We start from the raw sequence: 72089 nt of genomic DNA, 5'->3' as shown, positions 1-72089 counted from the left end.
AGGGTTCCTGACCTCACATGGGACCAAGATTCAGCATGGCCCTTTGATAGTGCAATTACTTTCGGCTCTCTCACTCCCTAAACGGTTAGCGATCATGAAATGTGCAGCACATCGCAAGGTCATAGATGATGTGGGCAGAGGGAACGCTTTTGCGGATTTGATAGCCAGACAAACGGCCACAGCCCTTAGCACGGACATGTATAACTCGAGGGAAAGGAGAGACGTTTGCATAATGGATGAAGGTATTGGGTCTGTACGAGATATTCAGACTGATGCCACGATGGAAGAATCTAGAAAGTGGGCTGAAGGAATGGGGAAACTGCATGACGAAGGGTGTTGGGTGGATACATCCGAAGGGAAATGGTTGCTTCCTGATTCTCATGTATTGGCGATTTTTACAATGGCACACGGTCCTACGCATGTGTGTGCCCAGCAGATCACGAAAATGTTAGAACAGGTTTGGGTAAATGACAAAATTCTGGAAACTGCAAAGAGGCACGTCCAGAACTGCATGATCTGCCTACAGCACAATGTGGGTAAAGGGACATTGACTCCAAGGGGAAGTTTCGGGCACCCCTCTGTCCCTTTTGAGGTTATACATTTTAATTTTATTGAAATGGAGCGATGTAATAATCTGAAATATGTTCTTGTAATTATTTGTGCCTTTACTAAATGGGTTGAGGCTTTCCCCGTCAGAGATGCTACCGCCATGACCACTGCAAAGATTATGGTAAAAGAATTCTTTCCTCGATTTGGGCTCCCGAGGATAATCTGGTCGGACAATGGTCCTCACTTTATCGCAGCAGTAATTTTGCAAATATGTACAGCCCTAGGTATTGAGAAACGATTTCATTCAGCTAGGCATCCTCAAAGTGCTGGGCTGGTAGAAAGACACAATGGTATTTTAAAGAATAAACTTGCGAAAACATGTGCTGATACCAAACTGAAATGGCCAGATGCTTTGCCTATTGTGTTATTAGCTATGCGTACCACACCTCAGACTAGAACTGGGCTTTCTCCATTTGAGGTAGTGATGGGGAGGCCTGCTAACATTTGGGGTCTCCCGAAACCTAAAGCCCTGAGGGAGGTGGAGAATGTATTGCTTGTAGACTACTGTAACCAGTTAACTAAAAATCTGTATTTCATTTACCACCAGGTGCACTCAGCTTTACCTGTATGGTTCACGGGCCCAGGACACGATATACAGCCTGGAAGTTGGGTCCTCGTGAAGGCCTACGAAAGGTCTTCCTTTCTCGCGCCTCGCTGGCGGGGACCCCACCAGGTATTGTTGGTCACCAGGACAGCAGTGCGGGTGGCTGGAAAGAAGAACTGGATTCACGCGACGCACGTCAAGAAACTTCCTCACCCGATGCCACACGCTACAGAAGAAGCAGAACCCCTCGCTGATGCTACAGTCCCGGATCTTGGAGTAGCTAACAGCGCTGTAAGTGCATCGGAGAAGGTCTCTGAGCCTGAGGAGCTTGGGGAACAGTCCATCTCGTCTCCACACTCTCTGGAAAAATCACTTCCGGAAAACACTGTTTCGAGCTCTGCGACTTCCGTCGCCACCGACACGTCGCTTCTGGACCAGACAAATGTGGGTACCATCGGGTACAACCTTCGACCACGGAAATAGAACTACGGCACGAGCGTCGTGCATCTGGAAAAGGAAGTGATCGGAAAATTGTTTTGTTTTGTTGAACAAAAAGGGATTCTGCTGGCTAGGGTTGGGAAGGACTAAGAAATCATGCAACCGTAGTGTCGCCAGCAACGAACATTGGGGCCATCGATCAAGGAACTACGATGCCTGCCACCTTCACCGTTGCTCCCCGCACTGGACTTTTAGATAAGGGGGTGACCAAATCGAACAATGAACAATGTGCTGGGCCCCGAAAACGTACTGTTGTGTTTTGATTATTGTTATTTTTGCAACTGCTGCTGTAGGACTTTGGTATTTCGAAGAAGTCTATTCTTTGAAACCTTTATTACCGACCAAGATTGTACCAACTGTTTTGACTCCCTCTGTACTCCTTCACACTCTGTCCCCTAGAGACTCCCAACATAGACAGAAGTATCATAATAACACTCTGATGATAGTAATGAATGCTACTCATGCCATTTTTAATAAGAGTAATTGTTGGATTTGTACTCACTTACCGCAACATGGGAAAAAGGGACTGGGATGGTACATACATCCTCTACCTTTAACGACTTCCTGCTATGCCTCTCTTAGAGCACTATTCTTTGGCTGATGGAATGATAGCATCTCAGGGAACTTTGATGGAACTAATTTAAATGATTTCAAGAAACCTGAATTGACTCCCCTGGGATGCTCGCTTTTCGCAAATAGAAGTAAACCTAACGTTGCTTCTCTTAGGCCTTCTGACAAACTATCTCTTCCTTTTCAAACTCTGACTTCCTTTAAAATGGCTCCGATAGGCAATAAGGACGCTGTACCTCCTTCTTATTCTGTAAATCATAGTCCCGATTCGGTTCCCGTCTGTGTACAGAGAAATGGCACTAGGCCAATGGGAGATTTTGAAACTTGTAAAACTATTGTAAATTTGACTGGGGAAAACAGGCCTCTGTATGTAGGAGGGCCCGTTCATTTTGTTTGTGGTAGTTTAGCATTTCCCTGGTTGCCCAAGGATTGGAGGGAACCTGTTTTTTAGGAATATTGTTACCCAGGGTATTTGTAGCTAGTACCTTGGAGGTTTCTAAGGCTCGCCCACGGCGAGACAACAATGGAGATACCCCTGGGCAAGTATTGGGGGACATAGCTAAATCGTTTGTGCCCTTTTGGGGACAAATAGCAAACTCAGAGAACATTAGGGGATTAGCAAGGGTATTGGAGAGAACGATCAACCGGACCACGGACATACTCTACAATATGACCTTAGAGCAAAAGGTGATAAGATTGGTAGCACTTCAAAATTGGATGGCATTAGATGTCATCTTGGCAGAACGAGGTGGAGTATGCAAATTAGTGGGGTCCGCTTGTTGTGTTTTCATACCAGACTCCTCACCAACAATTTTTAAAGCAATTCAGAACTTGCATACTCTCAGTTCTGAAGTCCATATCCCTGTAGGAAACTGGAACCTTAGTACTTGGTTCTGGGATTCTCTGCGATCTTGGGGTTGGAAGGTGCTTTCCATCATTCTGGTTATTTTAGGGGTTCTGTTATTCCTTTGTTGTTGTTTTCAATGCCTCCCAAGTATATGTGGAATGATAGGGGGGTGTTGTGCTCAAGCAGTGAGCGCAATAGGGCGTAAAATATATACCCCAGATACAGCATCTAAAGAATTCATGTTACAAGAGGTTCTTATGAACGACCTTATGGCTATAGACATTACAGACAATGATGCGGAACCTATGGATGATAATACATGGAGTCATTTTCGAAAGTATTAGGGATGATGTTTAGCACTTGGCATAGGCCAAAAGGAGGGTCTGTGGAAATCGAAATAATATTGTACCTCCTATCGTATTGTTTGAATGTATGTTGGCCTACGCCAAGTTGTCTAAAAACATTGTGTACATAGATTCCGCGGCAAGGTCTTGACCTTAATGTATTGTGCAAATCGCCATCTTGGATTAAGCCGCCATTTTAGGTACTCTTGCAGTGTGGAAGTCACCCTGAACAACAAAATGGAGGCCGAATGACATTTCGAGTGGGATTCTGGCCGTTGTGACCTCCGCACACATGAATAAGTAATATGCCCGCAGGCCACTTGTTGGGGTCGCGAACTGAGACCTTGTCCTATCCCTGACCTATGTGTAAATGAACAACTGTATCAGCGGAACTGATCAAATTGCATACATTATGGGATTGACCTGGCAACGAACCATAGGCCTGGTCCAAAGAATGGTTAACCTGCGAGGGGGTTGGCCAAGGCTGGATAAAAAGTATAAAAACCCGAGTATCCCAATGTTCGGTCTCTCACACTAACACGGCGAACTACCGTTGATGGTTCGTTCTGTTACTCTGAGGGCCGAATAGCTATCCGTATGTCAATTGACTTTTGGTAATTGTTGTAACTTTGAATAAAGCGCTTTGTATGTCCTTTTTTTTTTATTATTTATTTGTGTTTGACGCTCCTAACAAATAGGAGAGTCTTTACAAAATGGAGAGAAATACAGTCCAATATATTGAGAGAGACAAAACATAAGATACCTTCGGACATCGAACATTACAGTATGTAAACGTAGAAAAGGGATAAAAAAGGAGACCATCCTACAAGTAAAATTACAGACCAAGAATTCCTTTGACATATTGCTAGACAAATAAAAGACAAGAAAAGGGGAAGCAAAGGAAATAGACGATAGAAGTAACTACTGATTAAAATGGGCATGGATCATCAATCTTATACGAATGCATGATTCATGAAATATTCATGTAGCAATCTTTTTCCAATTCTCTTACAATTATATTACATAATTTTGTTAAAGCATATATGAGCGGTTTATGGTTGCCTTGCATCAATCTAGCCCAAAGGAAAGGCAGGCAATCAGTAAAATTAATATTTACAAATTCAGTAAATAAAATCGTTCTTTGATTCTTAAAATGGGGACAATATAAAATCAAATGGTTTAATGTTTCAATGGTTGCAGTGCACATAGGAAATCTGCAATGAGGGCTCGACGCATACAACTTATGCCCAACCCATTTTACTACTCTTTCTTTGGTATGGAACAAATTAAATTTAAACCAAAGAAACATCTTTGGGTAGAATTACAGGGAAAGAGCTCAATATAATCGTATCTGGGGATACGTTTGCGTGTAAATAAGTGATATTCCTTGTAAAGTTTGTATGATCTCATGCTGTCGAGAGAGGTACACCAATCGAGTTCAAACAGTTTTTTTTGGCATATCCTGGTCTGTAGTGAACGTCATCCACAGTGATGTTGGCCATCTTAAGTATAGCAGCCATTTTTGTCACATAAAGAGCCATAGAGGATGTGGGCAGCAGGGTAATGGTACGATTCAACTCAGCATATAAGGAGTTCACTATAGGATGTCCAATCTTAGCAAAATTGGTTAGAAGTCGCCATTTCCATCGAGTGGAGAGAGCGACTAAACCTAGTTCATGCCTCAAGATTACGTTGGGTAGGAATAACGGAAGCGACATGGCACGTTTCAGGGCAGTTCCTTGCAATTGATCCAGAATTGGGCCCATCTCACCCATACATATGTCGAGAGAGTACAAAATTACACTTTCAATTTTTAGAGTTAAAAATTCGATGAGGGGAGTTAGTGAAAACTTACAGTATTTCGCGTAAATTATCTTCAATTGTGATATCAGGGGTCTGATCTTTTTTTTAAGTAGGTCAGTCCACATTAGGGTAGAGTTTTTCTCTGTTAAATAATAACCCAGATAAATTGTTTCCGTAATGAGGGGGATAGGAGTCTGCATGATGTGCCATTGCGACTTGCCAGTTCGCTTCCGAACACCAAATTGCATTATTTCTGTTTTGGCAGGGTTGGGGGTCAAATTGTGTGCAAATGCAAATTCCTCAAATAGCCGTAATTTGAGTTGGAGGCCTGAGGGAGTGGGGTCGAATAAGATAATATCATCTGCAAAGGCAAGCCATTTGAGCCGGATCAAGCCAATTTTAACAGAAAAGAGATTTTTAGCATCCCAACCTTTATCGAGATCGGAGAGGTATAGATTGAAAAGGGTGGCAGCGAGGTTACAACCTTGCTTTAGACCTACCTCTGTACTAATAGCTTTAGTAATATGTCCTTCTGAAGTGAGCTTAATTCTGTAAGAGGTGTTAGTATGTAAGGCTTTGAGCCAGCAGATAAAGACAGATGAAATTCCCATATGGATAAGTTTGACCCATAGTAAATCCCGAATCGCTGTGTCGAAAGCTGAGGACATGTCGATGAGAGCAATGTAAACAGGATTGGATGTAAGTTTCTTAGCTTCAGCGATGGAAAATGCCATCATCATGGCATTAACCGAGGTAGACATACCTTTCCTAAAGCCAGTTTGGTATTTGGAGTATAGTCCAAGTACTTCGATGTGATTCTCCAAGTCATGAAGAAGGAGAGAGGCGAATAGTTTGGCCGCAGTGTCAATTAAGGCAATAGGTCGATAATTCTGCGGTAACATTGCATCTCCTTTTTTAAAGATCGGAATGATATTGGCAGTTAGCCATGAGACAGGAATAACTCCTGTATTAAGAATAGATTGAAACTTAGTGTTTAAGATACATGCCCACATATCCGGCTCATCTTTGTATAGACAAGGAGGCAAGCCATCAGGGCCGGATGATTTCGAATAATTAAGATTAGATATCGCCCACTTAATGTCAGCGATAGTCCAAGCCAACCGCGGCAGGTCATGATATCTTAAAGCAGGCGACGTTATGTTCAAAAATCGCACGGGAATCTTGAATTTGTGACTAATATACTCATGCCAGGTAGATTCCGATATAACATTCGGCATAGTAAACGATACTTGTGAGGTATGGGTCTTGATCGTTTGCCATATAGTTTGAGTATCATGAGATACAATGGCTCTAACAAGTTTGCAATTTATTTCATTGTGTCTTATTAATCTTATCTGCTTCAAACTACGTTTGTATGTTGACACAATAGAATTGCGCCGCGCGAGATACCGTTCCCGCGAAAGACCAGTGGATTTTTTCAAAGCTCTAAGAGCCCTGTTTTTCTCCCGCTTCTGTACTTTGCAAAGAGGATCAAAAAAGTGACGATTTTTAGTATCGTTTTTTTTCTTTTTGCTAAAGTATGTTAGTGCTGCATGCGTTATTTCGACATATCGCTGCTCAAGTACAGTCGTGGGTATTCGTTCCAAGGTGTTCCAGCGTGCTATAGTTGACTTTACAAATTGAGTAAATTGCTTGCACAGATTCATAGACCATCTGATAGAAGTCGTAGGACGATCTACTTCGCACAATGCCGTAGCATGATCAACTCCAGTAATGGGAATGTCGAATTTCAAGTTGCCTGATAGTACAGCGTGGTCACCAAAAGGCAACATAGAGATTCTTAGTGGAGATGATCGTAGAAGCAAATTGTGGCTAACAAATACAAAATCAATTGTTGACCTTTTTCCATCCCTTGACCAAGTGGTCCAATTTGAAGGGTCAGCTGGTGGAATAAGATCTAGATCCCAATCTTTCAAGAAGGTCCTCCATGTATTACCTCTAGTTTTCTAAAGTAGGTTTCTAGGAGATCCACCAGATTCATTGGGGGTTCTACAATCGCAGTTAAAATCACCACCGAGGATGATTTCAATATTATCGTATTCATGAGTCACAAATTCTAAGCAGTTCTCAACTGCCTCAATCATCTCATCAATTGGAGTAGTAGACGGATTCCAATAAATGGTCATGACAATTAAATGACGATAAATGTAGCTGTTAGTTTCCAGTAATATTGCTAGAAGATTATTAGCACGCCAGACAATTTTTGAGTTAAATATGAGAGCGTTATCTATAGCTATCATGATACCCCCAGATGGATGACCAGCAGGAGCTCGCGTAGCAGGAATATAATACGTTGAATAATCTGGCAACGAAAGAGAAGTGGTTCGCATAGTCTCCTGAAACATGAGTATTGATGGACGACTAAGGCAATCAAGGGTTGAGTGCCATTTCATAAGGTTAAGGTAGCCACAAGAATTCCACGATTGAAAAGAGAGTCGAGTTTTGGAGGACGGCTATGAAATGGGGGAGCAGTCCGTAGTTTTTAAAAGAGAATTAAGCATGGGAACAAGCCATGGTAGGTCGTGAGAGATGCCTACTTTAAGCAGAAGCTCGGTGATTACGTCATTGGCTGCTCCATAATTTTGAGATTGAGATGGAGCATGTGATTGGGGGCTCAAAGCCTGAGGACATTTGAATTGAATAAATTTGGTAGCCTCTTGTTCGTTTTCCAATAAGTTCAAAGTGAGGCCTTCTTCATAGATACCTTCCTTATTTGACCATATATATTTCTTTACTGCCTCTGAAGCTAGTTGGATTACAGCACGATAATTGTTATCCGTGGCTAATAACACTCTCAGAATGTCTGCCGATTTAAACATCCGTAGTTGTGGGATGCGATTGAACAGTGCCAAGATAAAGGCACGATTAATCCGGTTCTTACCAAGTAAATCGCTTTTCCCCTCAAATCCTAATAAATGGTGCTTTTCTAGGATGATTTCTTCATTAGTGAAAGTTGACTGGACACAAGATTTTGGGAGGGGATCAAAGGCGATTTCTCTGTAGGGGCCATGGTGAGAGTTCATGGATCGATCTTGATGAGAAGTTACATTGGAAGGATGATCTTTCATGGAGTTCTTTTCTAAGAATGTCTAAAATTTCATGATGGGATAACATGGTATTAGCTCGAGAATCAGAGTTGCAGTTATCTGTTAGAAAGCCCTGTTTCAAGGTGCAGGTAGGGACAAGAGATGGAGGAATAGTGCATTGTGGCTGATCGTTAGAAGACAGAATAGAAGGTTCCATAACAGGTTGAGGAGCCAACGATGTTACCTTTCCTAGTCCGTTACCGAACATCCCAGGGCTAGATCTACCGGGGAGATCAACATTGTCGTGCAAAATAGGATAGTGATTAGAATCTTTGCTCGATTGAGTAAGTGCAGGTAATATCACCTTAACACTGCTAGATTGTAAGTCAGTCGAGCGTGCAGGTATTAATTGCACAAGTGGTGAACCTGAGGTGTTTGGTGCATTGTCCCGAGCCTTGACATCGTTCATTGGATTACTAGTGATGAAAGATGAACTGGAGGAGCTTGGTGCAATGTCCCGAGCCTTGACATCGTACCTAGGATTACTAATGGTGACATTTCCGTTAGTTCCAGAGAATGATGCACATACTTCACTATATGTTCTGGGAATGGAACTAGATGAACGATCAGCAAGAACGATTTCATCATGTCGAGTGGTACGATTCCTCCCGCAGACCGGGAAGTAGGTAGCCAGGTTAGATTTAGCTCCTACTAATGGTGATGATACTTGTCCTTCGGGCACTGAATTAATTGGTTTTGCGTTATTATTTTTCATTTTACGTTTTAAGGTAGATGTTTCAATGGAGTCAAATTGCTGTTTTTCGACTCGATTAATATCAGGAGTGGTCACTCTAGCGTCAACAGTTGGGGGAATTCTGGCGGGTAGCCCAGTCATCTCACAAGAATGAGCAGCCACAGGACTTGCAGACGTATCTGATGTTATGGGTGGAAATAGGGCAGCTTGACTTTCTTTCGAAAGTTGATTAAGGTCAATATGATCCTCATCAATTAGTGGTTCGACAGATATCTTAATATTCGAATCAATTGCAGGATTGGATTCTTTTATGTAAGTATTCTTCTTTCTTGTGGCGTTTCTTTTGACAGCTCTTTGGTGAAGTTTCTTAGCTCTCCGCGACATGAAACCAGCATCATTACCACTGGAAGCAGGAACCGGAGGTTCAGATTGCATATCTTCAAGAGCTGTCAGAAGAGCAGAGGGGCTATCAGAGCCATTCAACGAAGTTGGAACTTCAGATGAATATAGAGCTATTAGCGTATTCATTTTCTCTATGGCAGATTTCAGGTCGCAGGAAGAATTGTGACATTTGCACGAGGCAGAATCTAGAGATGTTTGCAAGGGTGTAACTGACGGAACGGGAGTCCCGTCTAGGCAGCACTAAATGCTTTTATTTTTCATCAGTGAATTAATAACAGGTGGATGGGTCGTAGGACATACATTGTGGATATTTTTAAGCGTTTTGGCTGCAACAATGAAGCCTTCGATCCGATCCATCTTTGAAGTTATCAGTGATTGCGTTGACTTGATCTCCCTCAGTGCCAGATGGGTCAAATCATGACCTTTATCCAAGAGATCTAAGATACGGATGATCACCGGAAACGAGTAAGGAGAGTATTGGGATTGGTTCCCCTCGCAGGAGAGCTGGGTTTGATAATCAGCAGGCGGTACTAAGGAAGGGTCCGCTTTGTTATCTAAGACAGTGGATTCAGGTGAAAGCAATATGTGCGGAAAAGAGAGTTTTTTATTAATAACATTGGCCGAACCAGCACTCATATCCAAGCAAGTTTTGGGATCGTGAGGGGCATGAGATTGGAAAGCCATGCGGTTTTTTACGCAATTAGAGACTATCGGTGTTAGGGAGCCAATCGAACGACAAACAGCCTTGTTCAAAGCCTCCATTTTCGCCAAGGTAAGATCGAATTGGCATTGCTCAGTCCCGGAAGCCAGGGGGGACTCAGAGCAGCTTTTAAAGTCATCGATAGCCTTTCGTACTTCAGGGCTGATTGAGGGAGAGGAGATTGAAGGCACCGGAGGAACCGGAGGCGAAGAAAGTAGTGGAAGTAGTGAATTATTGTGAGCGTTTATTTGCACAACATGTTCTGCAGAGCGGAGAGTGCATGGCACCTTTTGGATGGATGTAGTCTCTAGAGCTTGCAGGGCTGGTAATTCAATGTAAGAGGTTGTCGTTCCCAGGCATACCAGTGCATCAATGGAAGTTACTGAAAGCGGAAGGGGGGCGGTGAGTTTGCCCTTGATGCTTCTTAGACCATTTGCCATTTTCACGGCAATAACCTTACAGGAGGTAGAAATCAGGGTAGTCAAAGATAATCAAATAACTTTCTCTTTTGGTATTTGATGCGAGCAGTCGTATGAGGAGCAAGGCCAGCCAAAGATAGGTTAGCACATTAAATAGAGCAAAGGATGTAGACTACACAAGCATCGCAAAACAGGTGGGAAACCTAAAGAGTGATGTGGACCATAAGGGATAGCCTCACCTCACCACGAAGCAGCGAACAGCAAACAGCGCTACTTAGAGCACGTACTTAATGCGCGCACGCAAATGCGCGCAGGAAGGGGATTAAGTACACTTCCGGTGGCGGGGGGCGGGACCAACTAGAATAATAAGAAAAATGAACATATATAAGTAGAATATACTTGAGGTAAAAAGTATAATGTCAATGGAGAGGGCAGGTTGAATATATACCAAAGTCCAGGCAAGGTCAGGCAATCCAGGCGAATCTTGAGCACGTAGAGCAGCAAGGATGGCCAGCAAACAGCGCTACTTAGAGCGCGTACTTAATGCGCGCGCGCAAATGCGCGCAGGAAGGGGATTAAGTACACTTCCGGTGGCGGGGGGCGGGACCAACAAAGTCCAGGCAAGGTCAGGCAATCCAGGCGAATCTTGAGCACGTAGAGCAGCAAGGATGGCCAGCAAACAGCGCTACTTAGAGCGCATACTTATGTCCTTTGTAACCTGTGTTGGTGTGTTTCCTTTGGGCTTCCCGGCCTCATATCAATTTTTCTGTTTCCACAATACTTTGCAACCTCCACATCTGTAGATTCCAAAAATTGGATTCAAACTAACCATGCTACTTAGATCCTTTGTTTTGAGCAATTTGAAATGGCTTGGGCTAGTAATGTTTTTAATTGTTGGAGATTTTTGATTGCATATTTGTGGTATGCCATCTAGATTTTATTTTACATTTTCATCAATCTGAAGAATATGCCAGAATATTTTGAGAATTTTCCTTTTCTGAGGTGAGTTACAAATCTTGTAGTAGTTAGTTGAGTGCTTGTTTTCATTTTGTCTTTAAGTATAGATTCTCTTGGCATTTTACCCGCCTTTTCCACTGCTTGGCGTATAAGTTGTATCTTCTTTGACTGAATGTATTCAGTGTTTTCTCAATATTTTCCTGATAGACCGCTTCACTGCTACAATTCCTTTTTAGCCTAATTATTTCCCCATATGGGATGTTATTGATCACATGTCTGGGATGGTTACATGACACATGTAGTATGCAGTTTCCGGCAGTTGGTTTAGTGAAGAGTTTTGTTTGAATTTTCAAATTTTCTATGTATATTTTCAGATCTAAGAATTTTATTTTATTTGGACTTTCATTCATTGTGAATTCAAGATCAAATTATTTTTTCATTTAAATAATCAACATATGAGATAAGCTGGGATGATTTCCCTTCCCAAATAATAATGATCTCACCAACATATCGAGCCCAGAAGATGATATTCCTGGGGTCATTGAATGCTGGGTGTTTACAGGCATGGTTGTTCTCAAAATAGCCTGTAGAAAGGTTTGTGTGTAGAACTGCAAATTTAGAACCCATTGCAGTGCCTTGTAACTGGCGATATAGCTAATTGTCAAAATGAATATATTATTTTCCAAGGCAAATTTTAGCATTTGGATTATCATGTTATTCTGCTCCTGATATGAGATGGATACCATTTTCAAAAAGGATTCTGTACTGATTATCCCTTTGTCATGTTGTATACTTGTATATAGTGAAACTACATCCAAAGTCACAAATCTATAATCCTTTTCCCTGGGAATTGCATCCATTTGCTGAATGATGTGTTTAGAATCTCGAATAAAGGAAGCAAGGCCTGATGCTAGAGGTTGAAGATGTATATCCATGTAATGCGAGAGTCTCTCAGTTAAAGAACCAATTCCATTAGTGATAGGACGGCACTGAGGGAATTCTTTGTATTTTTTGTGTATCTTTGGTAAGAAATAGATTGTTGCTATCACTGGGTCATGTATGTTCATATAATTTCATTCTTCTTCCAAACGGAATCCCTTTTCATACCAGTTCTTATTCATCTAAATCCATATTTTCACTGAAACCTTTATTGGGTTTTCTTTTAGTTTTAGATAACATTCCAGGTTGTTGAGGTGAGCTTTGCCTTCTCGAACATAATCTGTTCTGTTCATCAGGACGATTTTCCCCCTTTGTCTGCTATCTTTGTTGTTATTGAATCTTTTTTTGCTAATACCTGGATTGCTTGTTTTTCATTATATGGCAGGTTATACCATGTTTTTCCTTTCTTACTGCTTAGGTAATTTGATCACAATTCATTGCATGTTGATTTTGAAACAAATCAATCACATTGTCTGATTGCATTACTGCTGTAAATTTGGACTTTGGTTTGAGTATCGTTGTCTAACTCTTGCTTTGCACAGAATCGTGTTGTAGTATATTCCTCTTCTTCTGTTAGATTTATTAAATCTATGGTACTTCCAAAAGTTTCAATGGAATCACCTTTCCTAGATTTTCTTGCTTTTTTCTTGGCACCTCCTCAAATTTTTTTTTCAATTTAATACATCCGCAAAACTTGCAGATGTCTAATTGCGTCTGGAAATAGTCAGCCTTACTAGAGGGGCTGAATGATAGGCCTTTATTCAGTGCAGTTTTGAGATCTGGATTCAGTTGTAAGTCTTAAAGGTTAACTATTTGATCTATTATGTGCTCCCCCGACTGTTTGATCTTGTGGTCATTCCTGATGTGTTTTCTCATGATCGTTTCTGTGGTACCTTCCCTCTTCCCTCTTCCCTCTCTTATGTTTGTACTTTTGGTTGAAATATTTAGATTTTGTCCATAGTTTAGACTTCCAAATTGGGGACTTGAGCGTGTACTCTTCTTGTAGTGTCTCATTTCCTCTAAAAAGGGACAATCTGTATTTTCTGCTGGTTGCATTTCCACTACTCATTGTCTTGTTTCATTATCACTTGTAGTTTCTACATCTGATGAGAGTGGTGATAAGCTTGGGCTTTTTCTTGGTGACTTAGACAAAGAACCAATGGAAAACAGTCATGACAGGAGGAAACAAATGACTGAATACACCGGCTCACCAAGATGGAAGCACTAAAATGCCACATCAACACCAATCCGAATCTGAACCATTCAAAACCTCAACTGACCAGTGTCACACTAGATAACAAGAGAATAAAGATATTACCAACCTAGTCCCACACCAGAAAAAAGGTTCAGACGCAGCTAGCAATCCAAACAATACTCACTATGATGCAGCGGGGTCAGCGCAGCACCAACAAAGCAAGTCGGCCCATGAGGTACCAGCATCAACCCAACCCACACGGATACAACTCTAACGAAATCAGAAGTACCTGAATCAGGACACAAACCCCACTAACCCAACCCTCAATCTTCTGCATACTTAAACCACACAAAGCCAAACAACCATCTCACTCCCAGTAATCCGCACATACTTTAAGACACCATATCAACAACAAATAAACATCACCTACAGCACTCAAGGTCTCACCTGATCCGATCCTAGCACAAAAGTCCAGCACTCAGTTTATACTGAGCTGAAGCTGCCAACAGCACATCACTTCTCCCACTCTCCTGCTCCACTCCTCCTGACTAACCCTACCCGTCCTTCCTGTTTACAGATCCACCAGAGCTCCTGGGGACCAATTCCGTTGGTGACGGTGCACTATATAATTACCTTTAACATAACATATCATAACTTAGTTTTTTGTCTTTTCATAAAGCTGCTTTTATAATCATACTTTCTTTGAAATGTGTATACTCTCTTATCCTTGTAATCTCTTTCATTACAATTGAATTATTTTTTAAAAGTTAATTCTGGATAATTAAGTTTTTCTATTTTTTCTTTTAATTATATTATTTATTTGGTGATTCACTCATAAGCTAAAGATGCTTGATTTATGATTCTTATCATCATTTCTTTGGATGTTTTTATTAGTAGCTCCTCCCAATCATTTAAGGCTAGTTTGTCCTCCTCAGCAAGATGAGCAAGGGATGCACCCATTATAAAAATTAAGAGCAGCAGAGGGGTATTCAAATCCAACATATAAACCACCACCATATACTTGTAAGGGGGGCAGAGAGATGCAGGGCAGCCAATCACTGAATGAGAAGCAAGCAGCGAGGTGCAGAAGAGCGCGAAGGAGAGGCTAGGGAGCATAGCCACAAACAAGTGGATAGGGGGACAGATTCTTGTGAAACTATAAGGAAAAAAGACCGGAAGACCAAAAGGGCAGCTAAATGAGTAGAATATCGGAAGGGGAGCCGTGAAGCATTGGATTGGACTGAGATAATGGAAGAAACTGACAGAAAGGAGAAGGAAAGAGAAGAGAGGTTAGAGAGAGAGGACAGGGAAGGGAGAAGAGAGGAAGAGAAGGAACAGGTGCAGAGAGAAAGGGAAGGAAGGATAGAAAGGGATCACAGAGAGAGGAAGAGAGAGGAGTGGGAGCAGAGGGACAGAAGGATACGAGAAGTAGAAAAGATCAAGAGATGGAGGGAGGTATCAGAGTAGGGAAATTGCAACCTGATTGAGAGGGAATAAAGAAAGTTGCAGGTGGGCAGACTGGCTAGGGAATGTGCACGCAAGGAGGCGGACAAGCAAGCAATAAGGCCTGTAAAGACACAATGAACAGTGGATCGGGTAAACAACAGACTTGAAGGGGGGAGACGAGCAGAGCCAGATAGCACGATCTCATAGGACAAGAGTACCACAGAAAGGGACAGAAGAGGCCTAGGGGCCTGGGAGGGAGGCAGATGATATGACTTACAGGATATTGACATTAACATGAAACCCAATGTGGACACGAAACTAGAAGACTGAGCTTCATAGATGACTTTGTAGTAACATGGGTTTGGGGTCTGTCAATGAAGGGCCAAACAGTGAGGACGAGAGGCGGGACCTACGCAGGCCTCCATCGACAGCACAAATTGCAGGGCTGCCATATGACAAGCCCTAAGGACACAATACCCAGACACGTCAGGCATCGGTGCAATTATGTCTCACAAAATGGAGCCAGACAAAGACCCCTTACACTACATTCAGGCAAAACTCGAGAACCGTGGGATAAAAGAGTAGCAGTATTATATCATATATTATGCCGGGGATTGCAGAACCTTTCCAGAAGCAGTTAAGGAAAATGATAGGCATGGAGGCAAAATCATTGCCGGAAATACAACTTACAATCATCCACCATTGTAGGCTATTGCAACAGAAGCTAAAGAAATGGCAGAGGAGAGAAAGTAAGAGGAAGCAAAACTAGTGCAGAAAAAAACTATCGAAGTACGCAATGGAAGCGGTGGTGATAACCATCTCGAGCACACAGGGGACATAGCAACAACAGTACACACTGCAGCAAATGGTTGGAGGATTCATGGGGCAGGTAAACATGCAGCATGGGTTCTGAGGAAGAGGGGGCCAGCAAGAAGGCACAGGTAAGGGCAAAAGATACACCACAACCAAGGAGGTTTCCCAGGAGTGTTTCGGTATTACGGAAAACAGGCACAGCAGGGCCAGGGGGATTACGCAGGGGGGTTCCATGGGTAAGGGAGAGAGCCGCCACAGTGTTGGACCTATGGGCAGATGGGACACATTTCGAGAGCTTGCAAAAGCAGGGGGATGCAGCATAATTTGGGAGCACAATACCAGTGGACAAATCCGGGTGACCGGGATGACTATTACACACAGGATCAACCCGAGCTACAGCAAGGACAGACACAGGGTGTGCATCAGCAGGCACCGCAGCCCATGACACAGACACCACAGATGCAAGCCCCCATACCAAAGATGCAAGCACCTCTACCACAGTATTTCCAAGCACCACAGATTAGAGGAAACACACATCAGTTGCCACAGACACAAGGCAGCTTGCAGCAAAACAACTGCACAGTGTCACACATGGACTCCATGGCACCGGTCCCCATTAGAAAGCTGGGAGGGGTCCCCATGGTGGGGAACAACCCCTTTTCAGGGAATGGGATTTTCTTATGCCCTCAATAGTACAACCCATAGACAGACTTGAAGTGTTCCATCCTGTTGATCACACCCAACCCTGCAGAGGAACCTCGCATAGGGGTGGCAATAGGTAACAAAACACTTTCCTTTCTTGTAGACACAGGGGCAACTAGGTCCTTCATTAAAGGAGGAGCATTTAGAATCTCAGGTGATGCCATGAATACTCAAGGATTCTCTGGGGTTCAGGAAGTGGTTCCTTTCACAGACAATATTTCTATTTCAATAGGGGGGCACAACTTATTGCTGCCTTTACTATAATCTCGACAGCCACCAGTAAATATATTGGAGTTAGACATCATGAGCAGGTTAAACATGACAATTTAATTCACAGAAAAGGGGATAGTGTGCTCCACACCAGGAATACACATGCTCAATGTAAGGGAGATCATTCGGGCTTATTGTGGATGGAACGTACAGAGGGTGTGCCAGTGGGAGAGGAGCTGCACCAATATGGGACTGACATTGCTATTGCATGGCTCCCAGGGATTACAGGGACGATGTGGCGTGTCCCAAATGAGTATCTATTCAGACCAAAGATACCATTGGATGAGGCAGAAGGGACAATAGTTCCAATACAACTAGAGGCAGTGGTTGTGAGGGATGAGTGGATAGCAGTTACATGGGATGGATGACACAGAACGACCATGGTGAGCAGTGATTGTGGTGGCAGAAGGGTGTAGGCCGACCACAGTAACAGACAAAGAGCTATTCAGGGACAAAAGGTCAGAAGCGAGTTAGTGTTCGAGATGAGTGTGACCTATTGGTTGAGGATAAACTACAGAGAAGTACCACAGAGGATGGCAATGGCGCTGGAAGCACCACCATCATTCTGTAAGGAGGATCTGGCGAAGGTACTCAGCATCCTATGGATCACAAGTTCCTATAATGTGGTGCTTCAGAAGGGAATAGGTGGAGTGAAGATACAATTAAACCAGGAATAATCTTACCCAGAATTAAACATTATCCATTGTCAAAAGAAGCAGATGAGGGCTGTTATGAAACAATAGCAGCACTAGTGGAGCGAGGCATTTTAGTGCCATCAGAATTACCATGCAACACTGCGGTGTACCCAGTGCAAAAATCAAAAGGGGGATTGTGGCGTTTTAGCCAGGACTTACGGCCTCTTAATCACATTGTAGAAGCAGAGCATCCTTTGGTTCCAAATCCAGCGACAAGTTTGTGCAGCATTTCGGAGGAAGCTTCCTTCTTCACGGTCATAGACTTGAAAAATTCATTTTTCTCAGTACCATTACACCCAGACTCACAAGAATTGAATTCCTTTATGTATAGAAACCGGAAGTGGAAACATACAAGGCTTCCTCAAAGGTACTGTGAGTCACCATCTATCTTTGAAAGGATCCTCCAGAGGGAACTAGGCAATGTACAGATGGGGAGCACAGATCTGCAGTATGTAGATGACATTCGGATTTGCAGCACGACAGAGAACCAGTGTAGAGAAGACTCAGTGCATATGTGGACAGTGTTAGCAGACAACAAATACAAGGTGGACAAAGCCAAACTACAGTACTGCCAGTAAGAGGTGTTATACATTGGACAGACAATAACCCAAAACGGCCGACAGATCACGACAGAAAGGATGGAGAAAATATGCAAGACAGCCAAACCCACGACAGTGAGAGAGATGCAGCAATTTATGGGGTTGTGTCATTACTGCAGAGCATGGGTTTATGATTACAGTACATAGATGAGACCTTTATTGGGCACTCTGAAGGAAGCACAAAAGGGGCACAAGACACTGACCTGGACAACAGAGATGATTGAGGCATTTGAGGAGCTGAAAGAAGACATATGCACAGCTCCAGTGATAGGGATCCCAGACTACAAAAAGGAATTCTTCCTGTTCTCCGACATTGACGGAGTAGTGATGAAGGCAGTTCTGACACAGAAGACTAGTTTTGGACACAAGCCGTAGTGTACGACAGTGGGCAACTGGAACAAGTGATGAGAGGACACTATCAGTGTGAACAAGCTTTGGATGCTGCCACATTCACAGTGGAGAAATCTGCAGGAACTACAATGGGGTGCACCACCACTCTCTACGTGGAGCATGCCCTGTTTGCAATGCTTCCAAAGCCAAAGAGCACACTGACAACACAGAGAGCTTCAGAGTATAAGGTGCTACTATCAAACACATCACTAAAGATAGTGAGGTGCAGGTTTGTTAATCAAGCAATTTTTCTGGCAGACGTTTTACAGGAAGGTGACTATGAACACGACTGCACAAAGAACATAGAGGAATTCAGTGACTCTCGTAAGGTACATGAGGACACACTTGAGGTGAGAGACGTGCAGTACATTGACAGGTCTTCGACAATCGACCAGACAGGTGGGATCAAGCATAAAGTATTTGCAGTGGTGAGGTTGAGGGAAGATGGGACAAGTGAGGTAGTGGCAAGTGCATGACTGCCATCATATTATTCAGCACAAGCAGCAGAATTAGTGGCCCTAATACAAGCATTCGAGCACAGCAAGGGAAAGGAAGTGACAGTGTACTCGGTTTCTGCCTTCCTCAACGTCGACAGTACACTCAGGACTAGTGCGATGGATGAGGAGAGGATTCTGGAGAGCAGATGGGACACTTGTAGAGCATGCACTTCTATTGGGTAAACTGATTGAAGTTATACAGTATCTGGCACAGATAACTATAGTGAAGTTCCCGGCACACACCCGAGGGCAAGGTCCTATCTCAAGGGGAAATGAAGCAGCAGACTCAGAAGCAACATGGGCAGCATATTTTGGAGAGCTACTAGAAATGTAACAAGCATCCAGTGCCCATGATTAGGCAAGGAACATGGTACTGAAGGAAGGGTACAATGCATTACCAGAAACACAGATTCTGGAGTTACAGGGAGCTGAACCCAGGGAGGAGAAATACCTCTGGACCAAGAGGGGATGAACAGTATCTCTGACAGATGCCCTGTGGTGACAGAATAACACAGGGAAAGTGGTGATTCCACTAGCTTTATTGAATGCTGCGCTAACACAGATACACTATCCAAAGCACACAGGAAAAGAGGTCATTGCTACCCGTATTGGAGAAACTCGGTTCTGTCCTAATTTGGCGGAACATGAACTGTTTGATTTGTAAACAATTCACTGCAGGACATACATTGAGAGTAGTGAGAGGAGCCATACCCCAGCCAGAAGGCCCATTTCAGCATTTACATGTTGATTATGTTGATTGTGTGTTAAAGATACTGGTACATGATATTGGTTATATGCCCATTCTCCTGATGGATTGAGACAGGCACCTGTTCAGACCATGACGCTTTCAGAGCAGCAACGTTTTTGGTCCGGGAAGTGTTCGCAAGATGCTGCCTGTGTGACGTCCTGCGGTCTGACAACAGCCCTCACTTCAACAATGAGATGTTCAAGCACATCACTACGTTGCTGAGCATTCAACATAAGCTCTCGTGTGCTTATCACTCGCAAGCAAATGGAGAGTCTGAACGCCTAAACGGTTGTTTCAAAGAAGCAATAGCTAAAACAAATCAGAGCACAAAGATGAATTAACTCATGTGCCTACACCTTCCTCTGTTTGCATAGCGCAACAAGCCTGGGTCCGACCACCAATTAACGCCCAACGAGTTGTTGATAGGATGACACATGCAACTCCCATTGGCTCCTCCCACTAGAGCACTGAAATACTATGAGAGTAGTGCAGATGTGTTAGGTCAGGAAATATATGAATACATTACTTATTTGATTGCTTGTGCCTTTTTTTTATCTCTTGCCAAATACAACACAGGGGAGGCCCAGAAGACAGCGGAGAAGACAACAGTGAGAACAAACCAAAGGACACAGAGATTAAAAGACAGGTTAGCATTGGGGACTTGGTTTTGTTGAGGAATTTCATAAAATGGTGGGACACACCAAGATTTACTGGTCCCTACACCATGGAGAAAGTAGCAGACAGAGCCGTGAAGCTCGAATAAAAGATGCTATGGAACCACCTCTCAGACGTCAAGACATACTAAGCAGCAGCCTCGCGTGGCAAAGAGTTTAACAGGGCCAACGATCAGCAGCAAGAGGAGCAAATTGACAATTTGGAACCTACATGGTTGAGTGAAGGAAACACAATGGTTACTTGCTAAAGGGCAGCAGAGCTAGGGAACAAACTATTCATACAGTTAGAGTACAGTAGAGCTCATGTTACCTGCTGACTATCACCCAGATACTTTTTCAGACCAATTTGTGCACAATGTGAGAAGACCCAGTAGTTTCCGAGCATGATCATCCAGAGCGAATTATCTTGCCTCTGTAGAATAGTTGGCCCAAGCTTAACCGCGACTTGGACAAGACAACCCTTCTGTTCTTGCCACATTGAGAGACCCCAGAGCAGGTGTTTGTTTTTGCAATTAACGACTACATGGTCCACAGGCCTTAAAGAGTTAACTGAATACTAACACTGAATGCTCCTTTTTTGCACACAGTTCATGCAGGCAACTATATTTTCAAGCTGCACAAGGATCAAGCATCACAAGTAAAGATGGGTGAAATAATAAAACTTGTGACTATATTGGCCTCTCTCTTTATTCCAAGTGGATTTATATTTTGGAGAATATCACTGGTTGTTAGCGCCTCCTCTTTATCCCTTACTAACATTACCCCAATCCAAGCAGGTGGAACGAGCACGTCAGGTGGACATGAGAGCACTGCAAGCACGGTAGGAAGAGGTAAGCGCAGTGTTGACACAGACATGAAGGGGTTAAACATGTATCTCACTGACACTGCTCGAGTGTCTAGCAACATGTGGTACAAGCACATGACTAAACTAGGTAAGGAATCTACCGCGGAGAGCTGTTATGTCTGCTCATTAATTCTCTTTTCCATGAGTGCCTCCAATGTGTTCATAGTAAATGAAATACCAGTAGAAAGAACCAAATGCTGATGTACCTATCGATGGTAACAACTCGAGGGAGATTTCAAGGGAGGACAGCAACATTGAGGTGGATGTCTCGAGCAATGTTCCCGTGCAAAGAGAATTACATAAAGACATTAGACATGATGAACAATTATTGGCAGTTAGATGAATAAATACAATATATAACCAACATAACCACCATTTCATTTTGTCAGCACCCACGCAACCATGTAGATAAATCCACACAATTCACACACATCTTTGCAACTTGCCTAAGTGAGGCAACCAGACACATTTCTATTTTGCCCAAGCAATATATATATATATATATTTCAAAAATGTATCAAACTACAAATTCCAGCCAGAGAGGGAGGTGTTTAAGGCTGAGAATATCATAGCACAATAATGCCCAAGCACTCTAGACCGCTTTGGTGAAAACATATATATTTTATTTCTTCATTGCAATAATGAGCATCAGTGTTCAAAAATTCTTATTCAATTCTTTGCAGACCAGGTAAAAAGCATGATGAGTACCTCACCAGGTGGAGTTCGCCACGCGTTCCGCTCTATTCCAAGAGCTTCGTCAGGCTATTTGTAATACATTTGGTTGCACTCCCGCTATTGCTTTTAAAAGGTAACCAAGTGCTTGTTAACGCGTTACGCGAGCTCTACGTCTCATTCTCTACATTGGATCATGTGATCACTACTGCCTTTCTGACCAAACACGTCATAGTCATGTGACTCTGAGTGAGCTGTGATCGAGATATCTCTAAAGCTCTAAAGTTGCACGCAGAATAATATCCGCCGTCTTTGAAGGTCTAAGAGTTTACGTGATCGCCTAATAATTAAGGCTGGTGCCTATATATTTGGAAAGGACCTCTTGCCCTCACGCAGTTAATACCCACTTGGTTAGTTACGCCATAGATAAAATTTCGCATGGAATAGTCCACTAATGTGATTTCTATCGTTATGATAGGATCGAGAGAACAGAATTACAATTTCTGTTCTCACGCCTGTACAGCTCCCCGGTGATTACCATTACATGCAGAAACAAAGGAATGCAGTCTAAGTTACCTTTTCACATACTATCATGCACCTAGTGGCACTGATATGTTGATATCCTGCACTGCCATGTTATACTAAGTTCTTAAATTGCTTCCTAATTGGTTCTTATAACCATAATCGGAATGCTAGTGCTCGTGCTCATGTAATAATTGATTCCAACAATAAGTGGAATCCACTGTGTATATGTATTTCTGAAAGTTAAATAGTTTGTTTATGCATGTTCAATTGCCCATGAATGAAACCGTGCAAAATTGCATTTAAATAAAGTGCAATAAGTTTGTGCAAATTTGCATTTATATAAAGTGCAATAAGCTTGTTCAAATTAGCTATTTAAAGTGCCATAGCATTATTCATAATATCATATACAATGCAAAAACATAAGGTGCTGACTGTATGTTAAAAGTACTTATCTCATTCTCTAAAAAGCAGGTACACAATATATTGAATGTTTAGGATACAGTTTAGATGTCCATATGTCAAGTCATATTTTCCTAATAATACATCAGAAAGAGAAGTCAAGTTCATAGTTATTTTACAATTTGCTCTGCGCAGATTTAAAAGAGATAATAGTAGCTTCATCAATGTCATTTCTATTCATACAGGAACACATATAATTCTGAATCAATATTCAATCCATTAGGTTTTAGTGAATCAAGTTTACAAATTAGAGTGGCTTCAAGTTGGCGTAATTTGAGTTCTCTGTTTCCCATTCTTTGATGCTGGGGAACATGTGCCAAACCCACAAAAGACATTGCTTTCACATCACTATTATGCTTTTCTTCAAAGTGAATTGGTAGTGAATAGGTTTGGTCCTTGTTTTTTATGGCCCGATAGTGTTGCAAAATGCGCAGTTTTAAGGGACCTATTGTGGATCCAATGTAATGTAGTCCACAATTGCATGTAATAGCATATACTACATACTTGGTAATGCCTGTTATCTTGTGTTTATATTTCCATGATATCCCTTTACTACTCACAAACGGTACTTTGGTTACATGATTACACATTTTGCAATGTCCACATTTGTTAAAGCCCACCTGATAGCTCCTATTCTGAAGCCAATTGGAGTCATTCTTTTTTCTTTTGACCGTACTTGGTGCTAAAATGTTCTTAAGCGTTGGTGCTCTACGAAACGTTACACTAGAATTTTCACTTAATACTTCATTGAGGTCTGTGTCCGTAGTTAATATATTCCAATGCTTCTGCATTATGGTCTTGATTTGTTCCGCCTGTTGATTATATCCTGTGATAAATCTAATCACTTTATCTTTGCTTTTTAACACAGGATTGAGTAAGTTGGTTCTTTTAACCTTTTCTGCCTTCATATAACCATCAGTTATAGTTTTTTAGCATAACCCCTGTTGATGAATCTGCTTCCTATTTTCTTGGCTTCTTTTTGGTAATCTTCTTCTGAGCTACAAATTCGTTTTGCCCTTAAGAATTCCCCATATGGTATTGACCTCTTCAGGGGAAAGGGATGGTGAATATTTGCGTGCAGCGTGGATTTAGAGCTTGTTTCCTTTCTATATAGGCTGGATTTAAAATTGTTATTTTCTATATTGAATTGAACATCTAGAAATACCAACTCTTTTTTGTTCATTACACTGGTTAGTTCCAAATTGAAGATGTTCTCATTGAGGATGTTAGTGTATTCCTCCATTAGTTGTTCACTGTCATCCCATATAAGGAATAGATCATCTATAAATCTATACCAGACGATTATATGTTTGGTATAGAATTCAAGCTCTTCTCTCCAGGCTACATTCATTTCCCACGATCCCATATAGAGGTTGGCATAGGTGGGTGCCATGCACAAACCCATGGCTGTTCCCTGTTTTTGCCGAAAGAGAACATCATCATATAGAAAGTAATTATTTACAAACAGAACTGAAGCATATCCAAAAGCATTTGATTATGTTTGTGATAACTCACTGATCTTCCATCAAGGAAGTATTTGCATGCTTTCAGACCATATTGATGTCCTATAGAAGTATAAAGTGATGTGACATCTAAAGATATCAAAAGATAATTTGCTTCCAAATTGATGTCTTGTAACTTGATTAACAGATCATCAGTGTCCCGAATATATGAATTTAAACTGAGAACAAAAGGCTGAAAGAAGTAATTCAAAAATCTTGACGTGTTCTCCAATAAACTTCCAATTGATGAAACTATTGGACGACCAGGTGGATCCTCCAATCCCTTGTGAACTTTAGGATTAAAGTAAATAATCGGTGTAGTTGGATGTGTTGTCTTGAGGAATAGGTATTCATCATCATCAATTAGTGCTTCTTCACACCAATTGTCTAGTAGAGAGAAGAATGTTGTTTTAGTCTCATTCAGAATTGTCATTTCAACTTTTTCATAGTGCATGGTGTTGTCTAGTTGTCTATTTGCTTCTTTGATATAGTCCTCACTGTTCATGACTACCACTCCTCCACCTTTGTCTGACGGTCTGATCACTATTGTGTGATCATTTTTTAGATGTTCGAGAGTTTGTTGTTGTGATGGATTCAGATTTTTGATTCTGTTGTTCCGTGAGATTCCAGATAAGGATTTTAAATCTTTGACAACTAGTTGTTCAGAAATGTCAATATCACTACATATGATGTTAGGACAAAAGACTGATTTCGGTCTCAAATTGCTCGAACTGCTCATCCTGGTATCAATACCAAACCTCTCTTGTAAATCATTATCATTTATCATAATTTCTTGTTCCCTTGAGTATGGATTTAATTGAATTTCATTCAGACATGTTAATGTTGTCATGTCTGACTCCCTAAGGAGCAAGGGTGATAATGTGTCCCCTTGTGTGGTTTGTTTACGTTCTTTGACTTGAGTTGCATAAAACTTTGTCAGTTTGAGCTTTCTAGTAAATTTTAATAAATCAATTCTTGTCCCTGTGAAATCATATGTATTGGTGGGGCTGTATGATAGTCCAAGTTGTAAAATGGATTCTTCTCCTGGGGATAATGCTCTTGATGAGATGTTGAAGATTTTTAATTTCATGACTTCTTGCCTCTCGGCTTCCCCTTCTGATTGCTGCCAGATCTTGTGGCCATTTTGTTCATGCTGTCTGGATCGCCTGCCCCTCCTTGTGATGACTTGGCCATTCTTCCTCTTTGTCCTCTTCCTCGGCTTGCTGCTTGGCCTCTTCCTCTTTTGTCTGATCGACTGTCCATGTGTAACAGTTTGAACTCGTCTAAAAAATTCAGCTTTTTGGATATTCCCATTTCCACATCTGAGGTTTCTATTTCTGAACTACTTGGATCATCCACTTGTGGTGTAGTCAATACCTTTTTTGCTTCTTGTTGTTACATTCTGGCTTTTATTGGGCCATCAAATCTTTTAGCAAAAGTGTAGATTCTACCGTGATCATAGTCAAGCCTATCCCGTTTAAATTTGAGTTGTTTTCTTAATCTTATTTCTCCTTAATATATATATATATATATATATATATATATATATATATATATATATATATATATATATATATATATATATATATATATATATATATATTCATACAATCACACATGTATGCATCTAACCTAAGCACATTACATAGTCAAGCAATTGCACACAATGACTGTCCAATCTCAAGTATGTTTTGCCTTAGTGCTCCTTAGTACATACTCTCTTACAATCCTGCATCCATTGTTACAACTCTTGCCTGAATTAAACAATTCTTTTTTCAATTATGGAGCTCCCCGGACAATACAATTTTACTGCTTACCTGCATACAATTTTTTCATGAGAATTTTTCACATGTACAACCTATTTTCTTACATATATGCATGCATTCAATCTTGTACACATAGCATTTTTACCTACAGGCTCTCATACCAACACAGCATTCATATGTATACACACGTTGTAGTTGCCACACCATGGGTGTGGCCAGACCAGCAGTGCTGATGCACTCTTGACGATAAATTCGACAACATGTATTACTGGCAGCCCCAGTAGTGCCTGGAAAAAGACAGAGTGGGGCTCTGGCAAAAAAGGTCTTTCAGGAGCTCCAGTGTGTCCCCTGTTACTGTGGTGATTTTCCTGTTAAGTGAACACATACGTGGCAGAGTGACGTAACTCTGCCTCATGTGCCTTAAATAAATGGGGCATTCCAAGGCCAGGAACAGATCTGCTTTCACTCGTTTTGGGTGCATGCAGGCGTGTCGAGATTCAGTTTTAGTTTCCATTAGCACATGGGGGAGCGTTGTATTCATTACGAACAGCTGCAAACACTCGCGCTACCAGCTTTCTTTGTAAAATCCACGTGCGGAGCCAGTGCAAGCATGGCTTTACAAAGACTAGAGGTATTTACTACAGGAAGCGCCCCGCATTGACTTTAAATTATACATCATGCATGACACTACTTTAAAAACAGCGTTTTTTTAAACTAAACAATAACTGTATATAATTTCTAATAAAATGCAGATGAAGACATGCGAGCAGGAATGAGCAATAGTGTTTATTTTTTGCACTATTACATTTGATTCCACAGTGTCACTAAAAAAAGCTTGATACTAGGACCCACACACCAGAATCTAATTAACAGCTGGCATTCCATGGGAAACGGCTATAGAGACTAACAGGAAAACCTGATCAAGAAGGGACCTCTTCCTCACGCCGTGTCAGGTATGCGTTCTTTTTGCCTTCCTAATAAGTATTTAACAAATTGCAAGAGTTGCAATTAGACAGGTATGTAGAATGGAGGCTTTGATACGACAGGAAGCTTATGTTGACATCAGTTTAATACGGAAGCAAGTACACTGATCGGCAGGCTGGATCATTACTAGTCATTCCAACTGCCTCACATATACATCTACTTCCCCTTCCTTTTGTCTACTTACTGCGATCTAAGGGTCTTACTTTCAATCTCAGACCCTTAGTATTAATTATTGAGACTTGGTCTCACCATATTCATATGGATTTTCAAATCCTTTAGTATGAACTCTTTAGTATCCTCAAATCCCATTGTTGACCGTATGTTAAGTCGATATTAGACAAGGCTATTCAGTGCACTTGATAAATCTAAGTTGTTCTGTGGTCCAGACTATCGGTGCTACCTACACCTTGTTTTACAGTGATAAATCGCTTTGTCTAGACGCAACACTGACCTGGTGTTATATGTTATTCTCTCTCCCTTCCTTTTAGGGAATCAGCACCCTACTTTAAAGCAGCGCTCCTTACACCCCAGACTACTGTATAAGTTTGTAGTGTGTTAAGCCTCACCGTGTTAATTATAGACACAGGTTGAGAAGTATGCTTGACTTCGTCCTGAGCCCCACACAACCCACTTTGATGGTGTGTCCATTTCTCTTTTTTCTTCCCCCCCTCTTTCCCTCTTTTTCCATAAGGTTATAACTAAGTATAACAAGAAGGAAACCCTTGAGGGCTGCAACTCCTGGCCAAACCAAGTTTCTCTATAAGGAACCAACTTTATACAACTGTGTTTAATGTTATACTGTTCATCTTTCTGAAGTAATACCCCTGAAGAATTTCCCTGCACAAGATCCACAGATTTAGGGAAAGAAACATGTTGGGATGAAGATACCATGTGATTAAGACACAGCTGTAATAGAGCATTAACAGCTTGTATTTATTACAAATTTATTGAACAATCCGAACTTACCTAAGGATGAAGTACTAAGCAGCTAAATGTTACACGTATATAGCTTTACTAGTAACGTTGTTTGCTTTTTTCAGAATTGTTTTTAGGTTCTTAATGTGATTTTATGTAAGTGTACTATTTTACCCATTGTGTATGTGTTGATGAACTGTGTTAGTGTTAACATTCAGGTGGAGGACGTTTGTGGTGAACCCAGTGTTACCAACTTATTGCTGAATTTATCACTTTTTTTTTCTCCTCTTTTTCCTTTTTCTAATTTGTGTCATACTTGATGTGGTGTTTCACGTAGGTAATGTATGTTAGATAATATTTTTCTATTATATTTTTTTAAAAAAAGGTAAAAGGTATACATTGCAACCCCATTCAGGTTGTATATGTTTTTTTAAAAAATAAACTGCAATATGGTACAAATAAAATAAATATTTATATTTTCTCAATTTATAATGGTACAGAATTGTTTTTTGGTTTGAACTGTGGAGTTGCACACCCTCTAGGGGCTATTGTGAGCATTTTTCTCACTAGAAAAGGAGACAAAGTGAGGTGCAGGATCTTTTTAGTAAATATTTTTCTAGTGTGTTAGGGGCACGGTCCTGACCTCATTCTAAAAAAAACCCAGTCCTCATCCAGTTTTTAGCGTTCCAAGGCCACGTCAGTGTGTCTGTGGATCCCAGACTGTAAGCACATCTGTGTTTTCACTCTGTGACAGGGGGGCTCACAGGGAACAGAAGGGAAACTTGGCCACACGCAGGAGTAGCGACGAGTCAGCAGAGCATGGTGATGCGGACCCGGGCACAGGCGTTGAGAGGCTCAGGGGCATTTTCTCCGGTTTTCAATCTGCAGAGCCATCAGTGTCCACGCGGTGGTCCACCACCTTGTGCATGCAGTGGTGAGGGTTGCGGCCCCCACCAGGGATGATTGATCACCTTCCACGTGCAATTTTTGGAATCCCTGTATAGGGGACAGCATTTTGCTGCACATCCTTCATTTTGGGAGTGTGTTACACACTTCTATAGCATGGAGTGTGAAGTGAGGAGCTGGGGTAGGCCTACAGTCTATTGTTCTGGTAGGGTGGTATAGTGGCAACTGGCTATATGCCCAATTTTTGGACACTTTGGACTGGTCGCTAGGCAGGGCATTTGGTGGCTTGTGGTGGTGGAGAGGAATCATCAGAAGTGGCTGCAAGGGTTGTGTATTGGCAACATCATCACACTCAACATATTGATGCAGGTTTGCTTGGAGGAGGCCATCAGTGAGTTGTGGCCCCAAGGCTCTGGTGGGGTGCCCGAGTGCTCAATGCCATGGATGACCAGGGTGCCGGGACAGGAGCCCCAGAACCAGCAACAGGAACAGATGGCCCAGTGGCTGCGTGCGCTGAGACAGCAGGCGACGCCCACACAAATGCCGGAGTTTGATATCTTGGGGGTCCTGCCAAGTCTTGGACCAAGATGGAGACTCTGGATTGATAGGCTCAACATGTACTTGCTGGCAACTGGGGAGTCTGATGAGGACCGCAAAGTGGCCACACTAATTTACTCAGCAAGACCGATAGTGCATGGAGTTTTTCAGTCCCTGACACCTGATGATGTGTCGTACATGGCGGCGAAAAACGCACTGTGCGAACATGTCTTGCCGCTTGCCAATGTGGATTATGAGTGCTTTGTAATGTACGGTGCCAGACAGAAGGACGATGAGTCTCAGGACAATTTATATGGATGTCTGTGCCAGAAGTCCCTGTCATGCGCCTGGGAAAATTCCCAAACTATGATTAGAAACCAACTCATACAGGGCTGTTCTTCTGGCAAACTGCGCATACAGGTGCTGCTGGAACCGGGACTCATGCTGCCTCACATACTAGAGCTTGGCAGCTGCCAGGAGATGTCGGAGGTGCATGCTTCAAGGATGGATGTTGCTGCTTTAGTTTAGTTCATTTATTTGTAACAGCTGTAATTCCAGGGAAGATGGAGGAGGTATGCGCTGCAGGCCGCGGTTAAGGCGGAACAAGATCCCAATGTCCAAGTTGGGGCCAGCAGGACAGAGGTGCTTCAGCCCTCGAATGATGCACAAAGTGTGGGTATGACCTGCCGCACCCCGCAGAATGCCCAATGCAGGGGAAGGCCTGTTGACTTTGTGGGGTCTTTGACCATTATGCCCGCATTTGCAGGGCTCCATTGCCAGTACCAAGGGGGCCAGTGCGGGCAGGATTCTTTAGACCACATCATCCGCCCAATGTCTCCCAAATCGACCAAGGTGAGGATGGTGCACCTCACGAGGAAGAAGAGGAGGAGAACATCTTTTTCATCTCGAGCATCAGTGCACTTTGTGCCACCACCAGAAGACAGTCACGGTGCCTCGTGAAAGTCAACAAATCAACGGTGCCATTGCTTTTGAACACAGGGGCGTCAGTTAATGTGATGGCCAGGGCGCAATATGACGCCATGGTAGCACCGCCCAAATTACAGAAGCTGAGGGCACGCATATTCCCCTTTGGCGGTGAGCAGTCGATCCTGTTGGTTGTTGGCTGGGGCGTTTGTGGCCAATGTTGAGCATGGAGGGTCATCCATCGAGTCCCGATTTTACGCAACGAGCATCACAGCAATACACTCCTGAGTTGTGCAGCAGTGGAAGCACTGGGCATTTTGAGTTTTGCATACCCGGTTTATGTGGATGACGCTGAGGGGCTGCTGGCAAAGTACAGCCAGATCTTTGAGGGAATTGCCCACATGGCTGGCAACCCAATGAGGGTGCATATTGATGAATCAATACAACCGATTGTGCTCAAACACCGCAAATCCCATTTCATCTGCACAATCTTGTTGACAAAGAGCTGGACACTTTGGTGGCACTAGATATAAATGAGAAAGTAGATGGCCCGACCCTGTGGGTGTCTCCAATTGTTATTGCAGGGAAGCCCAAGCAACCAGACTCTGTGCAAATTTGTGTGGACATGAGGCTCCCAAATAAGTCCATTAAGTGCAAAAGACACCTCACCCCCATGATTGATGACATCATTGCAGAATTTCAAGGGGAATTTCTTTCGAAACCTGACCTTCGGGCTGGTTCCAATCAAGTATTGTTTCATCCAAATTCAGAGTACATAACCACCTTTACCACACACTGAGGCCTCTATCAATACAAATGCCTGAGATTCAGAGTGTCATCTCCGGCAGAGGTATACCAGAATATCCTTCGTGGGGCCCTGGCTGACTTGGATGGAGTCCTCATCATCAGTGACGTTATCCTGGTGTTTGTGAAGACAGAGGCGGAGCACCTGGAGAGGCTAGTGAAGACTACTCTGCATAATGACAAATGTGAGTTCCTCAAGAAAACTATCAAATTCTTCAGATTCGTATTCAAAGAGGGGGCGTATCACCTGATCCCCGTAAGGTCAAAGAGATTGTGGAGGCAAGACCCCCAGAGAATGTGTCTGAGGTCTGAAGTTTCTTGGGGATGGTCACTTACTTGGGTCGGTTCATCGGGAACCTAGCACCCAGCCCCTAGGGCCCTAACCAAGAACGAGGCAATGCGGAAGTGGGGACTACTCAAGCAGGCCACGTTCGAGGACGTGAAATGAGCTCTGATGGCAGAGGATTCCATGGCATTCTTTGATCCATCCTTGTCCTCAGAGATTGTGGTGGACACCAGCTCATTTGGTCTGGGTGCAGTCCAGATGGACGCAAATGAGAAGGTCCGGCTGATTGCATACGCAGTCCTGGCAGTCATGTGGAGATGTTGACACTTTTGCTTGTATGTGCTGGGACGGCCGGAGACAGTGGTAACTGACCACAATCCTCTGCTACCGATCATGGCTGTCTCGTCTTCCAAGCCTCCAGCCCGCATCGAGAGGTGGATGTTGGCAGTACTCGAATATGGGGCCTCGTTGGTGAACTGGTCAGGCAGTAACAATGCTGCAGACTACCTGCCTCAGCATCCCATATGCGAGCCAAAAGGACGTGGAAACATCCGTGCAGACGAAGCAGATAAACATGTGAGGCTGGTGGTAGAGGTGGCAACCCCAAACTCAGTGCCCATCCAGGATCTGGATCAGGCGGCGGCCGAGCATGAGGGTTTCACCATTCTAAAGGCACACCTTCAGCAAAGGTCATGGATGTTGGTGGGGGAAACGCTTGCCCAGGGGACCCAGGAGGCAAGATCAGCATAGGAACAACTGTGGAGGGTCAAGGATGAACTGGCTTTTGTGGAGTATGGACTCCTACTCCGTGGTGACCGCATAGTAATACCAATGTGCGAGGTCCCCCAAGTCATCGAGTTGACACACGAGGGCCATCAAAACATTGCCAAGATAAAGGCCTGGCTATGGCAGAAGGTATGATTCCTGGACCTTGAGAGACGATGGAAGAGTTTGTTTCAGGCTGTGTGCGGTGCCAGGCGGCATCCCCAGCACAGAAACAGCCCCTGATCGAGACCATGCCCCCGGGAATGAGGCCCTGGGAGAATTTCCATGCTGACTTCTTGTCCACATGCTGTGACACTCACTTCCGTGTAGTCGGCGATGAATGGTTGTAGTATCCTGAGGTCAAGCTCATCGACTCTGTCTCTTTTGACAAGGTGGCTGTGGCCCTAGAGAAGATATCTGCCACCTCTGTCCTGCCTCAGACCCTGTGTTCTAATAATAGACCACCATTCCAGGGGGACAGTTTCACCCAGCTAATGGGGGAGTATGGGATACAACATCGGAAGATCACACCAATTTGGCCCTGTGCATGCCATCTTCTTCAAGAAGGTTGGAAAGACCAGGCTGGAGGCAATTCTAAAATGGGACTGTGATGATGTACTGGATGAGGGCGGTGGCCTGGCCCATCTGCTGATTGCCCCTGGTCGGGGAGACACAGGTGAGGAGGGCCCAATCCGGGAGGCCGGCAGGAGGTATCCCCAAAGGGTCAGGAGGGGGAAGCCTGCCCATCTCAATGACTATGTCTTGGACCCCTGAACTGGTGAGCCCAACGCATGGGCTGAAAAGTGACCTGTGGGACTGGGAGGAATGTGATTAAAGAGTTGTTCATTTTTGGGTGCAGTGTAATGTTTTTGAAGTGTTTGTAGTTTACCTCTTTTGTTGTTGGAGATGAAAAAGGTGGAGTCCGGTGACTGCTCCTTTAAGGGCACACACATGAGGCAGAGTGATGTAACTCCGCCGGGTGTGCCTTAAATAAACGTGGCATTCCATGGCCACGTCAGAGTGACTGTGGAGCCCAGACTGCAAGCACATCTGTGTGTGTGCACTGTGACAGGGGGGGCCCATGAGGGCCCGAAGGCAAACTTGGCTGACATGCAACAATTACATACCCAGGGGCTAGCACATGTCTAATCTAAGTCCTACTCCCTCAATGAGAAGACCGCTTCATAAGACTCAGCACGGAGCGCTGCCTTGTCTTTTGAAAGCAGTCTTCTGTCTACATTGCACGTGCGAGTAACCTGTTTTTCATGACTCAAGTACTCCAGGCAGAAACTGCAAAATCCTCACGTGCAGTGCTGCAGCTGTCCAAACTAGTATAGATGTCTTGCAATTGACAGACATTTCTTTATGAGGATGAATATTGTGACCAATGGAAACAGAAGAGTCCATTATTCACTTAAATGGGCTTCTTACTGAATCACTATAAGACATGTTTAACATTTAAAGTTGTGGTCATTATGATGTTCCCATAATGCTCTTTGCTTTTATGCAAATCCCTAGGATTGTGCTCTATGAGGAGACTGTGTCGCGACCTGGCCGGGAGCCTCTCCCCTTGGCCCAGCCCCTCATTCGCACGGCCCCCGTTTGCACAGCCTCGCCCTTCCAGGTGACAGTTCCCCAATAAATGTTTTCCATTTCCAGCAATACAGTTCGTACTGCCTTTCTATTCGCATGAATTATTAGCCTACCTGAATAATTTGTTCCTTCTCAGAACAGTAACAATATCTTACACTGAATCTATTTTTTGCAGGTAACAAACTTTATTACTCAATTCCCTTTTGTTTGCTCACTGCATTGTTACAAATATCTACTACTAGCATTGGTCTATTACCTGTAGAACAAATTAAATAATTAAATTCCTTTGTGTGGCTTTGGGAGTATGTTGTTATTTAGTTTCCTATAAGAGGGAACAGGGTAGATAGCTTAGCTACATTTTCTAGGTCAATGACCCTGCCTAAATCACTTTGATCGTGCTCCTTTCTTAGTATCACGTCTTCTGGATGTCACGTGTCTGGCACAATCTCTTGTACCTGCCAAGTGTGTCTGTCTCTCACCTCATGCGTCACCCTCCGTCGCTTTTCTCACTTGTAATGTTTTGAGGACACTGACCCTTGTGTGCAAGTTAAGATGTGTTTCCGAAAAATCTCTCCTTTGCTTTTCATGCCTTTCTTCCTGCTGATCGTGAAGAATGGGTGTTTCATACTCCACCTTCCTTCTTCATTCCTGATGGAGCTGTCCCTTTCCGACTTCATCTCTCCTGTCGCACTTCTCTCTTGTCAATCACAACAGAGACGTGGTGTTGTAGTGTGCGTCCTACGTTGAAATTCAAAGAGAGAAGGGCTGTTGTAGCCAGTCATGGTTAAGATCTGCTGAGTGGAACCCTGGGTGAGTGACAGCTCTGTGGAGTCATCGTCATCGTGTCAGTGTTGTATGTTTAGGTTCCAGGTCTTAGAGTAGGGGACAGTTGGTGGCCATCTACGCTGGCTGGGGATGTCGGGTACCTCTGCTCTTACCTGGATTGTGTACACATACAACAAACATCCTACAATGAATGTACTTACCTCAAAAAGAGGCCTCGTAGTTATCCTCCCAGACTTAAGAATGTTACAGACACCAATTTGATCAACCCATTCTGTCCTACCCCTGTTTCTTGCTCCCAAACTTGGATAGCATTTTATTTCATTTTGTTCAAATTTCACCATCATAGTGTATCCAAGTGCCCATCATGTCAAATCTTCTCTTGGCACCGACCTGGGTCCTGGGAGCATATTACACATTAGTGTCAGTAGTGCATTCCTGACACTAACATGGGCAAGGTGACTGGCCAGGGCATTATTGGTGCTGGAGCCGAGCCCCTCAGAAACGTGCAGTTCACATTGAAGTCAAACAGGTAAAAGAAGCAGGTCACTTTACTTTGGTGATTGGTTGGGAATCTGACCTTCGATGTCAATTAGATTCCCTTAACAGCATTGAGCAGGCAGGCTGAGCACACCGTCTTTCTGTAAGCCGCCCTCCATATTTATTTGGAGCATTCCTAAAAGCTGTCTTGCAGTCTTCGTATGCATTTTTCTTTGGTTGTCCAAAAAACAAGCGTTCAAACAGGGTCGTTTGAAGTTGATTGTAAATTGACCAGAATGCACAGTCAATGCTAGCCTGTACCTGCCCCTGGCCTTCTCAGTGTTATCTTGGTCATTTACTGGTAGGAGTGTACTTAAGGCACTGAAATCAGTCAAGTCCCGGATTCCACTCCTTTTCCACCCCTTCCGCTAGACGAGCAGCAATGCGTGCCACCACCTGGCGTACAGAATTTCAATGAATTTATTTAGATTTCACTTCTCAGCATACATGTACATTCTACGTGGGCATGGATGGCAGCGTATTTCCAGCACACATCTTGTGGGAGAGGAGGAAAATACTTTGGCCTGTTACCGCAAACGCTGCACTGTCAATGCCTGGCAAATGTTTTGGCTATTGATGTACATGCATTTTTATTGAGCACGAATATCTAATGAAAGTGGTAGAGGGCAGTGTTTGTTTCATGTACTATTTCGTCGACATATAAAGGATTTTTATTCTTGCACATTTAATTATCGTGAGGTCAAAGTACGATTTCCAGCAAATCCAATTGCACACCACGATAGCAGAAGGCTGATACAGATATTCATAAGTACAAGAGTTAAATCTGTGTCAATGACTATACAAAACTTATAAAGGGTTGTCTGTCATTGGTAACAAGAAACATACATGCTTTGTTGTTGTTTTTTGTAAATTTGATCTAGACTTTAACCGTCGAAATTCGATCTTAATATATGTCATTGCTCTCAGTTTTACTGCAGATATATATTTTTATAAAGATTGTTATTTTGCGTTATCTAGCCTAGGCTAAGCAAATTATCAGTTTGCATTCCTTAATTGTAATTTATGTAGGTTTTGGAATTAAAATAATATATGCATGCATTGATTCCATCTCTATTTAATTGAACGTATGTTTTTGAAGAGAGGGTCCCAGGAATGCCCTTCCTCACCCCCATGAACATGATGATCCGAAGTGTCAAGTACACTCAAATTCACTCATCAGTTTTTGGAAGAACCCCAAGTGCATACCTGGCTGACACGTATGCAGGGAGGTATCCCCTAATACAGCCATTCCAATCTTGCCCAGTTCATATCCTTCCAGATCCAGAGAACTCGACGGAGATTATGCATCCGAACACTATAGTTGACACATAAAGGCTGAGGATCAATGCTAGCCTGGCGGCTCTAGATGGATTGTTTAGAGCAGTTAAGTCAGCCCTACATAATGGCAGCAAATGAGTTAGCAAGTTGCGGTATACTCACAGAATGGTAGTTCGTAAAGCAGCCTAAATTACTAGGCTTCTAAAGTATAGTGTAGTATGTGCAATGTACGATAAGGTACAGTGAAAGGTGATCTAATACTGAGGTTAGAAAAATACTTATAAACAATACTGGTGGTGTTCCTTTTATAACAGAGTACAGGTTCTGTGGTACTGTTTAGGCATCAAATGCAATGGTCGTCAAAGTTGTTCTAAGAGGTACTGATCAGCAATAATAGCAGAGCACACCACCTAACTTTTGAAATGTGGTACTATTTGCTCAACAGGGTGTAATTGGGCCCAGGGAGGACCACCATACACGCCTGGGCAGTACTCGTGTCTATGCAGAGTCGCACTGATTCCTGTGGCACAAGTTGTCCTCAGTGGAAAGTAGTGGAGCCGCAGTGAACAAAATGTCTGAACACTGTACAGATATGCCTGAAACATATTGCTAGGTACATCGGGTGGCACACTATATAGAAGGCAAGGCTATGAGGTTACTAGCTTAACATTGCATGACATGAAAGTGTGATGTCACTCACCTGCATGCTGCAAGCACATGCTGCAATAAGTAAGCTTTGTCGGCATATATTGGGCTACTGTGTTACACACTCATATGTGTGAGTGTGGAGCACATCAGTTGATACGGTAATGAAAGTTAAATTATGGTGCATCAATGCAGGTCTAGAGTCAGAGGACGACATTTATTTACCCTGCTTCTATGGAAGGGTCAGTTGGTGTGTTAACAGCGTAACTGGCCCCTGGGCTTAGGCCAGGGCCGGACAGGTCCAAACAGGTAACTTTGGCCTTTATATGCTGGCCTTCGTGTGCGTGGCCAGATCTTGCCTTCTGGTCATGCACTTGCTGCAAAATAGGCACTGCAGCCGATGGGAACGCACGGGGTCGGCACCTGAGCGTTGGTTAGCAACATAGCAACACGGCTCAGATGGCCATTTTAGAATGGTCGGGTTGAAACAATCGCAAAATGATCGTAATATTCACAGATCATCAATCGAGCAGTAATGAAGTACAGGCATCGCATCCAGGTTGTGGACAGCAGACATCTGATAAGGTACTAGGCACAGGGTGGAAACAAGGAAAGGCTTACCCAGAGGGGGAGAGCGACTTGGAATGTAGCTGGGCCTTCTCCTGAGGTGGCGTGGAGATGGGGATGGGATCTTGCCCTCCCGTCGTCACGATGGTAAAACACAGGTCCAGACAGGTAACTTTGGCCTTTATATGCTGTCCTTCGTGTGCGTGGCCGGGTCTCACCTTCAGATCACGCACTTGCTGCAAAATAGGAACTGCAGCCAATGGGAACACACGCAGTCGGTGCCTGAGTGTTGCTTAGCAAAGTAACAACATGGCTCAAATGGCCATTTTAGAATGGTCGGGTTGAAGCGATCGTGAAACGATCGTAATATTTACAGATCATCAATAGAGCAGTAAGGCAGTAGAGGCATCGCATCCAGTTTGTAGACGGCATACATCTGATAAGTACTGGGCACAGGGTGGCAACAAGCAAAGGCCTACCCACAGGGGAGACTGACTTGAAATGTAGCTGGGCCGTCTCCTGAGGCAGCATGGAGGTGGGGAAGGTTATGTGGCTGGGGCATTGCAATAGTATCAACTGTATCGATTAAGTGCCGAGAAGACACTGTGCTGATGTCACTACGGACACCACGACATAGCAGCATTAGCCACAAAGAACAATTGCAACCATGCACAGCTTACACAAGGAAAATTCTTACACAGTCCTATAGAGGGCGGATATATATATATACTGTCAAAGCTTTTATTATTTTTCTCATTAGCCAAATGCAGTAATGCAGAAACACAAAGCAACAAGAGATATTGATCAAGCTTGCAGATGCGTATGACAATTAACCCTATCAGGCTGCAGGCGTATACATGGAACTTGGAAGGACCACATACGACTAATATATAGGAAATGTGAGCATGGCACGAGCATGTAGAAATCATATTATAAGTCTAAGGAAAATTACAGAAGGCCTCAAGCCACAGAACACCAGAAAGAGGAGCAGGCTTAGAGCAGACCAAGCTCACAGCCAAGGTCAGAGTTAAACAGCCACATTCCAAGCTCCAGACGACAAGGGGCAGCTGGAGGAAAACTGAATAAATCCTCATAAATGCAGACCCAAAGAGCTCAATTTTGTGGTCCACAACCACTTAATGCAGCTGAAACCAGATAATGGGCAATGTGGTGGGAAGACAAGCCGTTCTCAGCAACCCAGAGGAGAAGTGAAACAAATGTTGCAACAGTGAACGCACTCTCATAGGCAAAGGTGGTCTACTATCAGCTACAATTCAGACACATAGGGCCTCATTCCGGGTTTGGAGCTAACCATGGAGTAATTAGGTCCATGGTTGCCTCCAAAACCGTTCCAAATCAGTCATGGTGAATGGAGTAATTACCGGTCCATTCCAGGGTTGGAGGGACCGGTAATTCTCCATTCACCTTTTGCCCTTCCCCATTCCCATTTCTGCCCCATAGGGCTCAATGGGAATGGGGAAGGAGGTAATTACGGCACCGTAAATTACGGTACCGTAATTACCTCCAAAGTACATTTGCGGGTCCCGTACTTTACTCCTGCTAAAAGCAGGAGGTAAGGAAGGACCTGCAAAAGGACCTCGGAATACAGAGGTAACGGATTACCAGCATCGGCACCCTTACCGGTAATTCCTTACCTCCAACCTCGGAATGACCCCCATACAGTCATTCACATCACGCTAATAGATTCTACTTCATTTTTAATCCCAAAAACATGCTGTAGAAAAGAAGAAAGGAAATCATTATGATATTGTAGTAGGCCATACAATGTATTAGTTGCCTGGTGTCTGTCATCACACAATCTGAATGGCTATACGACAGGGTCACCTGATGGTTAAACTTTCAATTCCGCTGCATTATCTGGACGTCAGTGGCACCCTGCCTGATGTCTTTGGCTTTTCCCGATATTCCACCTTCTACAGTGTCTCATCCACCTCCTCTTGCTGCCAGTTGCTTCACATGACCTTATCCATTTGATAACCGTGCTCTGTTTCGTCATGCTCTCTCTCTTGTGACTGCCCCATTGCCAATGAAACTTCCTCAGATATTCCTGGTCTGCCTCCCTCTGTGTTCTTCGTAACACTATGAAAATCGTGCAGTTTTTCAACAAGGGTGGGCAGACATATTGCAAATTATGTTAGGTCAGTTACACCCTTCACATATCCTTCAGTCACCTACAGCTACCTAGATTTCATGGTGTGGCTAGTGTCAGGGCTAGATGGATTGAATCAGGCCTTTCTTTGCAGGGTGCTGAACTCCTATGGGACTCCTGGACAACAGGAAAACAAAAAGCATACTCTTTCACATTAGGATATTGGGATTGCTGGTGCCACAAATGAAGTTTGGGCCCCATTTAGGCCCTTGTTACTTCAGTTTTGAATATCTTCACATAACATGCTAACAAGTATAACAACACGACAAGCAAGGCATACCACCCAGAAATGTAAAAGCGCTATTTTCTGTTGGACAATCTGCCAATCAGGGAACACCCTGTATTTTGCGTATTGTTATGCTTTGTTAAACACATAGTCCCTCCTTGTCTCAAAAACTCAAACCTATTGGATGCCAGCGTGCTCCTTCAATTATTTTTGGATCAGCCAGATAATAATGTTATTTCCCCATTGTCATGTTCTGCTAAATTGGTATCCTTATGAGCCTGGTTTTGTATAGAGGTGTGTCAGATGTCGGTGTATTGTATACTCAAGGTCAAACATTTTCTCACTCTGGTGTTAATTTTTCAAAGTCTTGGCCTAAAAAACATACATATGCATTATTGTGTATCTGTTATGGTATTTTCATAATCTTCAAAGGTTTTGTTTTTATGTTAGTATGAGTTATGGACAATGGACTAGAGAATGTCTACCCCCTCTAATTTGTATTTCTATTTATGATACACATTCACCCAGTTTATTTGTGGCACTTGCTAGATGGATCAAATGTATTATTGTTTTAACAGCGGAAAGGAAGCAGTGAGATCTAACGCCTTTTGTTCTGGAACCTAGTTGAAAGACATTCTAAAATCAGCTGACTGGTAAAATAATTGAATATGTCATACCTTCTACTGTGAAACTATTTTACATGCTTCAAACATAGTTCTTGCATGACTTTGAATTATCTAAATGGAAGCCTGCAGCCCATGACTTAAATACCTATTACTCCTAGTCCTAAAACACAGAGTTGTAACTGGTTAATCGCACAGAGGCATTTATCATTCAAACCTCTGTTCCACTCCCCAAATCTAAATGTAGTCCATTTCATTCAGCCTTGGGACATTGGATCAAAGGACCATTTTCACAATGTTCCTCATTTCAGTCAACCAAGAACTGTGGACCAGTGTTTGCTTTAAGAGTGCTGTTTGTGGTTTATGGTGCTGTTGTAGTTCCCTCTTCAGTTTACTTAAGTATGAATTCTCACAAAGTGCACTATGTTTGGGCAAACTGTAATTTATGGTAACCGATGAGTTTTTAAAGAATATAACAGGTGTATCCTGTTTGATTACAAGGTTTATGTGAGTTTTAGTTAATTATTTTCAAAGCACTGAAAAAAAAAGTCCAATTAACGCAAACAACTGTTCTCTGTGCCGTTAATGAAATAACAACTCAGCAACAGTAGGATGAGAAATTGTTAAGCAAGTGTGTAGATTCACAACACATCAAATGACAGCAAGTGATTTTCAAAAGTGGGATAAATCGGATTGGTATGATATGATCATACCAATCCATGCCCCCCTTCCTCCTCCCCAATACATCCCCACCTCCCACCTCCCCCCACTTACCTTTCAGCGTCCACTTTCCATCTGACCCTGCAGCGTCAGTTCCATCCCTTCAACGCGGGTAAGAACTGACGCCAGAGGGTCCCTAAATCAGCTTTTGAAAAAATATGTTTTTTCTTCTCCTGCTTCCAATGTCCCGGTAGCCGGGGACACCCCTACAGCCCCTGTTCCCCTTTTTCACTATAATGGAACTGTATGGCTCAGTTGACCACATTTTTGTTTGTACGATCATTTTGTACAGCCTAAATTCGGTCAACTGGGCCATACGGTAAAAAATGGTCAGTCAAATTGGCCAATTCCGGATACATCCTGGTTATTATTCAGAATAAACAATGTTCAGATATTAGTTACAACGGGTAAGAATACAATGGCCTGTAGCCATTCTTTAATAATGAAAATCCACCGAAAAGAAATAAGGGACAGACCAGCAGACATGAGTATCCAAATGTACCATAAATTGTTTCAGCCTTAGATTATCTGGAGTTCACTATATACTTCCTTCTTCCTCAACTTCAATTTAACTTTGTGAAATGTCTCTCTGGAGAAGCCCTCTCTCTCCAGTTTAACTGAGTCAATGCCTCTCTCACCAAAGCAAAATTACTTGAGGACTCAAAATCCAACACATTCTTCCCCTGTGGAAAAAGCCTCCTCTTGACCCCAGTAGCGAAGCTAATTACCGATCTAGCAGACATTGATACTTAGTTGGCATTGAAAAGAAACAATAACATTTGGCAATTATGGGGCTAAAGGAATTAAGAGGAACATGTTAAAGAAGTGCAGTAAAAGATGGAGTAGTCATCCAATATTATTAATAATGGGCTTCAAAAACATGAATAAGGAATGACAGATGACTTGCATGAAAGTAGCCGCAAATCATCTAATAGGAAAGTCACCCATTAGAAATAAAGAACAATTAGATAGCTGAGAAAGACAAATGTAGTCCTAGTGAATAAAAGTGTGAGCAGGGAAGAGGTGGGCAACTACATCCTTTTCAGCCTGGTACTAATGATTATGATGCCAAGAACTTATTATGCCATCATTCTCCTCAGATTGGTTTTCTCTTAAGTGTGGAGTGCATAGGGACCCTCCACACCATTCTCTTTAATATTTATGTGCAGCCCACTGCCACCATGACACACTAATTTGGCCTCTTTACAGTTCTGGTTCTAGTTCTATAAAGGTTGTACACAGATCCTCCTCTCTACGGATGAGGCATGTGGTACCCACTATCAGCTTTCTTACCTAAATCACAACCAATAGTGAATGAATAAATGGCCATTGCATAAATTAAATGCCACCACACCTATGTTTTAGTGATCGAGAATACCCAGGACTCCTCCTTTCGCTCCTGCTCAATGGGCTGCCCAGCACCAGACAATAGATTAAACACAAGGCTTCAAGTGGGAACATATTGTATCTATAGTGCCACATGCCAACACCATCTCAAATTCTTGTATTTTTCAACTTCACATGTTGACAATGATTATTGTTGCTTCCAGGTTTTATTCGATCAATTCACTCCATCTGGCAGTTCTGCTTACCTCATGAGGCAGGTTTGGGATTTTCCAAAATGCAGCTACATGTTTTGCTGCATGTGCAAACATACACAAATATTGTAGCCTTGCCCTCCACAGCCACCTGCACTGGCTACCAATTCAGCAGTATTTCTAGTTCAGGTAACTCTGTATTGTTTATAGAAAACTCCATTGTACTCCAAACCCATGTGCTTGTTGATGAGTTCTACCATAGGTACTAGTTTGAACCCCCAGCTCCAACACGGCCCTCCCGCTGCAGGAACCCTTTAGTCGGTAGACAAGAGGTGGTGCTACTGTATCTATTTTACATGCTCAACTCTGGAACTCTCCCATTTGTGTTTAGTCCCCTCAGAAATCATTTAGCTCTTAGGAAATTGGTCAAATATGATTCCTTATAGTGAGCCTGCCGCTTAGTTGGTAGCACCAGGAAGCCTGCATGTGTTTGCAAAAGAAATAATCTAAAATAACGTAACATATCACATTGCTTCAATTTAAAGACAAGGGGATTTAATCAATACAGAAAAAGTGGTTAGATTGAATTAAACTTCAGTAAAAGCTTTGCTGCCAGTAATCAATTCACATTTCTGAAAATGTAAACTGGTAAATTGGATTGGATTAAAAAGTAAGTGAAAGTTAAAACTGAATGATGGTAAATGGAAAATATGTTGGTGCATAGGTGAGAACATGTGTATACCACATGGCCTTTTTCAAAGCACTGTGCCCTTTAGCACATTGAAAAACTATAAAGTGGTGGAAGTAGTAGGCATGATAGTCCTTTTTTTTTATTATGATTGTTTTAAAAAACTTTATTTATTTGCTTGACATGTAAAACATATTCCAACGTGTCCACCTCTCACAATTATGCCACAAATAATCACGTTATTCACAACCATGCTAATCATTTTAGTAGTCCCCAGCATAAGTGCAATGGCTTTGTCACCTCGCTCTAGCATAAGTGTCCCCTCACTGGCTCCTTACTCTTAGCTAAGTGGCTCGCCTCTCCTCTCAGCAGACACCTTGTGAGGTCTCCACAGATGTCTTTAGGCCTGGACATTGCTGGTAACATTGTAACAAATAATTCTTCATGTTTATTAGCCCACACAACGTCCCTCAACCACTCCTCCAATGTCAGTAATCTACTTCTTTAAGATACATCTTTTTGCCAGAAGGCCCCCAGGTTCAGAAATCATTTCTTACATTCTGGAACGCCACCCCACAACCCACAACAAACACTCATTAGACATCACCCGGACAGGTATTTCTACTATTTTGGAAAACTTGGCACATACCCGTGACCACAATCTAGAACATATGGGGCAGTCCCATAACATATGTACATAGCCAGTGCCCCCTTCCTTACATCAAGAACAGAGGCTTTATCATTGGGCTGGAGCTTTGTGAGTTTCACTGGTGTATAGTGCAGTCTATTTAATATTTTGAATTGTATAGGTTTGAACCTTGCGTTTGGCGAAACCTGGCTCATAAGATTGCACATGTTGTGCCATTTGTTATCAGTGATGTCCATACCTAGGCCTGTAGCCCATTTGTCTCTCACTTTGACTGATGTGTCAGGTGTTTGTTTAATGATCATCTCATATAAAGTTGTTACAATTCTGTGTGACATCCACATACATTTGCCATATATGCTACACCCACATTCTCTGCTGGTTCAGGGGGTAGGTCCACCATTTCTTTGAGAACGCCACCCTCAACCTGGAGTACTGCTGTATTTCAGTGGTTGTGCCCTTGTGCTCTTCGTTCCAATTCTTCATGCACAGAAATGGCCTATCCATATACATGTCACCTACAGAGTTGTACTTAAAAGCCTTTCCTAGTGTGCCTGTTCAGCCTTATTCCAAGTTGATGTAATACACAGCAACTTCCACATTGTTATGTTTTTGTATTAGGGCGTTGTTATGCTTGTTTTCAAGAATATCCCATCCCTTGCTAGCAGCCTTGTTCTTACAGGGTCAATTTGGCAATCATCAATATATTCTCCTCCAACCAACTAGCTTTTCAGTTCTGAATTTCCATCCACAGTATGCTCAAGCTTGACATGGAGTGGATCCCCATCCATCCCAAACCAATAGGAGGCAAAATATGCTAGTTCAAAGTCCGGGCCCAAGAACCCCCTTCTGTTATAGCGCTGTGCTATGTCTTCCCATTTTTTGTGCCATAGGAAATGAAACTGTCCCCCGTGTAGCATACATGCCTGATGTATGTTCACGAATCGATATAATAATGTGTGCTGGATTATCATCTTAATCATGGCCATACTGACCACCAGTGACAATGCTATGTGTTTCCATGTGGTCAGTTTGGCCTCAAGTTGCCCTGCGTATCTACCTTAGTTGTGTTCATGTAAGCTTTTCTTGTTACAGGAAACCCTAACTCCTAGATATTGAATATAGTCTTGTGCCCATTTTAGTTGGTATCTACAATGGGGTTCAGACGTTTTATCAGTCAGGGGAAACCTCTCAGACTTATTGTAATTTACCTTAAATACCAAGAATTCACCAAAGTGCGTAATATCATCCATAATTGGATTCAGGTTGTCTTGTTGGTTTCTTATTAAAATAAATAAATCATCTGTATACAGGGAAATGATTTCTGTGGTGTCAGCTGTTCATATCCTGCAGTGAGCATGCTGTGTTCTGGTATGTTCAGTAGATATGGCTATCACAGACAATACTGGGGATCACGGCCATCCTTGAAGCGTCCCCCTCCCAGGTGTGATGTGCTCAGATACTATCCTGTTCACCAGCACAGTGGTCATGTGGTCAGTGTACAATACTTTCACAAATTCTACAAACGGGGTACCAAAACCTCCCCCAGTCAGTGTTAAAAGTAGAAATTCCCAGGAGACCATGGCCCTCATTATAAGTCAGGCGGTGGACCATGGTGCTATTAGCACCATGGTCCATGCCGGATTCCGCAATGATGGATGGCGGAATTACCGTCCCATTCCAAGGTGAGTGGGGCGGTAATTCCCCATTCACCATTTGCCCTTCCCCATTCCCATTTTTGCCCCATAGGGCATAATGGGGATGGGGAAGGCGCTAATTACGGCACCGTAAATTACAGTGCCGTAATTAGCACCAAGGTCGCTTAGCGCCTTGGACTTTAACGCCTGCAAAAAGCAGGCATTAAAGTGTGAATCAGGCGTTAAGGGTTTAATGGCGCCGACGCTCTTTACGGCCACGTTAATCCCTTAACGCCTGACTCGTAATGAGGGCCCATGTCAAATGCCTTTTGAACATTGAGTGAGAGCGCCACTGCAGTCACTTGTGATATCAGAGGCATGATTGTCTTTATGCAGAAATGATTGCTCTGTTTCAAAGCTGCTACTTACTGTATGTATGTGTATCAAATGATGTCAGTGAACCCTAAGGAAAGGAGTGAGAGTACAATGTATACAAATATGAGCATATACAGGGAAGGTATAGTAATAAAAATAAAACTATGAGAAAGTGCTGATAACTCTAATGATTATCTTCATGCACAGAAAGGATTGCTCTCTTTCAAGCCTGTGTCTTCCGCTATATATATGTTTCATATGATATGACTTGACCCTAAGTCTACAAATATAGTACCTTTTCAATTTTTACTTCCTGACTGTTACTAAAGAAAACTATGTGGGTTAGATATGACAGTAAAGGAAAAAAAGGGAGAGCCAGCCATGTGATGTCATCATGAAAGGGGCCCTAGGGGACCCTGGCGTCTATGGAAACAAGGCGGGTCACCACACACGATAGAGACGCCAGACACGAGGTTGTATTCCCAAAGCTAGGGTTTTATTGCAAAGCAAAAGTCTCAGTTGGCCAACTCGGTCTCACGCCCCGCGACGTGTATCTCTAGACCTCGAGGGATGCAAGAGAGTGAATTACGTACATCAGTTACATATATACAAAATGCATATCAAACAATCAGCTATGACATGTTTAACACACCCCTTTATTGGGTTTCTTTGAACTTGGTGTGATGATGGACATCTCCAACCACTATGACACCTTCAAACATCTATTCTAGTAACAATTTGCAATTTGTGAGTGCGAAGGCATCTTTTGGTTATTGAATAGAACACAGCGCTTCTGTTCTTGGAAGCGAACTACATACGGAGGGGAGTTGCATTCCTGACCTTGGTATCTATCAGGTGCTATTCGCGTCCTGGGAGCCGACATGCTCTTGCGGGCTCAGCAAAGGGGAGCCATTAGAAAAGCATATTGTAAGCCTTTAGCGGTATTATTCTAACATATTCTACCATATAACGAGACTGGCTGGCAGCTGTGAAATAATTAAATGCCCTGCAGCTCTGCTTCAAGGCTACATTAAGGAGGGAGCCGGGCATTCTTCCTGGTGCTGCCTACGTTTGTGTTTCAGCAAACTCTTGTTATCCTCACGGCCCTGCGGCCTTGTCCTTTTCACATTCAACAACAATGTTCCACAGTCGAGCAGTGTAAACGGAAAATACACTGCAAAGCAATAGGAACAGAAAGCAATGAGCAATGGTTAGAAAACAAAATGGCGATTCTTGTTACATCAAAATGGCCGTTCATTGGCAAACTCGAAAACCTATGTTCTGTCGTATCGTGCATGAGACGGTTGGTCCACGGCCACTAAAATGTGTTTGCGGTCTCAAAGTAGAGGTATCCGTATTTCTAGACTGACAAACCCTCCTTTGGCCGGCTGCCAAACGTCTCATCTATTTATTGAAACCTCCTCTAGTGATGATGAATCTGAAGTACTTATGTCTGAGTCTTGCATGCTATCGTGGACATCATTGTCTTCATCAATATCTATTGCCATCAACTCTTTTACTGCTCTCATCTCATTTGGGTTTGGGTCAGTTCGATCATGAGGTTGTTTTTTCTTTGTTATCAAATGCATGCATCCTTTCGTACATCCCTCAGTTACCTCTGCACAAACTGTGGGTAAACAATGTATACAACAACAGCACGTTAGGAATATTCTGAACACCACTACAAATATTGAGATCAACTTCCATCCCCAAGATCATAGTATTCCCCAAAACCAAGATCCTATTCCCCAGCTCCCTTCTCCCGTGGGGAGTTCAGAGCTTAGAATGTGCATTTTCTTTATTGCTTCAAAGATCGTGGGGGAATAGTCATCGACATAAACGCAACATGCTGATCCCACTATTTTGCAAATTCCCCCACGATCAACCAGGATCACATCGAGAGCCATTCTGTTTTGCAGCGTCATTAACCTGATTCCTCTTTCTTCCAACGTCATGTTAAATAATATATCTGTTGTTGTGTTTATTGTATTCTTTAGGATTCTGGACAGTTGCCTTATATTATAGGAGTTCACTATCTGTCCTAAGAATGGAATGAATGATTTCGCTACATCAGTTGCTATTAAAACACCTTCGTCAGTCCTTTTGACTCTAGTTCTGGATAATCTGGCTATGGCTGCTGTTTCCAAGAGGAATACTCCTGGGAACAGTAGCCCTAGGGAACATGTACCTCCCCAGTTTCTGGGCAACCAAGGGTATGCTTTCTCTCCACATATCAAATAAACTGGATCACCAACGTATACTGGTTCTATTTCCCATTTTAGTACCACTGTATTCATACAACCAGTATATGTTCCGACTGAAAAAGAGCCTTTCTTTTTTAGACAAAAAGGGACAGTTCTTGGGCTATAATTCACCGTGTAAGATGGGTAATTGCATCTTTGTCCCCTTCTGTTCTTACACGAAACGTCATTACAGATGTTTTTTCTGGCGGGGACAATCTATCTCGTCTATTTTGTCGTGTTATCTTCCATGTACTTTTCCTCGTGGAGTCTGGGGCTATTATTTGTGTTTTATGGAAAATGGAACAACCCACAGGCTTCATTATTATCTCCTCAAACTCATTCATGTTGGTTTTGTTTAATTGACCCATATTACTCTCATTCCACTTCCCATAGAACATTGCACCTAAAGATGCACTACATGCAGAACTTAATGGTAATGGCTGCACATACCACCCTATTCCTTTACCGGCATGCTGTGGTAAATGGGCACATACCCAACAATTTGTTTTCTTTAGGATTGCATGTGTCATGTTCATTATCAGAAGTAAGGTGTTATTTCCAAAACCTTCACTGTGTTTTTCTTCCATTGGGGGTAGGGTATAAGTGATCACCTGAACCGGGCTTTCAGCAGTGGATATATTAATTATTGGTAAAAACATTTCTAATGGGTGTATTGTTTCTACCCAGCATAATATTAGGGCTGTCGATATTGGTGCTACCACGCTCATAAAGCACATTATTATCGTTAGTGTCAGCATACAATTTGTTTTACCATGCATTTTTCTTAAACTTATAGTCTTTATAACTGACTCATTCTCAGCGGTTGTGGTGCAGGAGTAGGCTGGAACCGGTCCCGGCATCTTTCTCGTCGTCCTTCTTCTTCCTTATCACAGTTCGTTGCGGATATCTCTCTTCGTCGCGCTTGCTCTGATGTCTATAAATTCAGTGGAATTCTCACAGTTCAGTTTTGCCTGTCCTTTTTAGCCTGGATTCGATTATTCGTTTTTAGGCGAGATCACTTGTCTCTTCTTATACTGCTCAGAGGACCTTTGATCAGTTATTGCCTCAGTATCATGTGCGCCCAGCTTGTCCGCTCTGGTTCCGGACACATGTACTGTTAATCAATTATCTCACTTGCCATAGTACCATGTGCGCCCAGCTTGTCCGCTCTGGTTCCGGACACATGTACTTTTTATGATCGCACCCCTGAGGAGCCGCGAGTCTTAAATTGTCCGATTTGCACAATTCTCACACTTCTCTCCTCTACACCCCTGGTTCCTTCTCCGTGCATGAGCTGACTCAGAGGTTGACATAAACACCAAAATAAAAGAATGCGGATCACTTTGTCTTCCGAGGCCGCAGGTTGTATCGCCTTGCTCCTGGTATCATATGATCCGTGAACAGTGCCGGTGCACTTTCAGATTCAGGCTTGAAGTCAGCCTGTGGCCCTACTGCAGGTGCTGGAGTGCACCGTGCCAATGAGGCAGATCTGTTTTTGGCGTGCTGGCAAGTGCTGGTGGGCGCCAAAGGGGTACACGATTTGGTTTTGCTGGTATCTGCAAGGCAGATTTCACGTCGGTCAGCAGTGATGTTGATTCTGCTGGGCAACGTTGGGGCACTCTTTGCCCTTCTCCCGTTTTGGCAATCGTCTCAGGCTTTGTTTCGAGTTTCACTTCTCGTTTTGGCAGATTAGGTGGCTGCTCACTGGCAACAGTTTCTTTCGTTTCTGGGACCGCTGTCTCTTACCGGTCAGCAGTGTCAGGCAAGACTTTCAGTGCAGTTGGAATCTTTTTGGCATGGGTGGCATGGATCCACGACTTCCTTCCATCCACCCGTATTGCCGTCTGCGTCGCTAGAAGTACTTGATGGGGCCCGTGCCACCTGGGTGCTAATGATGACTTTCTTTCAAAGTTTTTTAGCAGCACCCAGTCTCCTGGGTCCAGCGCTTGCCCCGGACCGGTATACTGTACTGGTAATGCCTCCTGCACCTGCTGATGAATCAAACGCAATTTCTGCATTAAAAGGCCACAATAAGTACTAAGCAGAGGATGTTCTATCTCACTGAGTCATTTTGGCTGAGGTGCGCACCAAACATTTGCCGGCCTTCCCATTACAATTTCGTACGGGTAGAGCCCAGTTTTAGCCTGTACAGACGTACGCATGCATAATAGTGCTATTGGTAATGCATCCACCCAACTCAACTTGCTTCCCGCACAAATCTTGCTAATCTTTGATTTAAGAATCCCGTTGTGCCTCTCCACAAGACCGGCAGAACTCGGATGACTTGAACTATGGAATCTCTTATCAATCTCGAGACCAGCACATATCTGTAATACCACTGCACCCACAAAATGCGGTCCATTATCAGACCATAGGACCCGGGGCAAGCCAAATCTGGAAAAATACTCCTTCAACATTACTTTTGCCGTAGTCATTGCTGTGCAATCTTTTAAAGGATATGCCTCCAACCACTTACTGAATGCACAGATTACCACCAAGACGTATTTTAAGTTTTGGCACCTCTCCATCTCTATGAAATCAAAATGAACTACCTCAAATGGCATGGAGGGCGGCCCAAAGGTGCCTGTTGAAGTCACTGTTCCCTTTCCTACATTATGTTGTAAACACGTGATACAGTTCTGCACCAACCTCTCTGCATTCTTTTTTATGTTTACATGCTGCCCTACTGTAGAAAGGTGCTGTATAATTTTCTTGGCACAGATGTGCGTAGGGCTGTGGGCCATTGTGACCATTGCAGTCACATACTAATTTGGCAACATCAAGTTTCTGGTTCCCTTGTCCACCCAACAACCCTCCAAATCCAACTCAGCAGATCCCTCTGCCCATACCTGTATTTCATCGGCCGTAGCCTCGGCCTGCATTTCTTTGACAGTCGCAACTCCATCCTCTATCATACAGGGTACTTCCTCTGTCTGAACCGTCATCATCTTGGTATTCAAATCAGTGGCAGTTTGTTTCGCAATTCTGTCTGCAAACGTGTTTCCCTCTCCTATTTTGCATGTTAATTTTTTATGTGCCTCGCAATTCAGTATTGCTAGGCGCTTTTGAAACGTGAGTGCAGACAGCAAACGTACAATCAAAGGGCCATGTTGAATTCTGGCACCATGTGATGTCCGAAACCCTCTCTCAGCCCAGAGTTGACCAAAGTTATGAACCACTCCAAACGCGTACTGACTATCAGTATATATATTCACATTCACATTTTCAGAAATCTCGCAGGCTCTTGTTACTGCTATTATTTCTTCGGCTTGTGCTGAATTATAGGGGATTCTTTTACTTTCTACAACACTCTCTAGGGTAGTGATAGCGTATGCAGCAGTTGTCGTGCCATCTGGTAATTTAAAACATGAGCCGTCACAAAATAACTCTCCATCCGGCTCTTTCTGTGGAATATCACTTAAATCAACTCTTCCCTTGGTTTCTTCCTCAGTGACCATTAAGCAATTGTGGGGGGGTGATTCATTCTTCCCAATTTCTTTTATGCTTAGTGGCATTAATTCTGCAGGATTCAAAGCGCTACACCTCATAATTTGGATATGGGGCGCGAACAAGATAATGTCATATCTTGTTAATCGGGCAGAGGTGAGGTGTTGCGTCTGTGTCCTATTTAATAGAACGTCTATGGCATGTGGCACCATCAAAATTAAAGTGTGCCCCAATACCATCCCTTCCGTTTGTTTCACTGACACAGCAGCCGCCGCGACAGATCACAAACATTGTGGTAGTGCGCGTGCTACAGGGTCCAGCGCAGAAGAAAAATAGGCGCACAGCCTATTTCTTCCACCTTGTTCCTGTGTCAAAACCGCCATTGCACATCCTTCACTTTCACACACAAATAGTCTAAAAATGTTCTTATAGTTCGGCGTACCTAAAACTGGAGCCGAGCATAATGCAGTTTTCAATCCATCAAATGCTCTCTGACATTCCTCATCCCACTGCAAAGGCATAACCGCATCTTTTCTAGTCAAATTCACTAATGGTTTCACAATTAACGCAAAATTACCAATCCATTGTCGGCAATATGAAGCCATGACTATTATGGCTCTGACTCCTTTTTGTGTCTTTGGAATAGGCATACAAGAAATACTTTCTATGCGTTCTGGCGTTAGTCTTCTCCCTCCTTTCGAAAGTAGGTAGCCCAAATAAGCACCTCCTTTCGATTATACTGAAATTTCTTCAAACTAGCTTTATGGCCATGTGCCGCTAGGTGTGACAGTAGTAATACAGTGCTTTCTTTACAAATCTCCTCTGTGTCTGCAGCTAGCAATAAATCGTCTATGTATTGCAAAAGTACACAACCCACGGGTAATTCCAGCATGTGTAGCTGTTCTTTTAATGCTCTACTGTAAATACTTGGACTTTCCGTATAACCTTGCGGAATCCACGTAAATGTAAATGATCGTCCTCCTAATGTGAACGCGAACAAATATCTACTGTCCTTGTCCACTGGAATACTAAAGAATGTGTTTTTCAAATCCATTACACTATAACATCTATTATACTAAAATATTCTGCTGAAACAGGTATCATTGTCAATATTGTAGTGACGTCTGGCACTAGAGGAAATTGCGGATCTACTACTTTATTCAATGCACGTAGATCAATTATGAAACGGTATGGTACCTCATTACCTCCTTTTTTATAAACCAGAAGAATCGGGCTGTTGCATGTACTGCCTGTGATTTCCTCTATTACCCATACTTTCACCAAATCGGTAACAATACTCTTCAATCCTTTCTCACCTTCAAAAGAAATTTTGTATTGGGGTATTCGCGGTAGGGTAACACCTTCTTTCAAAATAATCTTTACTGGCTCTATCTTTAAACATCCCACACCGTTGTCATGCATTGCCCATATAGAGGTTGGTACTTTACTTAGTTCCCCTGGTAACGCTTCGGACATGAATTCTGACACAGAGGCATCGTGTGGCCATATCGTTAGAAATACTCTGTCTGCCGTGCAATGTATAACAGAACTTAGTTTTTCAACAAATTTAATCCCAACAAATTTTCTCCACAATTTTCTGTTAGAAGGAAAGGACAATGTTCGGTGAATGGTCCTATGGTAACTGGGACTGGTTTGGACACTGGGTTTATGACTGGTGTACCTGCAAACCCTACAGAAATATTCTTTTGCCCTGACATTGGTATATTCGGAACCAAGTGATCGTCTATTGAATACTTATGTGCTCCTGTATCTACAAGAAAGCGCTGCTCCTCATTCCCGACTCTCATTTCTACTTAGGGTCCTCTCTGATTCACGGGAATAGACACTGGTTCCGACCCCTGTCCTGGGCTGTCCTATTGGGGAAATAACACATCGTCCGATGTGTAATCATTACTATTACTGTAATACGTGTTTGGCTGTGTATCGAAAACATTTCCACTCTTGCCTCTATTTCCCCCAGGCTGATTTCCATATTGTTGATTTTGCTGTCCCTGACTCTGGTTTGGGGCATTTTGGTTTTGGCCTTGGTTTTGATTACCTTCGTTATTATGATGCTGATGCATACTATTCCTATTTGGTCCATTCGCTCCTGGGTGTCCTTTATGCTGTCTCCTCTGACCAGACCCATTTCTATTCTGTGGATGCGGGCATTGCGCTCACCAATGTCCTTCCTCTTTACGATATGCACACTGATTCGGCCCCACTGTTCCCCCATGCATATTCGAACTACTCCTTCCTTGTGCGTTCCCTCAGCCTCTATTATGTCCTGTTACTTGCTGCAATAGTACCTGTGTTCTAATTAGACATTCCTTCAAGTCTGCCCCCACCTGTTTTAGCAACGATAATTTGTTCACCATCTCCTTCTGCCCCGGAGATGGCAACTGCTGCCGTTTATTATGCAACTCCTTTTCCCCCTTCCCAGGTCTCCCGACTTCCCGACTTCTGTACGCAGGTGTAGTAAACATTTCGGCATAGTCATTATCTAATTCATATTTAATCTCAAAAAGTCTATACACATGTTCTCTCACTTCTTCATCCCCCTCCCTACAGCGTGCTAATGCATTCAAATCTAACAATCACTGTGGTGGTAATTTCCCAATTAGCTGTTTCCATTTCTCCACCAAATATTCACCCATGCATTCCAACACTACCTCTCTTTTGTTGCTTCTACGAAAGTCATATATTGAAGCCAATGCTGTCGTCCTATCATTCCCGTCTATATACATCTCTGCCTGTTGCTGCAATTCCACCTTCCTTTCTTTGCTCATTGCGCTGCGGTTTACCCTCGTGCACTCCCGTTTGTCAGTCCCGCCTCTTGCCCCCGTGGTTTCAACTTCAACCTCTGTGACGGTACCGAGTCTGTGTCTAAGGCGGGAGGTGCGGATGGGACAATGGGAACAGCAAGTGTCTGTTGTGGGCCTGGTTGGCTAGTAGGAAGTGTTATGAGCGCGGTCTGTGGCTGTGGGTGGGCTTGAGCTACCGGAGGGGGAGCTTGGGCTACGGGCGGGGTCTGGGCAATAGCTACTGACGTGTCTGGTCTTACTTCTGATCTTGGGCCTTGTTTTGTATGGGTCAATATAGTTTCTATCAATTCATCTGCCATGTGTAATCCTCGCTGTGGGTCTATCTTTTCTATATTCAACTAGTCACGCCTGCCTGCCCTTCTTAGACTCTCAGTCCACTCCTCCTCTTCTTTTTCTTCCGCTACCTCACCTTTTGATTTATGCCTGCGCGCATGCTTTGCTCTGCTTTTGAATCGGAGAATTGCTTCCTTTCTCCAGTCTTTAATAGTCTCAAATGCTGCCGGACGCCCTTTCTTTCTTATCAACACCCTTTCCAAGTTATCTATCCTCGCCATCTCAAAACTACCATTAATCGGCCACTGATGGTCTTGTTGCTTTCTGGTTTGCATATGCCAAGTCTCACAGAATATTATCGCACCCACTTTATACTTCACATACATCTCATACGCCGGCGTTCCCCCAGGTGGTACAATTTGGCCATTTTCCAAAGATTGTCTACCACAGCGGAAAAACCCTGCTAGGGTGGACAATAACCCAGGCCTGTTTCAACCTTCGCCCTGGTTAATCAACCTTACCTAGGGTGTTTGATTTTGCAAAGTCAACTCTCAACCAATATCAGGATACTTTCAATCGGGGAATGACTCACCTGATAAATCAAGTCGTCTGGATACTGATGCACCAAAGGACTTTGTGTCTGCGTTTCTTGGCTTCTGCCTCGTTTCGGGACCCTCGCCTCCTTGTTCTCTAGCCAGGCATGTCGATCAGGGATCAGATGTGTGCAGATCTGCAAAGGAGTCTCTCATCACTTTTACAGGGCGCCCCGAACACCTCTTGATCCCGGCTCGATCGTCCCGTCCTCGCCGTTCTCTGCCTTTCTCAATTACAACGTTAGGCGAAGGAACAAGTGGGGGAGGGTCCCTATTCGGGCACCATCTTGAAAGGGGTCCCTGACGTCTATGGAAACAAGGCGGGTCATCACACACGATAGAGACGCCAGACACAAGGTTGTATTCCCAAAGCTAGGGTTTTATTGCAAAGCAAAGCAAAAGCCTCAGTTGGCCAACTCCGTCTCACGCCCCGCGACGTGTATCTCTAGACCTCGAGGGATGCAAGAGAGTGAATTACGTACATCAGTTACATATATACAAAAAGCATATCAAACAATCAGCTATGACATGTTTAACACCCCCCTTTATTGGGTTTCTTTGACCTTGGTGTGATGATGGACATCTCCGACCACTATGACACCTTCAAACATCTATTCTAGTAACAATTTGCAATTTGTGAGTGCGAAGGCATCTTTCGGTTATTGAATAGAAAACATTGCTTCTGTTCTTGGAAGCGAACTACATACGGGGGTAGTTGCATTCCGGACTTTGCTATCTATCAGGTGCTATTCGCGTCCTGGGAGCCGACATGCTCTGGCGGGCTCAGCAAAGTGGGCCGTTAGAAAAGCATAATTCAAGCCTTTAGCGGTATTATTCTAACATATTCTACCATATAACGAGACTGGAAGGCAGCTGTGAAATGATTAAATGCCCTGCAGCTCTGCTTCAAGGCTACATTAAGGAGGGAGGCGGGCATTCTTCCTGGCTCTGCCTACGTTTGTGTTTCAGCAAACTCTTGTTATCCTCACGGCCCTGCGGCCTTGTCCTTTTCACATACAGACAACAATGTTCCACAGTCGAGCAGTGTAAGCGGAAAATATACTGCAAAGCAATAGGAACAGAAAGCAATGAGCAATGGTTAGAAAACAAAATGGCGATTCTTGTTACATCAAAATGGCCATTCATTGGCAAACTCGAAAACCTATATTCTGTCGTATCGTGCATGAGACGGTTGGTCCACGGCCACTAAAATGTGTTTGTGGTCTCAAAGTAGAGGTATCCGTATTTTTAGACTGACAATCAGTGATGTCATCAATGACATTTGTGATGTCATCTTTGATGTCCTGGGTGTTAGTGTTAGCAGTGCACGGTGGCGCGAGTTATGGTTGCTTATCTTACCATAACTGCTGAATTTCAGGGGGTTTTCGGTTTTTACTGATTTAGTAGCGCAATTTAACCATAACGTCCCTTTAACAAAGTTTTTTTACTGAATTTCATAGGTTTTTAGTAGCACAACTTAACCATAACGTCCCTTTAACAAAGTTTTTTTACTGAATTTCATAGTTTTATAGTAGCCCAACTTAACAATAATAACTTTGACTTTATGTACATGTAATATGGAACATACTGAACCCTTTCTACTGAATTTGACGGTCCGCAGACATGTTCGGACAACAGTACCAGCACCTAAAAACTCTGGGGGGGTATGTGTAATTGTTATATCATAACATAGGAACATTTAACAAATTCACAAAGCAGCACACATACAAAGTATATGTAGTAATACTTAAGAAATGTAACCCATATATGTAACACACTAACCATTCATTTAAATACAATATGTTCTAAAATGGAATATACCAAAAGAAGATAAAGTGGCTTCCAACATAATTACCTCACAGACACTCCACAACTAACAGCAAGACCAGACGTATAGACTACTGATTACATATCTTACCAGAAATAGTAAGTGCACTTCATTTTACTCATATATTTATAAACTTTCTATATTAGAAAAAAAAACATATTACTTTTTTGTTTTCTCACAGAAATATGTAGTACTCTGGACTGGCTAGAGGAGCATTTCCCACGAGACGAAATGTTAGAAGATAGTCCACCTAATGGTACACACTTTACTATCTAAACCAATTAATAAATATTATTTTGTATACATTCAACATATACATTTTTTTTTACAGACCCTACAAAAATTGCAACTTCCAAAGAAAAAGAAGCGGTGGATAACACTCTTGAACACATTACCCACAAAATGGACCAACTTATGGCAAATTTTACGGATTTAAAGAACTTTGTTGAAGATCACCTAAAACCACCAACAACATACCATTGTCCCACCTGTACTTGTCCCCCCTAACCATATCCCATTCATTTAACCCCAAACTCTCTCCATGGACCACAACGTTTTGATGAGATTTCCATCCCTTCTTCACCTGATCCCACTTATATTGAAGACCCTAATTCTCCTGTTTTTGTTTCCGTTTCTGCCCCACCTTCTCAGTCATAAATTGTTTATATATGTTAAATAAAGTTACTTTTTTATATTGTGTTATAATTACTTTCAGTTCTTTGTGGTAAAACCAATTTAGCTGTCCACGGACAGCGCGGGTGTTCGGAAATGTTCGTAAATAAACGAAAATGTAAGTGTCCTGAGGACACTATATCTGTCTGTAATGTTCTCATGCAAGTTGAAAATGTTCTAAGAACACTCGTTGGGCCTCATTACGACCCAGGCAGTAAGTTACCGCCTGGGCCGTGACTTTAAAGACCATGGCGTAAACTATGTTTACGCCATGGTGGTTGGCGGACTTACCGCCCCATTCCGAGGTTGGCGGGGCGGTAAGTCCCCAATCCCCATTTACCCTTCCCCATTCCCATTTTTGCCCCATAGGGCATAATGGGAGTGGGGAAGGCGTTAATTACGCCACCGTAATTTACGGTGGCGTAATTAACTCCATGGTCCCTTAGCGCCATGGATTTTAACACCTGCTAAAAGCAGGTGTTAAAACCTCCATGGCGCTAAGGGACCTCGTACTCAGGCGGTAAGGGTCGGCGCTGTTTACGCCGGCGTAAACCCCTTACCGCCTGAGTCGTAATGAGGCCCGTAGTGTCCTGAAATGTTCGTAAATAAACGAAAATGGAGGTGTCCTTAAGAACACTATGCCTGTTCATAGTATTCGCTAGCAAGTTGAAACTGTTCTAAGAATGCTTGTGGTGTCCTGAATTGTTCGTAAATAAACGAAAATGGAGGTGTGCTTGAGACGCTATGTCTTTCCGTATTGTGCACAAGTAAATTAAACTGTGCTAAGAACAAACGGCTGTCCGTAACTGTTCGTTTTACGCGTGACACACTTTTAATTAGTTCAGGACCCCAACACTGTCCGTAGAACATCAACACGCATGCGCAAAACAATGTCCGTACATTGGGTGTCCTGCGGACGGCTGCTACCTTAGCGAACATGCTCATGAAATAATCATTTGACCGCACCCACGCTGATCGCGTGTTCTGAATGCGGACACTGTTTGTGTCCCCAAACACTTTAAAAGTACATTTCCAAGTAATCCACAATATTTCTCATTAAAAACTCAACATAAGACAAATCCCACATACTAATCCTAAGTTTCCACATAGTTTTTGTGACTTTTTGAACCTTTTTTGGTGTTTGATCTGTCTTGCGGACGGCGCGCATGTCCGCGAACCGCGCACAAGCATCCCTATAAAAGAACACGCCCTAGAGCTCATTCTCATTGTGTTTCTGGCTATTCTACAGAGCACAGAGATTTTTGCTGCAACCTGCGGATTTCCATCTTAAACCTGATGGCTTCTGTGGCTCCAAAGCTGCCACCTGGTGCTGTATCTGCCTCAGCACCACCCCCAGCCCCTCCACCACCACCACCTTCCCAAGGGCCTGAAGAGGGGAACAGGAGTGAGGATACAGAGGAGGAAGAAGAGGATGACAAGAATGAGGCAGAGGAAAACCCTACTACCCGCCCTCGGCGTGATTCTTGGGTGTGACGGTTGTTTACCGTTCATGGGAATGGTCCTAAGGCTCGTGCGAACCGTGTCACCTGCAATGAGTGCAAAATGGTGCTCAGTCGCGGGAGGCATGGTTCGTATAGCTTTGGGACTACGACCATGAAGCGACACCTGAACTCATACCACACTGGGGCTATTCGCAAGGTTGTACCTTGTGAAGAGCGTAGTAGGTTGATTGCCTCTACTTCATCCTCCGTTTCTGATCCTGTCACAACAAGGAACACCTCTCTGGGACAGCGTCTTCCTCAAGCTGCCTCACAGGCCATACAGAATTCTGATGACCCTTACCTTTCGAGGGTCACAGTTGTATGTATGTACTGTGACACAGTACTCTGCAGGGGGGAGCGACTTTGCAGTGCTTTTGAGACTATCGTCTCAGAACACGAGAAGACCTGCTCACTGCCCAAATAAAACCCACTCTACATCTTCCTCTCTCAGCTCACCCTTTCTTATCCCTGTGGTTGGTTTCCCCCCCTTTACCCTCCTTCCCCCTCCTCTCCTAGTGTGTTGTGTGTAAAAAAACAAAAAAAATACAAAATAACAAAAATCAAAAAAAAAATAAGGCTCTTTTCAGAGCCGCCTTTCACAGTTAAAAAACAGAAGTAAAGATAAATAATGCAGGGCCCTTTCTATTTCTTGAACATAAAAAAAAATGGAGATGCTGCCCTATTGTAACCATTGCATTTTTCTCTGGGAGGAAGTGGTGGCTCTGAAAAGAGCCTTTGGGAGGTGTTTGTATGTTAAAAATTATAAAAACTTAACACCTACTTCTAAATGCATGCTGCATTTCTAAAAAAGGTTGCAATGCCTTTTGTACATTTCTCAGAAAAATCTGATTGCCAGCATAGGTAAAATGGACTCCATCTCTGCGAAAAATGTATGTACTACGAAACATAATATTTTCATTGTGAAAAGAGGACATGTCAAAATTTCTTAGGAAGGCACAAACAGCCTTATTGACATTACGCCTTGCTTTCTCCATTTGTGGACCACATGAGAAAGAATGAAGCCACATTTGTCTCTGCGCAATCCGTGAAAAAATTACTTTGGAGTTTGGAAACATGTCCATGATCTTCTGAAGTCCTTCTTTCATTGAAAATTGCAAAGAAATTCCAGACACATGTCCTAAACTGTTCCCTCCACAATGAATTACAATTATGTCTGGATGTTCCTCTATCTTCAAAGTTGCACAGAGAGGTAGCAAGTCCAGCCACTTCATTCCATCCACTCCATGCCAGTGCACTTCCACATGTGGGAATCCAAGATCTATAGATACTCCACAGCTTTCTGCATGCACCTTCAACCAATGTATCCACGAGTCTCCCAAAATCCACACAATCTGTTTTTTAAAACACTCAGCCATAGCTATCTGTTCTTCTCTCAGCAAAAAGAATATCTGAGAAAACCTCTCCTAGCACAACACACTCACTAAACTTTACTGACCAATCCCTTGCTACATTTAATCTCATTTTCATGCCTCCCCACCCCAAATTCCCCAGATGTAATACCCAGTGTCCTAGAACTACCGCCATGTCCGCGAACATATCGTAACATGGACAGCCCTTCTATAATTTCCACTTCACTCTCTGTGCCATTCCCTCATTGGATGTAGCTAAGAAATCACATGACCATCCACCAATCAAGTCCAAGACCTCTACATGTAACTGCATCATCATAGATCAGCACTGCAAATGTACGGTGAATCTCTCGGACTACAAGTCTCATGCCATTGGCAAGCACGATCTACGTGAAATACTAGACAAGACTCCAAGATTTCTACTTGCAGCTTCGTCCATATCCATATGCATGAACACAAACTACAGGTATGCATATTTTCTATACAGTACATGAACACCTTTTCTAACCGACTTTTACCTTGTATAATCTGTAAAATGAATCTACGATCATTTTTTCATTCTCCTAAAATGAACTGTGAATTACAAACCTTTATACCGTTTAATTTCTTCGTACACATACACACACGCAAATAATGTTAAACTAACATGTTTGAAATAAAATATATAGACTACATATGATCAAACAAAATTACATGCACACTCTATCATCAAATCTCATAGAATAATATTTGTACAAATACATACTTGGTTTTAATTTTTTTAGTTTCTATAATTACTTACATTTATATAGGACAAGCAGGTTATGACATTGACTCCCTCTTATGTGGAAAAGCAGGCTATCACATGGACTCACTATTACATGGAAAAGCTTAGTTACTGGAATAGTGGTATACAGTGGTACATTATGATTTTGACAAGCCATAGTAAAGATATTTTCTTTCCTGCAGTTAGTCATAAGATAGTTTTAATGGTTTTGAGGAAGGCGCTGAGCATTTCAATTTAAAAAATCTATATCTAAATTAAAAACAGTGCTATATACAAACTGAATTACTAATTTCTTTCTTTTACAATTGCAGTGAAGTCCATTCTCCTGAAAATAAGCAGCCACATTTGAATTACAAAGAACAACTAAGAAGAAAACTGCTCATTTAAGAAAAAAAGTAAGTAGATTGTCACCATAATATTTGAATTATTACTCAAACACACTCTAAGGTTAATTCATGCTACTTCTGTGCCTAAAAATAGAGATTCTGCACCATTCTGACCAAAAATCCCCCCGTCTTAAACAGTGATTTACTGGCAGAATGGCCCACAAATTCCTATTTTTCACCACACAAATTACCCAACTCAGCTGCTAGAATTTAGATGTTGTAGAAGAAACAACTGTTTTAATTGTATAGCTTTAGATATACTATTTATACTTCTCCACACCACTGGCTTACTTTTTTCTGTCATCTGAACCCCAGTTTATTAACACATTAATTCAAGGATACCCATCCCTAGTAGTTGTACTTCCCAATGCACAATCACACACCATTACATACATCTTTATCATCTCACTCAAACACTCATGCACACAACACACATGCATTGCAGAACACCCCAACCCATACCTTCTGTATTTTCTTCAACAGACCCTAAAGCATGCCTACCAAAAAGCAACTCTGTATAAAGGAACGCAGAAGTAGAGCAAATGAAAAGAAAAGTCTCCAACATAAACATCCATCTATAGCAGAATTTGTAAAAAAAAAAGTTGAAACACAACAGCTAATACAGTCATGTAGTGAAACAGAAGAAGTTTCTAGTACAAAAACTTAGCCTCCTCTATCAAAAAGTAAAACAACCCAAAAAACAATTAACAGAAAATCAACTATCACTACAAATAAAACTTCTTCTATAAATCTTGATATAGTACAAAGTAAGCATACCAAGAAAAGTATTTTAGCCAAAATGTTCTGTCACAAAGTCCTTCAAAATCTTATAAAAACATGAGAGAAACCAGGTTCAACACTTCAAACATATCGTAGGAAAGCAATCTTAGAAGCGTTGATAGACATTGCACTTCTTCTCAAAAGAAAGTTATTTATTTTAGTGTTAAACAGAATGAAACCACTACAAAACTAATAACTAAATTACAAAAAAGACTTCTCAATAAACTAAATGTCAACAGAAATAACTTCTTAAATATCTGTGGAGGTGAATGGAGTCACACTACAAGCAGAGAACCATACTTTAATGAGGACGCCTACAAACAAAAGCAAACAAATACAATTGCCATGCAGTGGTCGAGGTTATGAAAAAGTTAATAATACCATAATGGAACAAGAAGTACCCCAAACAATAATATGCCCTGAAAACGTAGATTTACCCCTCCATTCAACTGAATTAGAACATCTAGTGTACAAAAGGCCATGCACGTCAATGTGTAACATTCCCAAAAAAATGTTCAAGTCTTTACGCCAATTCCTCAATCAATATGTGAAAAGCAAAGACAAAATCAAAATTAAACTACTGCAAAATATGGATGCTTGTCCAGTACGCAAGTACACAGGACTACAAGGACATTCATTGGCCTGCATTACAGGACCTACTTGCAAAACACCCTTCCATGATATCAAAAGGATATCAACACATCATGCAAGTATAAGAAATCTAGTTCATAAACTGTACTATGCTAAAAGTCCTGCTTTAGCACTAGCCAATTTAAATAACATTCTTCTACATGGTACAGCAAAAGACCTACTAGAAGAAATCGACTATATCCAGACAAAATATTTTGGAAGTGAAACCCACTTACAAGATGAATTAGCTGTAAACCAACTTCGAAAGAAATCTGCACATGGCAACCTTTCACTACACACATACAAAAAAAGAAATACTAAAATGTGAAAGTACTTCAGCTTAAGTATCAAACCACGTGTGTGTATGTTGCCGCAGAACTTTTTATAAACGTAACACAAAAACTGTAGAACTATCATACAAAATAGAAGACAATGAAGATTCTAAATGGTTTGAATTAGGTCGCTACGTTATAGCAGAAAACAAATACGAAATAACTGACCCCATAATACTTTGCAGTTACTGCACTACAAAACTTGACAACAACCAAACTCCTTCACGTGCTATCACAAATATCTTGGAATTATATCCACTACCAAAAGCCCTTCAACAACTTAATTTATATGAGAGCATCATAATTCAAACAGTGCATCCATTTCAAGCAATAATACGCATTCAACCAAAAACTGCAAAATTACCTCCCTCTGAATTAGTAAAAGGTATTCGTGGAAAAGTAATGTATTTACCATTAGATCTAAAAGAAAATGTGCACACTCTAGGAGTGCAACGTCCAATGCAGCAATCTTTAATTATCTTGGTAAATGGAGTACCTACAAAAGACAAACAAAATTGGCAACAACTGGTAGATTTACATAAAGTTAGAGAATCCCTGCAATATCTTAAAGAGAATATTGAATGTTACAAAGAAATTAATATTGAAGAAAACTTGAAAGATACAACTGAAATAATTCAAGAGACACAAGGAGCTGGTCAATTTGAGCTCCTAGATCCTGCAACAATATCAAACACTTTAGACCATTATACAATTCATCCATTGCACTCTAATGACACCATAGAAGATGCACTGGAAACGTACCAAATGCGTCAAACAAAAGGATCACCAATCAGCATATGGGAAAAAAGTATAGAAGCATGTGCTTTTCCTCTACTCTTTCCTACTGCCAAAGGAGGAGATACAATGATAGACCTATTCAAATATCAGCATCAGAATATCGCTCATTACAAATGTATTCGGAAGATCCCAGATTTCGACAAAATGTGGAATACATATTCTACCTACTCTTTGAAAGTGAACTAGCAACTTTATGTTACGGAGTTGCACACATATTAAAATCAGGATCACACTTTCAAAATATGACAGCTACACAATTATTACAAAAAGTTCAACAAAAAGATGAGGTTTTACAAGCAAATATTACAAATCTATTAGCAAATATGCCTGGTACTAAAGAGTACTGGTTTCAACGTCATAGAGATATACGTTGTATGATCAGAAACCTTGGCCCACCCACTAGGTTTGTTACATTAAGTTTTGCAGAATGTGCATGGGAAGATTTACATGCTTTCCTACGCATATCAAACGAAAACAAAACAAACATAGATATTCTAACACCTGGATAACTTTGTTCACAGGATCCTGTTAATGTTTCAAGATATTTTCACCATCGCTTCATTGCTATGCTACATTTTATTTGTAACAAAACTGTTTCTCCCCTTGGAGAAGTGCAACACTTCATTTGGAGAAAAGAATACCAAGCCAGAGGAGCACCACATGTCCACATGCTTTTATGGATTAAAGATGCTCCTAAATTTGGTCAAGACAGTGATGCCACTGTTTTACAGTTTATTGAAAAATATGTCACTTGTGAATTTCCATCAGAATCCGCAAATAGTGATCTTCATGCAAAAATTTTACAATTCCAAAGACACAAATGTGGCAAATATTGTTGTCGCAAATACAAAAACGAAGGGAAATACTACACAAAATGCCGATTTGGTTTCCCTAGACCAGTTACAAATACAGGTCAAGTGAACAACCTCATGTCTTGAGTTAGACATAGTGTTAAAGGGAAGTCACCTAAAAATACATATTGCATAAAAAGAAAAGAAGAAGAAAAATATATCAATGATTACAATGCAATCATTGCCCACTTATGGAATGCAAACATAGACGTGCAGTACATTGCAGACAATTCTACTGCAGTTGCACAATATGTCACAGCATACTTAACCAAATCAGAAAAGACAGAGCTCCAAGACCTCTGCAATGACCTGTCATCAGATAAAACAGTGTCTCAGAAATTATATAGCTTGGTCATAAAAATGCTGTCCCATAGAGAATGTGGATCCTATGAAGCAGCTGATCGATTAACTGGTACTGCATTGTATGGTAAATCTGCAAATATAGTATGGCTAAGTCTAGGTCCAGCTAAATCTAGAAAAAGAGTTCTAAAATCATACAAAGATATAGAAACAATAGCCAAACATGATTCCAACAGCCAAGACATTTTAAAAAACAATTTTTTGGGCACATACTACCCAAACAGGAGTACCACTTTGGAAACCATGAGTCTATACCACATTGCCCAAAACTACACATACAAAAATAATATAAAACCTGATGAACAAAACCGTAAATACAAAGTGACAAACTGTGAAGGCAGCTTAGTAAAACTCACCAAACCAAATTCGATTAATCATATCAAATAGTCATTAAAGACTCCTCAACATAAAGAAGTATATTACATGTCCCTACTGCAACTCTTTAAACCATGGAGAAAAGAAGAAGAAATACTAGATAACTAAGACACTTTCAAAGCAAATGAAAGCATTATAAGTGATGTAAACTTTGCACAGTACAAAACAATGTTGCACAATGAACAGCAACACGAAGAACTCCAGGCTCAACTAGATAGGGACACTCCTGACAGTAGTCAACCTTCTGTCACAGGAAGCCAAGAACCACTGGGAGACCCACTAATAACAAATGAGGCAGAATTAGCTATGATAGAAGTAGAAAACACGATGTGTCAGCATGAAGAAAAAGAATACTTAACTATACTACAATCAAAGCTAAACAATGAGCAACGTAGCATTTTTCAAGAAGTAACAAAAGAAATTGCACATGCTGTACAACATGAAAACAAAGAATGCACCTGTCAAAATTACAAACCTATACTATTGTATGCCAGTGGTGAAGCTGGTTCTGGCAAAACATTCCTAATCAAAATCATCAGTAAGTACCTTCAACAATTGACAAACAACAAACTGTCAGCTGTTGTCACTGCCCCCGCAGGTTTAGCTGCCTACAACATAGGTGGTGTCACTTTACACCGAATAGTACTCCTGCCAGTAGAACATCAAAACAAATCAGATTATTACAAACTTTCTGCAGAAGCTGCAATGGAACTATGCAGAGTATTGAAACAAATGAAAATGCTACTAATAGATGAAGTGAGCATGGTGTCCAACCTAATGTTGGCTTTTATTCACCTCAGACAACAAGAAGTACTCAAAACAAACTATGAAGTGCTCTTTGCAGGAAAACACATTATTGTTTTCGGAGATCTTCTTCAATTGACACCAGTAAAAGGTGAGCCTATTTTTAAAACATGAGGACACAAACTCTGCCATAAAACTGTTGGCAGCATTAGAAATATCAACCTTTGGCAACATTTCCAAGACAGAGAATTAACAGAAAACATGTGCCAATCTGCAGATCTCACTTATGCCAACATCTTAAAAAGTATCAGAGTTGGTATACTTTCTAAAGAAGCAGAAGCAATATTGAAAACCCGGCACATTCGTGCACTTTATGGTGATAATGCATGTGCTACAGATGTTATGGAACAATTAGCCCACAAAAATGTCAATTGTATGGCCTTAATGCCAACTCTTGCAAGCTGTTTCAAATTCAATGAAATAATGTTAAGTAAAGAAATGCAACCAATAATGGAAATTAGCGCCACAGACAAACTAGATGTACATACAATGACACTACCCATGTGTGACCAAGCCACAACAAGACTATATAGTTTAGAAAAAATCAATCTCAAACACAGCAGGCTTGGAAAAGTTATTAAAATTATCCTTAAATTGCAGAGCAATGCTGAAACGTAACCTTGACGTGGACCAAGGACTAGTTAATGGAGCACTGGGTACAGTTGTTGGCTTTCAAACATACCCACGTGACAACAATATTCAGTTTGTCAATATTCTCTTTGACAAACTTTCAGAAGTAAAAAGTAGGATGCTCAACAGCTCGATTCCTTCTCTTCAAAGACATGTATGTACGCAGAGAACAATTTTCTCTAACTCTTGCATACGCAGTCACCATTCATAAATCACAAGGTCTTACCCTAGACAAAGCAATGATAGACATTGGAAACACAGTCTTTAAAGAAGGCATGAGCTACGTAGCACTGTCACGCTTATGTACACTTGACGGTCTATTTCTAATCAACTTTGATGCAAGTAAAATAAACGCTGATATTCCTTGCATTTTAGAATACAATAGACTTCGTTCACTATACACTCCCTATCTAAACACATATTCTGTTCCATAAAAAGTAAAACATTATAAAAGAAAAATAAATCAAATAGAAAAGCAACATGATGTCACTGCAAATCCTCCAAAGAGAGTAAAAGGAAGTAATACTTCATCAAGTGCCACAAGCAAAAAAAGAATCAATTAGGGAAAGTAAACCAGGTTCTTCTTCAAAGAAGGAAGACAAACTCCAAAAAAAAGCAGTCAGACACAGAACTACCTGGTCCATTTAAACTCTCAAATATAGTTGGTGTAAGGTGCTAAGCAAATGTAGCAATGAATATTATATTTCAATTACCACCAATTGTTGAGAACATTTACTTACACAGTACAGACCAATTGTATTTGCAAATATTAGTACTTCACAGAAATGTAGCTAATAATCCTGACAACACGTATAGTGTTTATGGGATAAGACAACAATTGGACTATTGTGCTGGAATGGTGAAATTCACTATAAACACACAGGAAGATCCACAAGAATTTCTAATGTACTTACTATTAGTACTGGAAAACAAAAACATACCTATAAATGAAATCTTCTAGATTTCATACATGTGGAAACATACATGCACTCTCTGCAACAATGTGACACAAGAACAAATCCCCAATGAGTGCTTTGTTTATATATCAATACCTAATTGTGAATCCGTTCCATTTCAGCAACTTGTACAAAATGCAAACCACGGTAGATTATGTTCGACCTGCAATTCAGATAATCGCTCCACGTTAGTAATACAAACACATAGTAAATACGTAATACTAATGCTTCTACATTACAATGCAGATGTACCAAAAACAACTGCAAGCTGACTGGATTCACACATGGTCAAATAGCACTTGGTAGGAAAACCTTCACAACAATAGGTATAATCTACCACGCAGGAGCCACAACCAACTCAGGGCACTACACTGCATATATAAATAAGAAATGTGGATGGTTTGAATGTAATGATAGTACCGTTACTCTAAAGCAGAGATTACCAGCAAATCTTACAAACGCTTATTTAATGTTCTTAAAACCAAAATTTGATAACTAAACTGTACTTAAACCTTAAGTACACTTGTAGTAAAAAAATATAAACTGTCACAATATTCCAAAAGCTATCTAACTGCCCAAAGATGCTACAACAACTAATCAGATAAATTAATACCACTCAAATAGAGCAAAAAATAGACAGTTAGAACACGCCAATTGGTATCTAACTGTCCCAAAATTTAGAAATATCCAAATAAGAGCAAAAAATAGACAGTTATAATAGACAGTTATAATACGCCAATTGGTATCTAACTGTCCCAAAATTTAGAAATATCCAAATAGATAAAGCAATACCACGAAATTATATAACAAAATAAACAGTTAGAATACGCCTACTGGTATCTAACTGCTCCAAAATTTTACAATATCCAAACAAATACCTAATATCTCACTGCTCCCAAAAACTGGAACAATCCAATGTATAAAGCATTAGCCAGAAACAACAAGTAAATACTGAAAACAAACAAACAAATAAACTGTAGCATAACAGAAAAAGGTTTTTTTTTAATCCAACATGGATTTTCTTTCTCCCACAGACCCAATGATTTTAGCAACAAACACAGAAACTGAGCAAATTGCACAGTACTCTGGTTTGTCATCTACTAAATATGAGGGTAAAAAAAAGAAGAAATTGTGATTGTACAATGTAATAAGTCTTTATAAAAGACTAATACTAACATGCTATTTTCTTTTATCACAGAAATGAACAAGAAAAACATGGACTCCCGTTACTAAACCAAATAGTAAGTATAACATGATAAATACAACCATCGCAGCATATCACACCCATACTGCCCTATAACATTGTTCCTTATAAATTTGTTTTTGACCCAAAGTTATAAGCCACTATGAGTGTGATATGCCGCAGTGCTTGTGGCCAGGGCATAGACTCTTGGGTGCATGGCATATGAGTGTGATATGTTGCGGTGGTTGTGACCAGGGCATAGAGTCTTGGGTGCATGGCCAAATGGCAATGCACCCAACATTCTATACCCTGGCCACAACCACCGCAGCATATCACACCCATAGATTCAAGCATTTCAACCATTTTAATGTCCACGGACACAAGGAAGTTCCTAGAACACATTCAACTTGCCAGGGGACGATACGGACAGCGTCATCGGGACACCCCCATTTTCTTTATGTACGAACAATTCAGGACACCGCGAGTGTTCTTAGAACACTTTCAGCTTGACAACGAACAATACAGGCAATGTCCTCAGGACACCCCCTGCGAACATTCCAGGACCCCACGCGTCTTCTTAGGACACTTTCAACTTGACACCGAATCCATTCTGTTTATTTACAAACATTTCAGAACAGCTGTGTTGTAAAGCATCTAGTACATTAAAAAATACAACATTGCACCTATCTCATACTCCCAAACACTCTTAAACACCAACACACTCCATTAAATACAATTTTTAAACCAAGTTTCACCTCGCTGTCAGCGGTCGTCCGCGAATGCAAGATGGCGGGTGCCACCAAAAATCTGACGCGCTCCATGCCCCACGCCGTCCAATCAGCGAACAAGTCTTGGGAATCCCCCTATAACTTTGTCCCCCCTGGACCAAACCTCTCCAATCTTTGCAAAAAAATTCAGAGTGGGCCATATACTTTTTTTGCGAAGTTATAAGCCACCCAAAAAATGCTCTTCCTATGGAAACACCAACTTAACCATAACTACATCGACGTCCATGTAATATATTCAGTAAAAAACTTTGTTAAAGAAACGTTATGGTTAAGTTGCGCTACTAAAAACCTATGAAATTCAGTAAAAAAAACATTGTTAAAAGGACGTTATGGTTCCAAGTAAAACCGAAACCCCCCTGAAATTCGCCAGTTATGGTAAGCTAAGCAACCATAACTCACGCCACCACCGTGCACTGATAAGACTAACACCCAGGACATCAAAGATGACATCACAAATGCCATTGATGACATCACTGATGACATCACATGTCTGGCTCCCCTTTTTTCCTTTACTGACATATCTAGGCCACATGGTTTTCTTCAGTAACAGTCAGGAACTAAAAATTGAAAAGGTACTATATTTGTAGACTTATTGTAGACTTATCCTTCAAGTATGTTCTTACAGTAATTCCCTTAGGGTCCAGTCACATCATATGAAACATATACATAGGGGAAGACACAAGCTTGAAAGACAGCAATCCTTTCTGTGCATGAAGATAATCAGTAGGGTTATCAACACTTTCTGATAGTTCTGTTGTTTTTTTATTACTGTACTTTCCCTGTATATGCTCATATTTGTATACATTGTACTCACACTACTTTCCTTAGGATCAAGTCACATCATGTGATACATATACATAGGGTAAATAGCAGCTTTGAAACAGAGCAATCATTTCTCTGCATTAAGATAATCAGTTAGGTTATGAACACTTTCTGCTACTACTGCTGCTTTTTTGCCTACTTCACTTTCCCTGTATATACTCATATTTGTATGTGCTGTTGTCTCTTTGTGTTTTGTCTGTAATAATGCAATTATGTAGTAAGTGGGTTTCATTAGCTACTTATTACATGTTTCACAGTACGCAAAACTCTAATAAGAAAGCAGTTATCATTTCACTGTTCAACATGGCAAGATTATGAATATTGCACCTCCATCACATATGCTGCACACAAAGCCTCTGTTTCTACATGAGTAGCTTAGTATACTGGATAGAACTTCATAATAGAATGCAATTTATATCAATACATTGCTTAATGCACTAAGTAGCTCATGATATTTATTCCAATGACCCTTGACACTTTTTTGTCAACATTATA

The sequence above is a fragment of the Ambystoma mexicanum genome, chromosome 6q (genome assembly GCF_040938575.1).
Source record: "Ambystoma mexicanum isolate Mex_15411 chromosome 6q, UKY_AmexF1_1, whole genome shotgun sequence".
NCBI classification, from domain to species: domain Eukaryota; kingdom Metazoa; phylum Chordata; class Amphibia; order Caudata; family Ambystomatidae; genus Ambystoma; species Ambystoma mexicanum.
The sequence above is the reverse complement of the archived record's forward strand: the minus strand, read 5'-3'. Positions refer to the sequence as shown.